The sequence below is a fragment of the Pristis pectinata genome, chromosome 14 (genome assembly GCF_009764475.1).
Source record: "Pristis pectinata isolate sPriPec2 chromosome 14, sPriPec2.1.pri, whole genome shotgun sequence".
Classification (NCBI taxonomy): Eukaryota; Metazoa; Chordata; class Chondrichthyes; order Rhinopristiformes; family Pristidae; genus Pristis; species Pristis pectinata.
Genome location: NC_067418.1, coordinates 7508946 through 7581034, shown reverse-complemented (window position 1 = coordinate 7581034; position 72089 = coordinate 7508946). Strand labels below are relative to the sequence as shown.

The window sequence follows — 72089 nt, the reverse complement described above, 5'->3', positions numbered from 1 at the left end:
AGAGATTTAAGAAGGTAACTTCTGAGCTTAGAGACTAGGCAGTTGAAGACACAGCCAAGAGTGACAGGACAAAGAAAATTGTGGATTGTGTACAAGAACTGAAATGGAAAAGATGTAAAGTATTCCCCACTGGGAGGAGGTTACAGAGGTGGGGAAGGGTGAGTTCATTTAGAGATTGGAATATGAAGATCAATATCTTAAAATCAACATGTTGCCTGACCAGTAGGGGTGCCATGTTTGTACTGAAAATGATACCGTCATTTCACACTGAAAGGCTTGAGTCATTTTAGTTTTAGTGGTGCTAATGACTTAAGATGGAAATTATAATTAGTTTTGTGATTGCTGCAAAAATAATTCAGGTAATTTATTCGTCTAATCATTTAACCCAAATCCTCGCATGATTATTTAGACTACAAAGGGGACTTTGTACTTACAATAGTTCTCAACTCTGAAAAGACAAAATGTTCTATGCATATATTACACAAGGGGTACTTGTGAATTGTTATGCCATGAGAATAAACTTCAAAACTCTCTTGTGTCTTCATTAATTATGGGTTGAATGGTTTTCTACAGTATTGCGATAAAATAATAAATAATGTTAAATAAAAAACCATCTAGTGCACAGATACAAAATGATACACTAGATATACTGCTAAACTTGGACTTACTTAAATTCAAATATTACAGTCCACAACAATTGCAACAATACAAGAAATGGATAAGAGTGTTAAATGTAAAATGACTGAAAGTTATTCATTTGTCTGGATTTATCACCATGAGGAACAGAAGTGGTATTTAATATCAATTTTCTTATCTCAAGAATGTATTAAGATAGACTAGTAATCAATTGGGAGTTATACAACAGTTTATCTTTTACTTAAACATGCAGTATTTGGGGTTTAATGACTATTCATACCCTGGTATCACTGGACTAACATTCCCCTGTAGTACATGCTGGTTTCTGGAAACAAAAGTATTAATATCGCTCTATCAATGTGAACTTACTCGTGAACAATAAAACATATTGTCAACTACTTTCCTGAAATAGAATTAAAAGAACCAGAAAGAAAGACAACTTATGAAAAATTATTCTCTATTCTGTGTTCTTTCCAAGGATGTGCCCAAAGTCTCCTCGAAGAAATATAACATCCCTACTGACTGCTGGGGATTCTTGCACCAGGAATGCTCAAGTGGAGGAGGAGGATTTGGGATGGTATCGAGAACCTCGGGTTCACACACCAGGACTTCACAGAAACCTTGCATATGTGGTAGAAAGGACAAATTACCTACTCACTCACTTTCAGCCATCTCCTGCCCCATCTGTGGAAGGCCTGTGGTTCTCACATTGGCCTCATCAGCCACCTCAGAAACTCAGACATCTGGAATGGAAGCAGTCTTAGTACAAAGTGTTGATGGACGAAGTCACTTGCCTCATCCTCAATCTCAAGAGACTACCTGAGAAGAAGAAAATTTATGATGAATGTCGGCAAGTATTAATAAAAACAAAATTAATTACTGGATTGCAGATATGTTTACAATCTTAGTTAAATACAATAATCCCAAGCAAGCTTGTCACCAAACTCTGAGACCTAGGATTCAACACCTCGTTCTGTAACTGGATCCCCGACTTTCTAACAAACAGACTGCAATCAGTGAGGATAGGCAGCAATACCTCTGGCACGATTATTCTCAACACTGGTGCCCCATAAGGCTGTGTCCTCAGCCCTCTACTCTACTCCCTATATACTCGTGACTGTGTGGCCAGATTCTGCTCTAACTCCATCTACAAGTTTGCAGATGATACCACCGTTGTAGGCCATATCTCAAACAGCGATGAGTCAGAGTGCTTAGTGGAATGGTGTCATGACAACAACCTTTCCCTCAATGTCAACAAAACAAAAGAGCTGGTCATTGACTTCAAGAAAGGGGGCAATGTATATGCACCTGTCTACATCAATGGTGCTGAGGTCAAGAGAGCAGAGAGCTTCATGTTCCTGGGAGTGAACATCACCAACAGCCTGTCCTGGTCAAATCATGTAGATGCCACAGCCAAGAAAGCTCACCAGCACCTCTACTTCCTCAGGAGGCTAAAGAAATTTGGTTTGTCCCCTTTGACTCTCACCAACTTTTACCGATGCACCATAGAAAGCATCCTATCTGGGTGTATCACAGCTTGGTACAGCAACTGCTCTGCCCAGGTCCGCAGGAAACTGCAGAGAGTTGTGGACACAGCCCAGCGCATCATGGACACCAGCCTCTCCTCTCGTTGTCTTGGCAAAGCAGCCAGCATGATCAAAGACCCCACCCACCCGGGACATTCTCTCTTCTCTCCTCTTCCATCGGGAAGAAGATACAGGTGCCTGAGGGTACATACCACCAGATTTAAGGACAGCTTCTACCCCACTGTGATAAGACTATTGAACGGTTCCTTTATACAACGAGATGGACTCTGACCTCACGATCTAACTTGTTGTGACCTTGCACCTTATTGCACTGCACTTTCTCTGTAGCTGTGACACTTTGTACTGTTACTGTTTTTACCTGTACTACATCAATGCACTTTGTACTAACTCTATGTAACTGCACTGTGTAATGAATTGACCTGTACGATCGGTTTGTAAGACATGCTTTTCACTATACCTCAGTACAAGTGACAATAATAAACCAATACCAATACCAATACCAAATGAGTCACTATCATGGACCAAACCATAACCTCCTCTCTTGTTTTCTCTGTCTCTGTCTCTGTTTCTGTCTCTGTCTCTCTCTCTCTCATATACACTCTCTCTCTCTTTCTCTCTCACTCTCAACAACAACTTGTACTTATACATACACTTCACAAGAGCATTGTTAAACAAACCAACTTTTGGCTACACAATTATATATTAGGGAGCTTGGTCATAACCTTAATCAAAGAAGTCATTACTAAAGAACATCTTAATGAAGGTAAGAAAGGCAAAGTAGTTTAGTGAGGGAATTCCAGAATGTTGACTGCTGAAGGCATTGCCACCATGATAGAATAATCAAATACAAGGACAAGCAAAAGGTCTGTATTAGAGGAGCATGCATATCCTGAAGAGTTACTGGGTTGAAGAAATTTACAGATTAAGGGATAGAGAGAGGGCAAGGAGTGATTTATAAACAAGGACACATGTTATTTTTCAATTTGAAAAACTGAAACTTTGGAGTTTACAAGAACAATTTGCCTTTATACAGGAACTTTGATGTTGTAAATTTTCCCAAGGCAGTATGCAGGAACATTATCAAACAAAATTGGACACCAAGCTACAGAGATGACCCAAAGTTTGGTCAGTGACCACATAAATAGTAACACAGTGCTGGGGCTCTGATGTCTCCATAAACTAATTCAGCACAACTCTTCTATTTCTGACATTTTTAAAGGCCCGCAGCTCACTTACAACTTCACACATTCTCAGCATTTTGTTGCTGCTGCATGATATTGAAAATCCAAATTGAAATGGGAGCAATGGGTGAAAGTGAACTGATGCAAAATTTCCTTTCCTTTTGCAGATGTAGTGGTAGTAAAAGCCTTTAATAATTATTCTACATTTTGCAACTATCACAGTTCTTCTGGTACTGGTTATTCCTATATCATGAGATGATACAGTGATACAATAGCAATCATGGTAAATCTTCTGTTACATTGCACCTTTGAATATGAAGTCATCATTTACAAAGGAATGCCATCTAGATATTATAGATATTACTATGCTGCAGTGCTTCTGAATACACCAATCACAATAGCGTCAACAATCATATGTAGACTTAAGAGAGCAGCTACTTTGAGTTATGGGTTTTGGAAACACTTGTGTAATCTGAGCTCTCAAACAGTCTCACCAGACCTAACATATTCCAAAACGGATAATGAGGGGCTGATTGGAACGCATGGTGAGGACAGATATCTCAGCATGCTGAGCCCTGTGAACTGTAGGAAGTGTGCATTAAACTGTATTAATCTAGGAAACAGTTGAAAAATTAAATCTGATAATACATTTTACTAGCTTTGCTTTCAAATACAAAATCAAACTAATATATTACTGATTGCACAGCAAATGTGATTTTATATGTCAATATTATCTTATTATTTACCTTTGCAAATTTTATTTTCCAATATTTGAAAAGATATACAACCATAAATTTGATACCTTTTCTTTACTATGAAGATTAAAAATACATGGGGCAAAGGAAAGAATTGTTTAAAGAGTTCCAGCTGATGTCGTATAATGTTTTATCCAACTGCATAAACTGGTGGTATTCTGTGACTGGACATCTATTAGCATAATACTATCATATTACCTAGAAAAATGTTGTATCCATTATAAACAAATAAGCCCAACAAGTCCTATCCTTTTCCATGAAACAGGCCCAACCCAAAACCTTTGTTGTTGCTTTTGTCTTTTATTCAACCCAAACCTCTGTGTCTTGGTTTCTTACATCCTGTCCAGTGTCCTTCTACCTAGACCCATCTGTTACAATTATTTGATGAATCAATCCAATTCCCATCTGAATGCATCAACCGACTCATTATAATTGCACTAGGTGGCAGTCTATTCCATAAGTCAGCAATTACCAGGAAAGTTTATTTAAAAGTTAGGTTTAGCTCTTGATTACTTTGGTTTATTATTCTCTCCTATGCCTCTTCTATGCTTTAGATCTGCCTCAGCAATTTTCTTCATTATATTAAAAACCTGGCTCCCATCCCACATATTTTTTCCACAGTTGGAGTTGGTTCACTTTCTTTAATCTTGCTGTTTCACAATGATCTAAACCTAAAATTATCTGAGTTTCCCAATAGCACAGTGGGTAATGTATCACATGATGTGTGGTTGACTACAAAGGCAAAGAGCCCTCAGAACTGATTCCTGCTTTGAGCTGAGCTGGCTCATCCAAACCAGGTCAGATGTTGTGTAATTAAAATTATCCTTGGTGACTCTGAGACAGAAAGGAGGAAATAGTTTAATATTCCAGCCACCAAACATTTAGATGCATGGACTTTATCTGAGTACAGAGTTGGAGTGAGCTCAGATGGGTCTTGTGAATAACCTTTTCAAAACTAAAAATCCAGTCGCATTGCAGAAAGATGCTTGGGTACAATATTTTGGATTGTGGGACTGCTGATGGAATTGTACCCATCGTAAATCACTGCCTTCAGAAGAGAAAGGAACAGAATTGAAGGGTAGTAAAAAACATAATAATACAGCTGTAGGTTAGACAAAAGCAATAAAAATCAACACATCTGCATTCTGTTTGTGGATGTAGCCTTTGATTATACACTTCACATTGCAACTCAATTAGGCAACAACATGATATGGTTATTACGTAATAAGAAAGTTTATTTTACACTATTTAATACTGCTATATATAAAATGTTGCATCTGATGCACACTCAATGTGCCACTCTTTCTGCACACTGCTTCAGGACTTGCCTTGAGGTCATTATGTCATGGGTATATGTACGTTTCTTGGAAATCAGTCCTTCAAGAATAAGAATATTGCGACTGTACAAGTCATTGGTGAGACCACCTTTGGAGTATTGTGCATAGTTCTGGTCGCCCAGCTACAGGAAGGATGTCATTGAGCTGGAAAGGGCGCAGAAAAGATTCACAGGGGGCTTGAGTTATAAGGAGAGGCTGGATAGGCTGGGACTTTTTATTCCCTGGAGCGTAGGAGGGGTGATCTTATAGAGGGCTGTAAATAAGACGCATGATCAAAGTCTTTATCCCGGGTTAAGGGAGTCTAAAACTAGAGGACGTAGATTTGACGTGAGAGGGCAAAAATTTAAAAGGGACCTGAGAGAAACTTTTTCACACAGAAGGTGGTTGGTATATGGAACCAAAGGAAGCTGGAGATGTTTGAAAAAAACATTTAGAAAGGTAGGTGGATAGGAAAGGTTTAGAGGGATATGGGCCAAATGCAAGTGAATGGGACCAGCTCAAGTAGACATCTTGGTCAGCATTGATGAGTTGGGCCAAAGGGCCTGTTTCTGTGCTGTATAACTCTATGACTCTACTGGCAAGCAGCCACAAATAAATATGGAGAAAATGTGATGGGAAGTGGATAGATAGATAGATAGATAGATAGATAGATAGATAGATAGATAGATAGATAGATAGATAGATAGATAGATAGATAGATAGATAGATAGATAGATAGATAGATATTATGTTTGGGAGTACTTTTATCTATGGCAAACCTTTGGTGATATTCCTTTGGATATCCAACACAATTCTTACCACTGAATGGCACGGTAGTGTAGCAGTTAGCGTAACACTATTACAGCGCCAGCGACCAGGATTCAATTCCCGCCGCTATCTGTAAGGAGTTTGTACGTTCTCCCCATGTGTCTGCGTAGATTTCCTCCGGGTGCTCCGGTTTCCTCCCACATTCCAAAGACCAACAGGTTAGGAGCTGTGGGCATGCTATGTTGGCGCCAGAAGAGCGGCGACACTTGCGGGCTGCCCCCAGCACATCCTCAGTAATGCAAAAGGACGCATTTCACTTTGTGTTTCAATGTAGATGTGACTAATAAATAAATATGCTATCTTACAAAAAGGAGAATTCTATTGAGCATAAGACAACATTCTTTTTTGTAGTGCCTTGAACAAAACCAAACATCCCAAAGAGCTTTGCAGGAGCTTAATCAGATCAGAGTCAATACCAAAGCAGCAAAGACTTTAGAGAAGAGACCAAAACCTTGGTCAAGTTTTTAAGTAGGACCCTGAGGAGAAAGAAGGTGTAGCAAGGCAAAGAGGCTGAGGTGGGAATTCCATTGTTTAGTGGCTTCACAGCTGAAGCAAAGCTGCCAATGGTGGAGTAGTGGGAAGGGTCATCGCACAAAGCTCAAAGGTAGATCAGCACAGATTTCTTGAGCGGTTGGGGAATGTATTGTACTTGGCTTGCAAACATGAGGAGGAACACAATATACTTGAACGCAAGGATAAGAATTTTCAGATCGAGTCCACTCTCTGTTTGATTGGTCAGCTGTGCCTAATGTGTTCCTGGAGTACCCGGGCCCGTTCCGTGGTAGTTCTCGACTGAACGTCAGGGCCAGGTGTACAGCGGGTCCTCAGTACCCACCCCTTTGCCACAGTGGCCCCGCGTTAGTTACACATGAGCTCCTAAAAAAGGTGTCTCAAAAATGCCCAACACAGGCTGGGGTTGGATGTAAGTCAGTCCTAACCAACCTTGGGTCTCTTCTCCGACTTGACATAGGTTGGTACCTAGAAATTAGACGCGCTTATCCACATCCTTATGCCTAAGTTGCACATATTTTTTGTTGGCTCAAATACGTTAGTGATCATTTCCAGGTCAAATGGTAATCATCTAGAAATTGGCCTGGACACATCTGGGAGTGACTCACCCTAACACAGCTGATGTTTGCTATCAGTCACACCCCTAATAATATCACAGATTGAGCAACACACATTTTCTCCACCACCAGCAGAAATTGGAGGTTCTGGAAACAACCTACGACCTTTGATATCCACTGACTAACAAATAAGAGAACTGTGCACAGTGAATGAGATGGCATACAAAGGGTCTTGGCACTACCACATCAATGTCTTGCACACAATATCTCTTGTTCTCTGTATTCTACAATCGGCATTATGGAGAACTCTTCAGTGGTTCCCTTCTTCAATCATAGCCTTCCTTAAAATATCAGCTTGCCGTGATCAGACCACAGTGGTTTGGGGACACTCAATGCATGGGAATCAATCTGGCCAGTTCCTCAAGGGTGTCAGTCACATGTAGGAGCACCATGTCCCTGCTGCTCTGAATTTTCCTTGCCACCATACTATTTGTTATTTTCAGGTAATGTTTTCAAATTTCGTGAATATTTTTGAAAGGTCTGATTGTGTATTAGTGCATGTGTTTAATGCACCAAAAAGAGGGTATTAGAGTACACCAGGCCTCTAGAGTCCCTCAAAACCATCCTCTCTGTCCCATTTTAAATTAGGACATTTAATTATATTGCTGGGAGTTAATTGCAGCAGGCACAAGGGAACAACACCACCTGGAGTTTCCCCTCCACCCTGAACTGGAAATATATCACCAGTCCTTCACCATCACTGGGTCCAAGTCCTGGAACTCCCTACCCACCAGCACTGCTGTGGGTGTACATTCACCAGAAGAACTGCAATGGTTCAAGGTAGCTTGGTAAAACATCTTCAGGGTATTTAGGGATGGGCAATAAATACTGGTCTTGCCTGCAATGTCCAGATCCTGATGATGAATTTAAGAAAGGCATGGAAAACATTTTTTTATTTGATTCTCATGAAAGAATTTAAAAAATTCTCTGAGGGAACTTCTTGCAAATTTCTTTCAGTGAAAAGTGTGTCATCCACCCATAGTCATGCCTTACAGTTCCACCAGGATAAGTACAAACTTACCATGAGCAATGCCATAAGTGATCTGTTAGTATAATAGCTAATACCTCAAACCCACAACCCAATTCTGTCATCTGCCACACTCTCCCTATTTATACACAGTAGTGCTCAGGCTTCAGTTAACTGCCACTCTTGTAATGATATGAAGCAATTTTGAGTGCTTCTTCATATGAAACTGTCAACATACCTTCTGTGTGAGACTGACAACCTACTTTGCAAGTACACCAAACATGTGGTTATGATGTCAGTTTTGCATCGTTATCAAGTGACTTCTTCTTCACTGCAACTAAGAGTGACAGTATAACTCAGGTCAGACCAGAGTCAGGTTCTAATCTGGCTTCAATATGCAATGATCTGTTATTCTATCAGAGAAGCTATCAAGCTCTGCTTAGGCTTGACACTGGCTGGAATATACATCTTCACATTGTTGAGCGAGCTTTAAAAAATGCTGAGAGTCTTTCATTTTTCCTTTATACATTTGAACTGAGCTTACTTGTGTATGTGCATGAAGATCAGAGTCCACCAAATGGGAGCAGAACCTTTCTTGACACCAGGAGAAGGTATCTGTGCTCACTGCATAAAATGGATGTTTGATTCCAGTTTGCAATCAGACCAGTACCATGTATCAGCAATGGTACCATTCTACCTCAGATTCTTTAGGATGTGGATTCAAGTACCATTCCAGATACTTGGTCATGACTCTCCTTTGTAGCATGAGAAAGTGCCATCCTTTGGAAATGGGAGCCCCATCAGTTTAATGTAAAGGACCCTGGGCACTAGTTTAAGGACAGTTCAGGTTCACTCTCCAATACAGAGCTCTCAATGATTACCAATGATTCAGATTATCTGGTCATTTTTTCATTGCTGTTTGTGACACTTGGCTTTGAAAGTACTTCACTTGCTGTAATGTGCTTTAGAATGCCCAGAGATCATAATAGAACTTTGGTGAAGCTGAATTTAGACTATTGTGTGCAGTTCAGGTCACCTACCTACAGGAAAGATATCAATAAGCTTGGAAGAGTGCAGAGAAAATTTACAAGGATGTTGCCGAGACTTGAGGACCTTAGTCATAAGGAAAGGTTGAATAAGTTAGGACTTTATTGCCTGGAGCACAGCAGAATGAGGGGAGATCTTATAGAGGTATGAAAAATTATGAGGGGTATAGATAGGGTGAATGCATGCAGGTTTTTTCCCTTAAAGTTGGGTTAGACTAGAACTAGAAGGATATAGGTTTAGGGTGAAAGGTGAAATATTTTAAGATATCTTCATTAGTCACATGTACATCAAAACACACAGTGAAATGCATCTTTTGCATAGAGTGTTCTGGGGGCAGCCCACTAGGGGCAGGCACGGTAGTGTAGCGGTTAGCGTAATACTTTACAGTGCCAGCGACCTGGGTTCAAATCCGGCCACTGTCTGTAAGGAGTTTGCACGTTCTCCCTGTGTCCACGTGGGTTTCCTCCGGGTGCTCCGGTTTCCTCCCACATTCCAAAGACATACTAGTTAGGAAGTTGTGGGCATGCTATATTGGCACTGGAAGTGTGGAGACACTTGCAGGCTGCCCCCAGAACACTCTACGCAAAGATGTGTGTTTTGATGTACATGTGAGTAATAAAGATATCTGATCTGATCTGATCTGATCTGATCTGATCTGATCTGATCTGATCTGATCTGATCTGATCTGAAGTGTCGCCACACTTCTGGCACCAACATAGCATGCCCACAACTTCTTAACATGTACGTCTTTTTGGAATGTGGGAGGAAACCGGAGCACCTGGAAGAAACCCACGCAGACATGGGGAGAACGTACGAACTCCTTACAGACAGCGACCGGAATTGAACCCGGGTCGCTGGCGCTGTAATAGTGTTATGCTAACTGCTACAGGGGAAACTTCTTCACTCAGATGGTGGTGCAAGTGTGGAACGAGCTGCCAGCTGAAGTGGTAGATGCAAGTTCAATTGTAACACTTAAGAGAAGTTTTGATAGGTATGTGGGTTTGGGGGGAGTATGGTCCGGGTGCAGATAGATAGGACTAGGTGGAAGATCAGGTGGCATGGACTAGATGGGCTGAAGGGCCTGTTTCTGTGCTGTAGTGCTCAATGACTCTATGACTCATGACTATGACTATGGTAAGGGATTAGGTGTTATTGATGCTCAAAGGGACATGGGTGTGCTTGTATACAAGTCACTGAAGGCCAACATGCAAGTGCAGTAGGTGAACAGGAGGGCAAATAGTCTGTTAGCTTTTATAACTGTAGGCATCTTCTAAATTTTTAACATAGTCCAACCATGCCATTTAGCGAGAGACACATGTTTAGAAATCAGATTTCACCCATCTTTAATGCTAAAATGGGTGCTACATTTAGCCCTAGGACCAGTTGGGGAACCTGCAAAAATCAATAGAATCAGTGAAATATACATTTAAGAACACCAACTGACTGTTATCAAACCTCTTCCCTTTGTTAAGATGCTGCCTGCACGTGTCCCAGCTTCAGATGTATGCTGAGCTTGCAACTCTATATCCTTCTAGTGCTGAGCTGACCACTGGGAAGAAAGTCAGAGCCTTAAGGAACACACTTCATGGCTGCCACAGTACAGTTACCTAAGGCTGGCAAGCGAAAATAATTTGGGAGCGGTTACTGAGGGAGGACACAGCACTTCGATGCCCTCTGTGTGATGTTCCAGTTTGAGTGGCCAATGCACTGGGAGAGGTCCCAAGCTACTAGGAGGCATGGGGAAAGTGACAGCAGTGCTCAGTATTATGCACTGAGGGGCTGCAATCTTTAACAGTGACACCTGTGAATGAGGATGCTGTAGATAAAATTGATCATGGCAGAGTCTGTATCTAAGACATCAATGTCCCAGTGTGGACCCTTAATTCACATGAGAATGCTACATTCTCTGTGGCATTTCTTCCAAATTTTCCCGTGAAATAGAAGCAAAAGCCATGAGTCACAACGTGGCGGCACAGTAGTGTAGCGGTTAGCATAATGCTATTACAGCTCCAGCGACCTGGGTTCAATTCCGGCCGCTGTCTGTAAGGAGTTTGTACGTTCTCCCCATGTCTGCGTGGGTTTCCTCCGGGTGCTCCGGTTTCCTCCCACATTCCAAAGACGTACGGGTTAGGAAGTTGTGAGCTTGCTATGTTGGCGCCGGAAGTGTGGCGACACTTGTGGGCTGCCCCCCAGCACATTCTCAGTAACGCAAAAAGACACATTTCACTGCGTGTTTTGATGTACACGTGACTAATAAATAAACACCTTAAATATCTTGTAGATTTGAGTTCTTCTGGGACGGCGAGAGTGGGGATTGGTTGCTTTGATGATGTCATATCATATGCAAATGATGCTAAGACATGTTAAGGTGATATGTGCAGAGAAAGTGGGTGCACCCATTTCTGAACTGCTTGCTCAGCAGGTAGAACTAATAGTCTTGGGTTATATAAGGTGCAGGATACACAAATGGCTACTTTAAAAGTTGTTTCTTGAAAGGGGGTAAATAACTTTGCCTGACTTTATTTTAAACTGGCAGCCGCTTCTCATAGAATCACACAGCACGGAAACAAACTCTTCAGCCCAACTCATTCATGCCGACCAAGTTGCCTACCTGAGCTGGTCCCATTTATCTGCGTTTATCCCATATCCCTCTAAACCTTTCCTATCTGTGGGTTAGCAAGATCTGTACAGAAATCCACACTCACGCTATTAATGCCTTGACTATAAGGGGTGTGCATCCACATAGCCAAGACCACGTTGATCGCTGAGTATTGGGAAATAATGCAGATACTTAAGATACATTCCCCATGGCAGCCACAGTACATTATACAATAGGGTCAGAATAAGTTAGAATAAAAGGACTGAGTAGAGTCAACATGGATTTATAAAATATAACTTGTTTTTGACTAACCTACTGGAGTTCCTTGAGGGTGAGAGTGTGAGGCAAAGTAGAGGGGAACCAGTAGAGGTGATGTATTTAGATGTATTTAGATTTTCAGATGATAAAGTCCCACACAGGAGATTGACAATCAAGAGTAGAGACATGGAATCAAGAGGAATATACTGACATAGTAGAGAATTGCCTGTCAGACAAAATCAAAGAGTGGGAATAACTGAATCCTACTCAGGTTGGCCAGCTGTGACTAGTGGGGTAGTGCAAAGGATCGGTTCTTGGCCCCTAGCCATTCAAAATCCATATTAACAATTCCACTGAGGAACTAAATATCACATTTCCAATTCTGGTGAGAAGAGAGGGATGTGAGTACGGAGGAGGATGTAAAGATTCTTCAAGGGAATATGGACAAGCTAAGTGGGCGAGAATGTGGCAGACAGAACACAATGTGAAAAAATGTGAGCCCTTGTACTCTGGTGAACATAACAGAAAAGCAGAGTATTTGTTAAGTGGTAAGGGATTAGGTGTTATTGATGTTCAAAGGGACATGGGTGTGCTTGTATACAAGTCACTGAAGGCCAACGTGCAAGTGCAGTAGGTGAACAGGAGGGCAAATAGTCTGTTAGCTTTTATAATGAAGAGGCTTGGTTGCAAGAGTAAGGCAGGCTCATTGCAATTGCATGGGGCCTCGGTGAGACCAGAACAGGAATATTATATTCAGTTTTGGTCTCTTCACCTTAGAAAGGATACATTTACCATGGAGGAAATGCAGCAAAGATACTCTGTATTGGTTCCAGGGATGGTGGTGCCATATGAGGAGACACTGGGATAGTATTCTCTGGAGTTTGGAAGAATAGGAGAAAATCTCATTAAAACACAAAATTGTTAAAGAGCTTGACAGGCCAGATACAGGGAGGATGTTTCCCCCGTGGCTGAGGACTCCAAGGGGCACAATCTGAGAATAAGAGGAGGGCCAGTTAACACTGAGATTGCTCATCAGTCTGTTCACTCAGAGGTGATGAACCTTGGAATTCTCTGTCCTTGAAGGCTGCAGAGGCTCAGTGATTGAATTCGTTCAAAACAGAGATCATTTGCTTTTTGGATATTACGGGAGTCAAGTGATATCATGATAGTGCCGGGAAATGGTACTGAGGTAGAATAGAAGACCTGCTCAGTCTTGACGAATAGCAGAGCAGGTTCAAAGGGCCTGTTCTAACGTCTGCAAAAGGGACATCACTGAACAAGAAGGCCAAACTTAAACAGGTTCCTCTCTTCTGATAAATCCCTAACTTCTTCTAGATCTGATGAAAAATCATTGACGTAAAGCCTTATCTCTTTTTTTATCTTCACAGATGGTGCCTGACAGTGAGTATTTCCAGAATTTCCTAATTTTATTTATTTCATTATACAGATGCCTGTCTGAAACTGGTATCTATAGCACAGCACCAGCCCAGTATATCAACAACCACAGCACATCTGCCAGTAGCAGAGAGGAAATGTCTATCACTCCACAAACAACTAAACAGAGTAAATAAGGTATTAATTAATGCTACAAAGAATAGCAGAGAGAAAAAAAACCTCTAAGTGTTTGCTTTTATTTGAAATGCAAAAGCTTGTAATCTTTATTCAATTACCTCACGACACCCGCTTCTAGGGGGTAGTCTGAATTATGTCAACAGGAGTGAATAACATACACCCACTAAATCTGCGGTTGAAAGAATCAATAGGTATGAGAGGAAGACTTGGATTTCTGATTTGTCATTCACAGTCTCAGCCAATGAAGTAATTTTGAAGAGTGCTCAACATTATGATATAAGGAATATGGAGGCCAACTCACACACATCCAAATCCCACAACAAGTGATAATAACCAGTTAGTCATTTTTCTTTTTGGCAATGATGACTGGGTGGTAAATATTGAGTCAAAGAGTCATATAGCAAGGAAACAGGCCCTTCAGCCCATTGAATCTTACATTTTTCCCATTTTTATTCTCCCCACATTCCCATCAACTCCCCCCAGATTCTATCATTCACCTACACACTTGGGACAAATTACACAGGCCAACTAACCTACCAGCCAGCATGCTTTGAGGGACATGGGGTGGGGGTGGGGGGGACAGAACCAGAACTGTTGTCAAAACTCATGCTGAACCAAGGGATGAGGCAAATGAAGGCACAGTGTGGAGCCTTCAATGTGATGGGGTTGGAGATCAGTGCCGACCAAAGTAATCCCAAGGATTGTTTTACATCCATCTCAGGGGACAGATGTAAATTGGTTTAATATTTCATTTGAAAAATGGCACCTCAGACAGTGCTGCACTCTTTCCATCCTGCATTGGAATGAGAGCCTAAATTTCCGTTTCCGAGTCTCTGGAATGGGACAAGAATCATTGTCCTCCTGTGACTGACTGAGCTGCAGATAACAATTATACAACTTCCAAGAGCTCAGAGCATCCAAAAGAAATATTTTCAACTGTTGCAATACAAGATACCCTTCAGCTTTTGTTTTAACAGCAAGGTCACTCGAACAATATGTTAAATATCTGGATCATCTGTTGGAGATTCTGGTTAAAGAATAAATATTGACCAGGATCCAGGAAAGACTTTCACTGCATTTCTTTGATATAGTGTGTGAAAGGGTAGGTGGGCCCTTCACTTGACCGTACCACTGACACTTGAGCATCCCTTTAAATGCAACATGTACATGGTTGGCCAAAGGCCCTATGTCTGTTTTACTCTATATATAATATTACTGTTTCAACCTGATCTTGCACTTTGAAATGAGACCCAAACCAACAACCTTTGGCTCGGAGGTGACTGTGCTTTCACTGAGTCACAGCTGACATACCACTGTCATGTCAAGAAGTGAGGAAGAAATTGGATTGAGTGTTACCTGGCCTTTTACTTTCTCCTCCCTCCTTTCTGTCTATTGTTCAACTGTAATAACACATCAACAATTTCATAGCCTAGAATTTATAAGCAGCTATGTAAAGACCTCTGGTGGGCATTTGTTACCTGTTAAACAGGCCCAAATATTTCCCTCTATTGTGAAATGACAAAAAGGAGGGAACAAGTGAGGCCTCAATTACATTGCCAGCTCAGGCTGACATTGTCTAACTGACTGGTAACAAATTAATTTTACACAGAATGTCGAAAATACGGTGGACCTGGATCACATTTTTTCTGCACCTCTTGTGAGTTTGTCCTTGGGCAGTAGTGAGACAAAGGGGACAATGGTCTGCTGGAAGAACTCAGCGGGTCGAGCAGAACCAGTGGGAGGAAAGGAATTGTGGACATTTTGGGTCCTTTCTGTCTTTCCTCCCACAGATGCTGCCCAACCCGCTGAGTTCTTCCAGCAGATTATTGGTTGCTTCAGATTCCAGAATCTGCAGTCTCTTGTGTCTCCAAGGGGACAATGGTGTTTTGTTCTATTATCCATTTCAAGATATTTCTCAAATGCAGGTGAATTAGCTGACAAGACAGAAAAATACACCATTGCTCCTCTGGGCTCCCATTTTCCACCCTGTGGCTCAGTAAGGGTCCATTCCCAGAGCCAAATCCATAAAGACAGGCCAATCACTAACCAATGGAATTCCTTTGGATGACGTTATATTTGATTCCCCTTTGTCCAATTTCTTTTTGTTACCGTGAGCACGTTAAACCTGGCACAGAATGTGGATCCATATATCTAGGCTGGTTTACTAGTGTATAACAATATCGATTCCGACTGTCCAATCCAGCGCTCACTAGATGCGATGCCTCACACCTTAAGGTCACCGGGAACGCGTGAAGTATTGCTAACATGATTAGAATTTTTTTTTGTTCTTATTGCAGAGTTAGCTTATTTTCTTGTTAGAAAGGTTAACGCGACTGGCAGAGTATTCTTGATAGGTTTAGGTGCTCCTCGAACTTTCGTCTCTCACTTGATACAGGTTAACGAAGTCAATGTCAGCCGGAACAAAGTCCACGTCCCAGGGCCTGATTAAAATCTGCATGGTAAGAACATATGGCGGCCACCGTTTGAAACTATACAAATATGCGGTTAGTCTCCACGAATTATCTCTTTGCTGCATTACCTCTTTGATTGATGTCTTTATGTCCCCCTGCTGTAGGTAATCTTACCACTTCATGGATTATTATTCAATGATTTGATAGGATAATTCATCAATAAAATAGCAGCAAATGCCGGAAGACTGAAGAGGTCAGACAGCAACAATGGAAAGAGAAACAGAATTAACGTTTCTCTGTCAACCCTTGGACCTGAGGCATTAACTCCGTTTCTCTCTCCACAGATGCTGCCTGACCTGCTGAGTGTTTCCAGAATTTTCTGGTTTACTTCAGATTTCCAGCATCTGCATTTTGTTGTTTAATTATCAATATCTAGGATAATTGATCGCTCACCCTGGATATTTTTATTTCAGGTAAAAAAAATATAGTCTTAGAACACCGTTTGGAGTATAAAATTCCATTAAATAATACATAGGAGACAGAAACCTAATTTTATGGATTTGATTCGGTAACTTTTTGATACAAACACTTCCTGCTCGTTCTATCTTTCCCGATTTAGTTAATTGATACAAGATTTCCTGTGAACAAATTGCATGGAATTACACAGAATTCACTCCACATTCTCATACGGTGTAGCTTGTCCATCATATTTTTCCCACTTTCTTGACCTTATCCTCTCTCTCCCAAAACTACTTTTACTTAAAACGCAATAATCCCTTTCCCTCATTCTCTCCATGTGAGAGTTCCATATTCTAGTCTCTCTCTAAATTAATAGGTCTCCCTAAATTCCCTGCTGCATGTACTAATGTATCGCCAGAAAGGGGATACATTAGTACATCTGGTATCCCCAGACAGTGCAATCCTCTTCTTCACGTTTACGCTCCAGAACGGTGCTTAATCACAGAGACCTATGTAAGATCAACGGCGAAACTTCTCCAGAATAAAGAAAACTCGCTTGTTTGGTCTTTCTGTTTGCTGTAACCTCTCAGTTCTGGTCTCATTCTCTGATTATATTTCTGTTACCTTTTCTGCCCTATTTTCACACTCCACATCTTCATTGGTGATATTAGTTTTGACCATGAAGCAGTTTTGAGGTACACTACCTAAGATCGAAAAGCAAACGCAAACACTGCAGATGCTGGAAACCTGAAATAAAAACCGAAAATGCTAGAGAGAAAAAGAGTTAACGTTCGGGTCGATGAAATTTTAACCTGAAGTATTAACTCTGTTTCTTTCTCCACGGATGCTGCCTGACCTGCTGAATGTTTTCAGCATTTTCTGTTTTTTATTATATTCCAACTGGAAAGTTCTGCCCAAGGGAGTTTGGGTTTTTTTGCTTTATTTAATTTAGTTAACGCTGCCAAAGTAATGTTTGTACTCCAGCCCCCTGTGTTCATATATGGGAGCAGGGGAGTGGAGTTAATGTGCCCACAGTTCCTGAGAATGCACTGCGGCACCCAAAAAAAGTTTAAAATATTAACATCATCAGAAAGAATGTTGGAACTTTTTTTTCTTAAATCCAACTTCCATGACAAGGTGCAACCGATGCAGGCTCCCTTCAATAGTCTAAAAAAAACTTTCAGGATTCCTTTGAGGATCGAATGCGATAGTCTCTTGCTCCTGAGGTTGTCGGATATGGATAAATATGGCAAACTAAAGGGTGTGAAGCGAACCCGGACTTTTTTGTGTGCAGTAAAGCTCAATATATTGTTGAAGTGACCCTATGATCAACAGTACATTAGGTTGTTTCGTCTCCGTTTTATCTGTAATGGGACGCTCTACTAATACCCGGGCAATGATGAGATGGTTTTGTTACCGGCTGGGGTCACCTCAAAGATTCGGTTCAAATTCCATTCTCTGCCAGGGTGAATCCAATAAGTTAGGTAATTTGTAGGTTAGCATTTGGTTGACCCTGGTGATCTGAAGGTAAGGCACCAAGAATGATCCAATTAGCTGGTTATTTTTATACTTAGTTATCAGAATAATTGGCGGAGTGTCACATTACGATTATTCGCCTCAAGTTTGTGCATCGCTGGGACCGATATTCGGCTGAGGTCGTTTGTAAAGTCTGCTCAGGGATGGGATAAGATACCAATGACCCTCCTCCCCTCCTTGGACTCTGTCTTTACCCCTCGTTGTCTTGGTGAAGCAGCCAGCATAATCAAAGACCCCACCCACCCGGGACATTCTCTCTTCTCTCCTCTTCCATCGGGTAGAAGATACAGGATCCTGAGGGCACATACCACCAGGCTCAAGGACAGCTTCTACCCTACTGTGATAAGACTATTGAACGGTTCCCTTATACAATGAGATGGACTGTGACCTTCACGATCTACCTTGTTGTGACCTTGCACCTTATTGCACTGTACTTTCTCTGTAGCTGTGACACTTTGTACTGTTATTGTTTTTACCTGTACTACATCAATGCACTCTGTACTAACACCATGTAACTGCACCGTGTAATGAATTGATCTGTACGATCGGTTTGCAAGACAAGTTTTTCACTGTACCTAGGTACAAGTGACAATAATAAACCAATACCAATACCAATACCTTTGCCTTATTTTGACGTTGGTGAATCTGTAGTTATGGAGGTAGTGTGGTGGAGTCCGTTTGGGGCAGATGTAGTGGGTATAGATGAAAATAATAGGTCTGTGATTTATAAACGTTTTAGATGCATGTCGGATGGAGGTGAGGATTAAGACGGATTCGTACAGCAGTAAAAGTAATAAAACTAAAGTTGTCCACATCTCTAATGTTAAGTATGCTATGCCATAGTAACCAGCGGAGGTTGGATAGAAGTAACGGGCCAATGCAGAGAGCACGGTGGGAGCAAATAGACCCACTGTAAAAAGTCCTGGGCTAAACTTTCCTAATTCATACATTTCCCATTCACGGAGCAGCGTCACTTTACCGGTTCCGGCGGGTACTGCATGGGGACAGGAGGGAAGGGGTGGGGGAAGAACGGGAGGTTTTATTAGCTACCTGATTAATTGGTAGTTTAGAATATGCCAAGATATTTCCCATTGATGTCTAATGAGCATGAATGGTTGGTTCTGAGTCGCCTTCTGAAAGTTCTGCTTCTAATGTTTTATTTTCGCATTTGCTTGATTCCTTATCAACTAACAGCTGACAAAGATGCTAACACTCAGTCTCTCTCTCTCTCCCTTTCTCCCGTCCTCTCCCACCACCTCCCTCCATCCTCTCCCTCGCTCCCTCTCTCTCTCCCTCTCTCATCTGGCAGAGAAATGACAAATGCGTTGCGTTATCCATGCAATTTACTTCATTATTGTTTCCTACACCAAGAATCATAATCAATCACAAGAAAGTTCAGTTGGCAGGTGTCAATCTTAGTATATATTTTTTGTGTCTCCGTCTATATTTAATCCAATTATAAGGGTCAAGGACTGAGTGCAAGTTCCCTTGTTACAGCTCACTTGTCATTCCGATTTATGGTAAAAGTTAAATCTGATCATACTCGAGTTAGGAAGCAAAAAATTTCTGTTCTAAGCGTGGAGATCCCCGCCATGGCTTTCATTAAACAGGTGCTCTCCGGTTGTTAATGGAATATTTATGAGTGTTTACGTGTAAATGAATCATCCTGTTATTTCCTAAAGGAGGGGGAGGTTTTAATGATGGAGGCTGTGTCTCGGCTCACTGCGCTTTCGACTACAATTGTAGATCGAACTCAGCCCTTGTCACGTCGGGAAACAGTGAATCTATAACATACAGGACGTGGCTGTCGACATACAGCAAATTGCATTCAGTCAGCCCGAGGGAATTCGGCTAATGCTTCGGCCGAAAACCCGGCATGGGAGGACGTGGGGGAGGGGTGATGGGGGAGAACAAATCAAAGACCGTGGTCAGACTTACTTAAAAATATGCAACTAGTACAGTAGACCCACGTGAAACGAAGTTTGGGGAGAAATTGATAGCGTGTCTCGCCACTTGGAGCAAGGAAAATGTGTAGAAATTAAGAATTGCAATAGTCATTGGGATATCTTAGGGTTTATTGTTGGATTTTATATGTGGGGTGTGTGTCTGTGTGTGGGTGGGTGGGGGTTACTGGAGTGTGTGTGTGTCTCAGTGTGACGAGCGTGTCTGTGCATTTGTGTGCGTGTGTGACAGAGAGAAAATGTGTGTGTGTGTGCGTGTGTGTGTGTGCGTGTGTGTGTGTGTGTGTGTGTGTGTGTGTGTGTGTGTGTCCATATCTGTGTGTCTGGGTTTGTGCATCTGTCTGCTTGCGTGCGGGAGCTTGTTTATGCGTTTGGCAATATGTGTCTGTGTCCCTGTCGTGTCTCTGCGTCGAGTCTGTGTCTGTATTTACCTACATGTGTGTGTATCTGCATGTGTTTGTGTACATTGTGTGTGTGTGTGTGTGTGTGTGTGTGTGTGTGTGTGTGTCTATGTGTGTTCGACTCTGTGCGTGTGTCTGTCTGTATGTGTGTGGATTAATGTGCGTTTGTATTTGAACCAGAATGGATGTTTAAGTTCAAAATGCAAGGCACCTCGATTTCAAGCGCTTGATCACAAGCGTTATAATTTCGCGAGTCGGTGTTTGTTTAGAATTCACTTGCCATTTAGATTGACATATGCCAGTTATGTACAATTACATTTCAGTGTCTGTTTAGTTGGGGAATCATATAATAACGCAACAGCTCGTGGGGAACACCGTTAAACTCACAGCCACACTCGCAGCAAGAGCATGGGAATATCGCAGCCCTGCACTTCAGATCTTAACTCAAGACCGACTTGAGTGTTTCACTGACGCCAACCAGGTTCCTCGTGGTCTTTTCGAAGTACAAATCAAGCAATTTGTACTCGGCTGACGTGCATGAACATTAAATGCAAAATTTACAAAACAAGTGCTAATGCATAGTGTTTATTTTTTATTAAAATAACAGGATTTATTAAATGTCAAAAAACAATAAACTTGCTTAGGAGCTGGGTAACGGTCTCCTATAGTACCCCTTGTTCGAACGAATTATTCAAATAGGACGGCATTTATCAAAGTTAACTCTAAAGGTATAAAATTTGAATTTTGTAACCGGACACCCTTTCCACACAGTCACTAATCCTTCTATGCGCTTTCAGGTTAATATAAATTTCCTGCAACCACAATCCGGCTGCTAGTATTAAAATACCCAGTGTTGTCTGGTTTCCGGACCGGCGCTGAAAACGTTGAGGAATTGACATGTAATAAACGTTTTGTGAGACTCTTGGGGTGGGGGGGTGTGGAGGGGGGTGCGCCTGATATTTAGACGTCAAAATCTTTGCAAGTGACCGGTTCAAGCCAATGCAAGTTTTAAATTGGAATCCAGTACAGCGACTGCAATGAGGTTAACTGTGAATGCTGGGGGACGTCTTGCCGCAAGATATGTCCCCCATCCAAATGAACCCTCACCCACCAATCGCAGCGACTCGGGCCAGTATCGCTTCCGAATGGTTTCCGATAGATTCCCCGTATTGCATTTTTCGTTACCGTTGTTGGGTTTTCTAATAGAAAGGACCCATGCAGAAAGTGCCCTGATTCTCATTGTCTCTCTCTCTCTTCACCCTCTCTCTTCGTCTATTTGAAATACCTACCGTGAATTACCGTGACATTCTAAAGCAAACGGATGGATTCCCAAACCGAAAACAAACAGTAATTGTTTGCAGTCCTTTTTGTTAAAGGTCAAGACTAAATGAGTCGGCATAAAAAGAAAACTTATTTAAGGAACGCTTCGCATTCTATTGCAGGGTCCAAAGACTCTGCAATCCACGGTGCATTAATAGCATCTGCTGGACCGCTTTTCACCGTTATTCAGAATACACTTCTATTTAACATGACTATTACAGTATTTTGTTTTTTTTTCAAAGATGGGGGTGGAATTACTTGTTTTATTTAACTGGAGGGATTTCAGAAATGCCCCACCCAGGAAGGAACAGTCCAGTCAGATTCAAGGACGGGGGTGTTGATCGAGGGCTTGGGGGCTGTTATGGGGAAGGGGGTCATGCGGATTACTCTGCTGATGGAGTTAATTGTTGCTTCAGTGCTTTAAATCGGCTCTTTCATTTAGTTTAGATGCTGCCTGCTGGGCGATATAAAGGTGCAATGACATGAAATCTTAAAATGGATTTACTTTATGTTATCTCACCTGGCAGTGATATGACTCCATTTTTCGTTGCAACCCAGCTTGCTTTCTATCACACCTTTTCGTTCAATTCCAGCTTTCATGGCCATTCCGGCAAATTGGATTTAAGTAACAAATCCTTCTGCGCTTGTGTCCAGCCCACTTGCATCTCTCACACTTTTGCAATCGATTTTAGCTCGCGCCCGGTTCATGATGTTGTTTAAACTGCGTGAATAGGTTGGTTAATTATTTAAATTTCTGTAGCGACTGCTGCACCTCATGTTAAGAATGTCATAATTAAAGAGACAGCAGCTTCCTTCTGTTGGCCTAACTGCAAAAGCACGTCCATGGTCACATTACATGGTCACGGACATCTTACGGAGCACCCCATAACTATAGCTTTTCTTGAAGTTGCCCAAGGAGTCAGTAATCTTGCAGAAATCCAGACGACATATTAATTTATTATTGGGCGTAATAATGAATAATATTTAGCATTCTAAATTGAAAACGAAAATAAATCATGTTCTACATGATGCTCTCTAAAACAGCAACGTGGACATGCCGCGCAAAATGCAAATCGAACAACTTGTGTTCTTGTCAGTGAAGTGACATCAAATAAAAACATGAAGAGAACATCTTAAGCACATTGCCTATTTATTGTAGTTCTGGTCTTATTATATCAACTAAATATCTTCTATGTATTAAGGGTAACCTTGGACTAACTCAGAAGTTTATGCATTAGGGATTTTTTTAACAGGCGGGTTATAGAGCACATTTGTGTAGAATTGACGACAGGTTATTGTGTTAAAATATTTTATATTGTTGATGTTGCCAGAAATTCTCACCAAGTAAAGACAATTAAACTCCACTCAACATAGCTGCACTGCATCCTCGGGGACCATGAAATGCACAAAACATTTGGCATCATGCACTCACACTGCAAAGCAAAGTTCCATTCCTTGTGGACAGAACATGCCAAGATATAACTATTATCTTATCGAAGGCCAAAAGCTCCTCTTAGGAATTGTGTTTAAGTCTCAATGTAGCAAGCCTATTAATCATATGAATACATGGCAAAAGTATCTATACATCCAAGTGACTTCACTCTGACGTCGAGAAGAGCGCTACAAAAATGCAAACCTTTTTCATTGCATTAAACAAGGACAAAATCGCCGCTGTAAATTACCCAGTTGCAACGTTCCTCCGAGGGACACGTGGACTAATCTTACATATGCCTCTGATGTTCTTGTGTTTTTATCACCTAGTGTCAACTTGCTTAAAATGTCCCCGGGTCACACCTAGTGCTACTCTACCTCGGTGCGTGTCACTTGACACCAAAAAAAGCCAAGATGAAGCACCCCATGTCTGGAACACCACATTAACTATAAGTCACCATCCGCTCCCTCTGACACGTTAACCACAGTTAAACAAAAAAAACTCATCAAATGCTCATGATGTAATCCTGCGCTTCGGCGACGGGTCATGCTGCACAGCTTGATTCACGGATGAGCTCGTTTTGAAGAGTTGTGTAGTTTGGAAAGGAAAAGGCAACACCTGGCTATTTTAGCTCCGTTTACCTTTGCCGGGAGACGGATAAGGGGACAGTACACCGTTTCCAGCCCCTCCTTCGAGAACCCTGGTCGGTTGCACGGTTTCAGGACTAGCTTAATAGCAACGAGTCGGATCATTAGCGAAACACCTTTCCCCAACAGTTCCTCATATATATATAAAAAAACTATTGAAACATTATCCACCGACTTCCTGCCATACTGGTCAACATATTGTTCTATCATATCTAGAGAAGGAGTAAACATCACTTGCTCTTATGTCCTTCCTGACATGGTAAACACACACATTTATTTTAAAAACCCATTACTTCACTTATCCCGACTTAAAACAAAACCAAAATATCCTACCTTCTGTAAAATAAGTGGACACACAAGGAGCAAAAGCTTTTCTACTGCCGAAATTAGAAAATGCATAGTCTGTTGTAACTAAAGCAAAGGCAAAACACTAACCGGTTGCACAAATCCTATTTGAATTATATGCATGCAATATATATACATGTATATTTTATCCATATATATTATTTATATTTGTGTGTATATTTTGTTTATATATATAAAATATACATGTAATGTACTTTTAAATTTTGTATAAAAATATACGCAAGTATATAGATATATATATATATATATATATATATTTAAAACGATCAGGAAAATGGCTTGTCTCACGGTAACATACCCAGATGGGTCATTTTTGTTCTCCAGTCCTTCAGTGCAACTTTCGGGTTGATGATCGAACTCACTCGGAATAGAGAGAGGGCAAAGCGATGCAGGCGTGCAGATTATTTTCTTGGAATGTTTAGTTACGAGCGGTAAACCGTGGCTTTGTGAGGACAGATCCTAATCAATTATTTACTCTGCAAAATATGTGTAAATAATGGCCTATCTGAAAATCAGTAAAACTATACTGGCGTTGAACGAGATGCCTGAGCGATTAAATGTTGGGTCAGACTGATAAAAATCGTTAAAGATGTGCAAATGCACCGATACACACCCATTAGACTAGTCATCGACGGGGCACACAAACACACACACGCACACAGATACTTAGTTATTTAATTGTACCTATACAAGAGCGCCTATGTCTATCTGGAAGAACATACACAGATATATGAAATATGTATGTATATGTGTACAGCGCGTGTGAACAGATGTACATGAAATCGCACATCAAAGGGCGAACAGGCCACGCGCTCAAGGTCTGTATGGACACGTGTGTTTATGTTGTTATATGTTCAATCTGAATGACTCAGATATTCCTTCAAGAATGACACCCAACTGCATAGCCCCAAATGTCAAGGTATGGAATGAGAAAAGACTAGCAATTCTCGGAACTCTTTTTCCAGAGTCCCTGTATTTCATGATGTTCTGCAGAACAGAACGTGAATCATCAGTCACTTAGCAGCGCATTATATTAGACAGGAAGTGTGAGCCTTGATTTCATTTCGGTTGACAAGTATTTAAGACATTTTCAGGGACTGTGTGGAAACGGTGTATTGGTGAAGATGAAGGGTCAGGTAAGCTGTTTGAGGGCTTACACTTTCGATCTATTTCCATCGGGTTGAGGCTAGTTACCGTTTTAATGAAGGTATCCAGGCAGACGTAGAAAGTTGATTTTTCTACCTGACTGAACCCTTTCAATAAACAGGACCGAGCGTCAATAGATCAATGTTTACTTTATTGGCGATTTCGAACTAAATCATGGAGACACTGGCCGTAGAGCTGAGGTGAATGATAAATTATATAAAGCAATTATTAGCCCCGGCGAATCTTTCCCCACTTAATGTCAAGCAGTGGGACTTAATTGCGTGAATAATTGTTATATGAAGACTGGTGTCTAACACTTCACACCAGATAAACATCACTTTCTTTCCCCTGTAGTACGTTTGTACCACAAAATAAATCGGATGATGTATAAAGAGAAAAGAATCGGCTACTGAACACTTGCAGTAGTGATAGATTCTCATATGATAATTGCAATATTTCAGTATTGAACTGTGCTAGCATTTGATGTATTTATTGTAGAATTAGCTGTTTATATTTAGATATCAGATATGGAATTTGGGTCATACGTTCACAAACATACATTTATAAAATTAGTCTATCATCTTGCCTCGTGTCCATCAACACCGATCTGATTCCGAAGTATGAAAAGTTTATAGAGTCATTACTTGCAATGTTGCTTTAGGATAAATAGCCATATAAGGAAAATAGCACGGGCCGCTCTTATCGTAAAGGGGGCATTATAAGTTTGGCACAAAAGAGTAATCAGCGTTCCCTGAGTGCTTCCGGTCTTTTCCATATCTCACCCACGGGAGGAGGGGTGAGTGAGGGTGCGACAATCCCTAAACCGGGGAGCATTTCCACTTAAAACGAGCCCGGCGTAAGTGCAGCCCCTGTGTTTGCACAGGGTGTCATTACGTCACGCAGGCGCCTGGTCCAATCAGCGCCAAGCTGACACTGATATTAAGGGGGAAAGTTTGTGTTGAACGAAAAGCCGACCCATGGTCCCGGTGACATTTAAACTCTGAGCGAGAGCCCGATGCGAAAAATAAGGCGATAAACCCCTTCCTGATTCTTTCCAACTCACCCCACCGGAAGACAATGAGAACCTTTTGATCACCGCCTATACATCAGTGCCATTGATTCAGGTATTGTGACCCTTGCTTCTGTCTCACCTCACCGCTACTCTCGGTCCTGTGCTTTTTATAAGTACCTCCCCTATCTGTCCTCCTCTGTATGTGCTTTAGAAGCAAGTGTGCGTCCCTATCCTTTTACCGCTCGTGATTTTAGAAATTCCTCTCCAACATATTTCTGTTGGGGTTTCTGTTGTCAGTTTTAACTTCTCTTCTGAGCCGGATCTTTGCAATTTTTTGTCTGCGTGTGGATGTTTCGATAGATTCGCGTTTTACAGGACCTATTGCGAGGGGCAGCGTGCCAATTTTAATCACACGAGGCGGATATAATTAAAATATGTAATGCTACAGGAAGCCACGACCGGTCTGTTCGGGGAGGGGTTGGGTGGGAGGAAGGGAAGAGACTGGTTGTGAGGTTGCAGCAAAGTTGCTTTCAACATCTGTTAACAGGTGGCGCGGGCACGGCATGAACCTTAAATCTTGTCAATTCTTCCATGGTTCCCCATTCCCACACTCTGGTACCCTCCCTGAAATGCTCAGGATTGAGTGAAGGGATGTGAGTGGGCGTCGGTATTCTTTTAGGAACAGCTAACTCATCTCAAAATTAAAGGAACGAAAGCTGAAGAATGCGCTTCACTCGCCTAACTAGAGATTTAATTCCTAGAGAGAAATAAAAGAATGGTTTGATCCCTTCGAACCGCGTGTAATTAACGACATTCAGGATCTCTGTCACACTCCAGTGTGTGATAATGGTTCCTTAAATCGGGTGATCTTAAGCAGACCAACTGTGTATATCAATCGTAGTTTCACATCAAAAACACATTCGGAAATGTAAAGAAAACTTCACAGAAGGTAAATCATTTTGTGCAGTTTAAGGGGAGGTTGCTAATTCTTCGCTGATTACCCCATGGTCGCTCTTTGTGGCAATCAAAATTAGACTTTAGCAACTCTTGAGTGAAATATAGTTGGGGTTAAAAAAAAGACAAACTCACCTTAAGTGGCTGCACTTTGCTTGCTGTGTTCATTTCACTTCTCCCCGTGTAAGGATCATAAATCATTCAGAGAGATTTCCGAGGTTGCTCTTCTGGACACGGCTGGAACTAGGTGTTAGATAAAAGTGCTACTGTACATGCGGCTCACCGGTAGTGGACCATACCTCGGTAATAAATCAAGCGTCCTGCATTACAGACCCTCCTCTCTAATTAGAGATGTTTATCTGAGATACTGTTTATCCAGCTGCCATTTCGAGATAGGCCTGTAACATAATTACCCTTAGTAGAAGCCCTTTGCCTGAATAACCAAAAGACTCTAATATACATTTAAACCTAATATGTTTCTTCGGGAATATGCTCTGAAAGAGACTCTCTCGTTGACCTTTGAGATAATTCCTGATCCAATATCCCTCCCTAGGTATTAATAAAATGCGTAGATCTTCCATGTGTGATAAGATTCGGAGACTGATTAAACATTGGGCGGTTTTCCTGCCACAGCTGTATTACATAGATTCTTTTTTCTTCCTCAATATTTGTGAAGCCTAGTATGAATGACACCAGAAAATTTACGAGCACAGAGAGGCGGCGAAGACTCTCCAGAGTACAGGCGGAGAGGAGCAGGCGTTATCTCAGTTTGTGTCGGTATTATAGCTGGAAAAATATTTTGTGTTCAATACACAGACAGGCATAAAGTATCCGCAAGGCACGGGTGTTGGGATAAGTTGTCAGAATCGTGCATCTCCACAATTTACCGAGTGGACCAGACAAGAGGACTTTAAGTATTCTGTGGATTGTGAAGGGAATTTGGTAGATTGGTTCGCTAATACAGCGAGTCGAGGTCAGTTTTTGCAGTAGTACGATTAAGTGATTTAGACTTCTTGAGGCTGCGGAGGAGCGCGGATCGGAGAGGGAGGGTTGTTACAGTTAAAACGTTACTTCTACAACTTATTAGTTCTTCTGAAACCATATATTGTCAACGCGGCCTTGGGGGGGGGGGGGGTGTCTTCTCAATCTTCCGACTTTATAATAGACTCCAAAATTACAGAACTCTAGAGAGACTCAAAGTGGGATTGTCAGAAGACCTGTTCAAACGAATTGCACAGATGGTTTAATATACTTTTCGACAAGGTAATTTTGGGGGTTTTGTATAGTCTATGAGCTGACATCACCTCTGCCATGGTGTCTACACAGATAAACGAAGCATGTCTTATTGTAATTACTTTAATTGGGTGATTTTGTATATTATTTTCCAGCCAAAAGGTATTTAATCGTACTGTACTGCACCAACCTGCGTTAATGGTGACGATTAGTTTCATTAAACCGCAGGAGGAGACTCCTGTTGTGGACCCCTGATCCTGTCATCTAATCCCTTGTTGATTTAAAAAAATCAAAAAATAATCTCAACTACCACAAGAATTAATTCTATACAAATGATGAGAACGACAAGCTTTGAAAGAGGGCACGTTCACTCTCCATATGTGTGTTCGCACTTGGGTTCTACTATGCATTTGGCAGGGTACACGAAATTAAGAACCTAATTTTATTCATCGGACGGAGATGTTCTACTCCAGCTATGCTAATAATGGAACTTTCAAATCAGAGCCTGGCCTGGCAGTGAAATATAATCCTTCCGCCGTTTAATAGTTTCCTCAATTGAACAAAATTTATTTATAAAGTTGGTGTCATTCTTTCAATCAAAAATCAGGCAAACTTTAGTTCAAGACTTTGGTTTGAAATTTTGGATGGTCTATTCCTGCTCCCTGATTTTACGAATTGTTCTCGTTGTCCTTTGCGTCACCTTTCCTGTTCTATTCTCTTTACTGGAGTTGGGAAACTGGGGAGAGCCTTTTAGGTTCATCGGTCTTAATAAGACAAGGAGTTTTTGACCTGCTTCTTGTTCAAATTCTCTCCTTCCACTTACTATCTTTAGACAGCGCGTTTGACATTAAAAATTTAAAAGTGAACCTTTTTAAATTCGCGCCTACGGCCTAATAATAACAACAGTAATCGTCGGCTGGGCGATCTTCCTTCTGCAAGTCGATGTCCCATCAAAAATAAAATAGAACTTCCGCCTGAGATTCCCATTTTAACTTTTATTTTAGAGCCACTGCGGTTCACGTATCATTAATTCCGCGCTCCGTCCTGATGATACCTTTTGGGTTGTTTTATTTAAGTGTCAATCTGGCGGTAAAGTAGTTCAGGAAAGTGCAAGTTAATAGACTTTTTGCAACTGCATGGTCTCTTTGAAAATGCTGGGGAGGGTCAGGTTCAGTAAAAATGGCGTCACTCCGTCTCTTCTACTAGACTCCAGAGAGGAGTGTGGGAGGGATTTTTTTTTCAGGATCAACCCCCACACCCCCCCCCACACACACAACCCACCCCCAACACCCCCACAGATAGGAAAGCTTTCGATCGGGCAATCTTCTGATAACTTTTTCTGTGAATTATTTTAGAGGGAGGAACTTATTCTGGGACAACAGCTATACAAGGCCCGGTTGTTTTTGTGTGTTTGTGTGTGTATATATTGTTACAGCGATGAAGTTTTAAACGCTATACCAAAGGCAAGGAGAAAATCTACAGGCAGAACAATTGGAGATTTATTGTAATGATAAACCTTGGCTGATGTGCTTCCTCATTGGCTGCTTGCGTCTATTCCTAACTCCTTGATAAATCTATGGCAGCCAATGTATCCCGGGCTCTGTTGGCGATGCGCTTTAATAAACCCCTTTCTCTCAGAGTATGACGTCAGTTGTATTCAGCAGCCTTCTCCCTCCGCATATTTTTTTTGTGTGGGTGTTGAGTGTGTTTAAAACTTTTTTTTCGGGGCCCACAAAGAACACTTTGCCCCCGGGGGAAATAGCGACAAGATTAAGGTCTTCTGGCCCGTATTAGTGCGTGTTAATCCCAACTGCGCTAATTGAGCTTGCAACGAAAGAGAGAGAGAAAAAAAATCACCATCGTCTCCTGCGGATTTTAGAAAGGCACCGACTTTGCTTCTTCTAATTTTGTTTGTTGAGAAGAGACGCTTTTATTTCCCAACAAAACCCCTCATCCCAACAAGTTTCAGAGAGAGCCGAGCCGAAGAACCGAGCATTTTATTAAACGTCCGCAATAAAAAAAGTGGAGATTCATTTTAAATTGTCTTAAAAAGAACGGCGGGGCGGATTCTCCCCTACAAATAATCAGAGTCTGACTAATGCACCATTGTCCCCAGCTAATTTGCAAAGATTTCGAAGCTATACTTTGCAGCAGCCAAACGACAAGAGACGGGTTTGTATTTCTCTTTCATTTTAACAAAAAGTCATGTGCATTTATTTTGTTGCGACTGTGGAGTTTATGTTTGAAGTCTTGTGCGAAAGTTGGAAGAGTTTGAGAGTGTGCACTTCTCCCTGCTTCAGGAATAAATTACCAGCCCGACAAGTTCCTTTGCGCTGTGGTCTGGCCCTCTCATTTCATCGCTGGTTATCCGTGGTTGGCGAATAAATTGTTGCAGATTTGAATTGCAAAAGTTTATTTTTATGCAACTGTTTGTTCAACTCCTGCAATTAACCGCATTTGGTTCCAAAACTTTAATACATTCGACTCTTATCTCTCTCTCCCTTCCTTCGGGGTTAGTTAAGGCGAAATTCGAGCGATTCCTTGCAAGTCCGGCACCGGGCCGAGAGATATTAGTGCAACCGAAAGTGGAGCATTTCTCCCGAGTGTAAGGCGGGTGCCGTACTCTTTTTTGTGCATAATAGAGCAGAGAAGACTATCGACTTTAAGCAGTTACAAACAGCCCCCCCCCTCCTTCAACTCTCTCCTTCGGCATTCGCTGTAACCGCACCACGTTCCCATGCAAACTCTGCACAGCGTGACCTATAACTCTCTTTTATATATAAAAAAATATTTTTTGAAATTTCCGCCCGCCCTCCCAGCTCACTTCCACTCTACAGATGACCAACACCTCAACAAAGGAAGGAGTTCAAAATAATCACACTGCAATCCTGCAATATTGGTCTTAAACTGGAGGAAAGATAGAAGTGTTGGATCCATATTAAGAGAGTGGCAGCTCTCGCCAGGACTCGAGATGACAGTGCATGACGGTCTGGCTAGCTCATTATCCAGATCCCATTGAGACGTCCTTTTCAGGCAGATGCAAAGTATTGGCAGAGTCGTTTGTCTCCGCATTGTACTTTAGTTAGGAATGCAATGGTTGTCAGTGCACTTATTCACTTTCAAGATACTTTATTGATGAGGTCTGACTTTTAGCACTTTTCACATGTCAAGAGAAGTCAAGTGTACGCGCCCACGACTTCATTTTATGCTTTGCGCGTTTCCAAGACCCCCGCCCTTTTCCCTCTCCTGCTTGCTTGTTTTTACACCCCTTTCTCTCGTTCTCTCTTACTCGCGTTTCTCTCTCCCTCACACCAACACACACACACACACACACACACACACACACACGCTCTATTGCAATTGGATAAATAATGAAGACACCCTAAGCCGAAACTGGTGTTACCTCTGTAACCTCAAACCAGGCGCTGAGGGGTTGCTTGGAGTTTACTGAGGTGTGCAGTAATGGTCGAGGCATTCAACAAATGTAGTTCTGGTGTGTGGTCAGCGTCGAGTTCATTTACTTACTTTCCCTGAGATTTTTGGCAGCCAGTGAGGTGCCAACTGCCTATTGGAAATAATCAATTAAAATTAATAGATCTTGCGATGAACAGCTCTAAAACAGGCGGCACACTTCTCTGTGTAGAATGTTAAATATGCTTGCCTCCCTCTCTCACTCAAACGTCGAGCATCTCCTTCAGAAAAGTTGAGGTTTAACTTATCACGAACACAGAAAAGCTAATAGCAGGCACAGAGCTAACAAAAGGACGCGTGGGAGAGGTTTGTGAGTGTTTTCTCAAGGCCTATTAACCAGGGTCTCGAATCCACAAAGTAAATGTGTATTTAATCAGTGCTGTCAAGGGGCCGGATTCTCTAGTCCTTGCTTAGAACATTACCAGAGATAGGTATTTGTGATAATTTATCATCGACCCAGATATACATATTTACTTTTTTAAAGAAATATTAATCAACAGTGTACATGTTACATATACCCATAGTCAATTAACATGATTACTTTACAAAGGTCACCCTTTGTAAAGATGGAATCCTTTTAAATGAATTCTACCCATTTAACAACCATGGTTGTCAAAGTGATTGGTTCCTGATATTTAGTATCATTTCAGTCAACATTTAGCTCCCTCAAAACTTTCCCCTTAATGAAGACTTAAAATGTTCAATTCATCTAAAATAACTCTGTGGGATTTGTCATTTGTGGGATTTGTGTATTGATGGGCATTTCGTGTGCATATACACGGCCATGATTTCACTGGATATTGTCACAAAACTTTTATACGCACGAGCTATATCCATAGAATGTTCCCATGTAGGCGAGTGTGTGTCCGCCGTGCACACCATCCCCTTTGCTCTACATAAGGAAATATTTATTCGTGTGCATTTGCATGTGGTGCAAGAAAAAAACGCGTGGAATGATTAGTGGGTTTGAAAGAGTGCATTTCCCGCTCTGGAGAGGCGCAGGGAGGAAGTGTTTTGCTTGCCGATGATGACAAAGGTCACTCTTTGCTAATGGGCTATTGGAAGGCGAGGCGAGCGCACCTCCCGAATTCAGACATACATTAATACAACCAGCACAATCAGCAATCAGCTAGGTGTGTTCTCTCTCTCTCTCTCTCTCTCCCCATCCCTCACGGCTACTCCTTTCTTACCGTTCTCCTCTCTCTGTTTCTCTCTCTCTCTCTCTCTCTCATTTCTCCCCTTCCTCGTGCTTAAATAACTCCCCATCTCCTCCGTGACAGCAAATTTCATTGTCCATCTCTGTCTCATTCGCAGGAATTTCCCCCTGTGTGTGTGAGTGTGTGTGTGAGTGTGTGTGTGTGTGTGTGTGTGTGTTTGTGTGTGTGTGTGAGTGTGTGTGTGTGTGTGTGTGTGTGTGTGTGTGTGTGTGTGTGTGTGTGTGTGTGTGTGTGTGTGTGTGTGTGTGTAGAGAAACTATAATTCACTGGCAAGGCTTAAAAAAGTCGCCCATCATCTTAACAGTTTGCAGGACATGTTGACAACGACGCGGAATGCCCTATAAAGGTGAGTTTACTTGCTGTCCTTATATTTTGTTCATTTCATTCTGAGCATCTTGTTTCACATTTTTTCCATTGGGAGCAAAGAAAAACCTCTTTGATTTCCCATCTATGATTTACTGCACAACTCCGATTTAGTGAACATTATTTTACACTTTAACGAGATTGGAAGGTTGTTTGGAAATACGGCTTTGTGCACATGAGTAATCTTCGAGGAAAAATATATAATACCGGAGAATCTTCAGGGATTGAATGGGAATTTAGCTCAGTTCACGGCCGTGTTGTTAAACCGTTCGCTCGTCTTAACTTGTAGAGTGTTTTTATTGCAATCTTCCATTCAATAAATCATTTATTCTTTGCTCGGTTTGCGCTAATAGCTACCGATTTATTTTAATCGGATTCGGCGGTAACACGTCCGTTTATTTTAACAACAAATTAAATAGATTTCTGTAAGAGGAAACAGAGAATTTAGTAAAATTCCCTTCAGCGAATGTAATCCGAGTTTGGGAGCGGACCGGCGATGTATCTGAGATGTTGTAATGTGGGCTTGTCTAACGTCACTTTTTCAGTATGTTTGTAAGTAGTTGATGTTTATTAATGATAAGAAAGAGCAAAATAAGTCACTTTAGGCCAAAGCTTGTTGTTTGATGAAGATGCAATGACCCGACGATGCATTGTGTCAGTTTGAATTAAGCAATCAGCCGATTCATTAGGGCCGTTTGCACAGTGTTTTCCAACTCATCATAACTCTGTACAAACGTTAAGATTTGTTTAAAATCTCGAAATTAACGTGTTTCCCCATCTCGGGGATTAATGTTTAGCGAGCTAGCACCAAATTGCACGTGTCCATGTTCAAACACAAATTAATTGAAAGAACTGCTTCTCTTTTTCAATGCGGTTCCCTGAAATTATTCCATAAATATTACCCTCTTCGCTGCCTGGTTATTATAAACTTTGTTTAATTTAGAGAAAGTAATTCACTGACAATTAAAAAATCGCATTGGCCGGCGAAAGAAAAAAATCTGAGTGTGTGATATATTTTTCGGGAAGTCAATAATTCATGCTTGTAATTTAGATCCAAAATATCTTTTGAAATTCAGCTCCAGTGAGAAGCACCGGTACGACATTTAGCATTTAAAGGACAGAAGTTTACAAATCTTTTTCTAAACTAACTACTCGATATCCAGATTCATTAATATAGACTGCGCCGCACCGCTCAGTCTAATAAACACGTTGGAAAGCGATCAGTGCAGATTTCTCTGTAGAATGAGTACAAATATTTATGTTGCGAACTGCAAGCACCTTTACAGTCAAAAACTGGGAAAATAGCAAAGCTAGAGGAAATGGTATACAAACCCAGTTAAAATGAAACTATGTGTAAGGCCGCTTGTTTTTGTAGAATTTCCGAGTGTAAATATTTGTTTTAAAAGTCAGGAATGGAAATAGGTATCGCCGTGGTTTTACGTCTGTTACGGTGCTCCTATGTTGTGTAGTTGAGTAGTTCATAATATATACCCTCGGCCAGCCGTGAGCGGTTGAGCTGCTAAAACAGAGTGACAGTTTGGATCGAAATCGGCAGCAAGAGGGAGATCACAATCGGTAGATTTGACGCCCTGCCGTTCGGCGTAAAAAATGAAAGGGGGGGGGGGTAGGGACAGAACTCTCCGGCCGGGCCTTTGAGAAACAACTGCTTGATCAGCACTTGTTTTTATCTGTGCACCGACTAGACAATAGTAAACAGTGGGCTTAAAATACTGCACAGAAATAGATCAGCGCTTCATCCGCTACTGATTTCATTTTCTATTATTTAAAACTACAATTTGATAAGGCTGTAAAACAGCGTGTGAAATTTTCAGAAAGTGATAAATTGCTTTTTGCAATCCGGCTAATTAGGAAGGCACTTCCAACGCTGGGGGAAAAAATCCATCATAGTTGAAAGAAAGCATTTTTTATTGTATATGTGTTGATCAAATGTTGCAAACATACCAGCCACTTCTTAAACGGAGGAGAGACAAATGATCGTTCTTGAAGTCTCCTGGGCAGCGACGGCTTATTCTAGCCTCAGTTGGAGAAGTTAAGCGCCCGGGCACCGCTTTCTCGCTGACTTCTCTGGGTAATCAGGTAGCCAGCCTTCGCTGTTGTAAATATTTACGCAGAGGAGTCTGCATGCTGGGAGAAAGTGTTTGTTTGAAGTTTATTTTTTTTGTGAGTGTGTGCGTGCAGGAATAGATAACAAAGCTAGTCTATAAATTATTTTCCGCTGGTTTGTAATGAATGGAAAGAAGAAGGGTGAGAGAGAAAGCGAGCATCCAGGAATTTGGGTTGGGATAGACTAGTGAGGGAAACAATATGCATCATGCGTACGGTAGCAAAGGAAACAGAATAAAGTATTTCGAAAAAGAGAAGGTAAAAAAAAGAAAATGAAAGCTGGTCCATTTCGTTATTGTACCCCGCTTTTAGCAAACCCCTTCAATAGAACCTTTATTGTGAATGTCTCTTCGCAATTGAGCGCCCCACCGAGCTGTTGTATCTTTATACAACCCGTACCAGCAACACAATTACCTCCAGATACTCATAACAGAAATTACTTGCTTTATTTCTGGAGGGGGCTGGTGAAGGGGGGGGGGGGCGAGAGGAAAACAAAAGAAAATAATAATTCTACTCAGTGACTGTTCGGTGTTGGAAGTTGAAAGTCTTGAAGAGCGCGCTGCGTTTAGCTGGACGCTGTGTTGCTGGTTGGGGAGTCCGGGAGGGAGGGGCAGCCGGAGGGTCGGGGAGGAGGGGGGGGGGGTGTCGGGTGCATGCTCGATGGGTATGGGCTGTAAGCAGAATAGAGCATTGTTCACTTTCTGTAGTCTTTGTCGATCAGTTCTGACCCCCTCCCGTTACTACTTTTTAAGCAACAAGACGCGGTAGACAGCGTGTGTCAGAGTACCTCAGTATAAAGAAGATCTAAAGACCGGGAAGAAAGTTAATCATGAGTAACTAAGTTCAAAAGTGCGTTATGGTGTACAGTACCTTAAGACCTTTTTGTTGTGAATGCAAAGAATGCGCAGGACAAAAACTGTCCGAATTAAACTGTACAAAATAACATACAGTAATATCCGCAGCAAAATCTCTCAAGTTTTTTTCTCTCTTCCAAACTGGGCGCCAACAATTGAGTTTAAATATATTTTAAAGGAATTAAAATGAGACGACTTTCCGCCCACACTCGTGTCGTTATTACACAGTATTATTGCACCAGGCAGGTTCACCAGCAACAAATTGAAGTCATTAGCACGAGCTTACGGCCCGACCACTCTCAAAAACAAGAAACAAGAACCCCGTGTGTGGAGGCAAAGCACTTTCGGATGGGCATCTGTCGAAGTTCTTGAATTGAATAAAATGGGTCTTTCACTGTTCCCCATGCAAGGGGGGAATTCGAGCGGAAATCCTTAGCGCCTCTTCAAAGCAAGTAATATGCAAAAGAAAAAAAACTTTCAATAAGGATGGTACATTGTCTTAAAAGAAACAAACCCCGTTGCAAACTTTACGCTTCCCGTAGCCAAGGCCAAACACCTACAAACCATCGAAATATTACCGAGTGATCTGACACCTCAAATGGTCTAAATAGGGAAAATCGCGAAATTGCACCGATTATATATAGTATATTAAAACAACTTCCTGGTTACCGTAATAAACTTTTTTTTCCGCTTTTTCCATAGAGGGAAGACTTTAACTAGTGGTAAACAGATGTCTGTGGTCACAGATTGCCAACACAGCTTTCAGGTACGTTCTACATATCAGTGTTTTCATTATCCGAGTAGAATTTAATTACTGAAATTGCCTTTAGTATCAGAAAACGATTGTTTTGTGCTAAAGTTTGTACTTTACAATTGTCCTTTTTTTTCTATTTCTACATTACATGTTCTTGCTTCCTCAATTCTTTTCAATGTGTTCTCTTAGTGGAGAATTGTAAAGTTAGGTTTGGGAAATGGTTGTGGATTTACCACGGTTGTGACACTGCCTGATTAACGCCTACTTTTATTACTGATAGAGCACTATAAACAAGCCACGTGGGACACTGGTGTAATAATTCAACATGCAGAACAGTAAGTGAAGCTACGCCAACCTATATCAATCACCAAATAAATATCAGATATTAATGTACATGCCAGGAACAGGCCGTTCTTCTTGTAATTCAAGGGTTAAAGACAAATATGCAGCTTCCACTATTAATAATAATTGTGTAAAAAGCTGCGCAGCCAGACCTTCTCTGGCAGTTTTTAGCTTCAGTGGTTAAAGTAAACATCGCTGGGATACTATCATTGTAACTATCGTTAAGTGACTGTGCGTGAAGGGTGACTAGCTATCTGCTGTCCATGTGTGTCTGGTTAAACCAACAAAAACTACTATCTGAATTTACTAACCAGATGAATAGAAAACGATAGTTGATCACGTCAATTGTCTACCGTTTCTTATTTTGTAAGGACACTTGATATAAGCAGATCTTGTTTTCTCGAACTCCACGGTGGGATTGAATTGGAAGCTTCAAATGCTTGTGCGCTCTTTGTTCAAGTCTAATCACGGTCGTTTTCCGTCAGAATACCTATAATCTTTAATCTCGAGCATTTGCTCTAAATTTCACCCCTCCCGCCAAGAAAATCTCCTATTATTTCCGTTTATAGGAAATTACATGAGCTGCTAAGTAAGAGAACGCCTCCAAAAAGTGCCATCAAAATAACCACTGATCAAGAAGGTGTAAATATAAACTCGGACACTTTTTGTTAATCTTAATGGGATTAATTGAAATGGGATGTGTGTGTATTATCGAGTAAACTGTTGTGCGAATCGCTGAGTAGATATCATTCGGGTGAAGCTTGTAGTTTGTCTAAAGGTCGCGTCGGGCTCTGCGGGCTTTGTGCTAATAACTCCTGGGTGTATATGCTGCATAGCATCCAAATTGCCACCATATGTTTTCGTATTAGATGCCTTGCAATAGAATACAGGGCGCATAATCATTGCCACTGGGCGATTGCTTCCCGTCTAAGCACGGAGATTAATACCGTGATTAAGATGCACTTTATTTAAAAAAATGTACACTTTGCACCAGCGGTACGATCCTATCTACCTCTCTTTTAAAAATTAAAACCCGGAAATTAGCAGGTGGGGTGTGGGGGAGGGGACTGGATGGGGTATTGCAAAGGCCTTAGTATTTGATAGTCAGTGTAAGGTATACCACTTAATATACAGAGAGCCTTTTGATAGGGAATTGGATACTCCCTCATCTTGCTGGGCGTCAGTAGCCCAGGTAGACAAGGCTGCCGGTTTTGTTTGAAAGATTCACACCTATTGCTGTTCTTTGAGAATGCCAAGCTTCTTTCAGACGTGGTGTTCTGTTTGGTTGTGTGGTTTGAGAATTTTTTTTGTTAATTACCGATAATATAGTTAAAACACTGATACGTCAGATGTATGTGAAAACAGTGCCGAGGGTCTGTTGGCCTTTAATAGATTTCCCGTAGATAACTGTATTATTAATCCTAAATTTGATTTTTTTGAAAGTTTGCCCAGATGTAGGAGGATTAGAAGTGGAATTTTGTTCATTTGGTTCTAATCAACGAAGCAATGTTAAAGCACACAAGGCGCAGAGGGCTAGAAATAAGTATTGTACATACTTTTTTGAAGAAAGTAAATCTCCTTACATTTGTATTTTAAAAACAAAATCAAATGGCTTGTGCATCTCAGAACTGGATTGAATTAAGTAGGGCGCGCGTCCCCGGCGTCGTGACCGCGCCTTGCCCCAAAGCAACCTTAAAATGAAGCCTTCCTTGAAGGGTAATGAGCACGGAGCAATACACTATGAATGATATACAAATGCGGACAGAAAGGGACGTTTTATCATGATACTATTTGTCGTGACGATGCGATTTTCAAAGTGGAACCGTGTCATAAAGTGACATGCCTGCCACAAGTGTTTGCGACGGATCTTTTCAATTACCCTTCCGTGCACTATCCAGGGAGACTTCCGCTTATTTCTAGAAATTAAGCTCAAAGTTGACGTGCAGCTTGCTTGATTTTCGAGACAAATGTCACCAAAGCTCATCATTTTCCCTCCTATATTCGGAGCTTATTTATGGCTAAGTGACTGGGCTTTTTGGAGCCAATTTAGCAGGCGTTCCTAGGGAGAGGAGAACAGGTTCTCCCAGAGCTTCCTCCGGGGACACAGTGGCAGCTGAGGTCCAGGTTCGGAGTCTTCACAGGCTTACGGTTACTGCCCCCATTTCTGTTTGTAATAAGCAGATGGAATGGCTTGTGTTCGGAGTGTGGAGGTCCGTTGTAATTTCGGGAAAACAGTGTGTTATTTGCAATGTTAGGTTGAGATGAGTTTGCAAAAGAGAGTTTGTGGTAAATTGTTAGTTGAATCGCTCGATTAAGTGCCCTCTCATCCGCTTTACCGAAACAAAATGTTGCTTGTGTTGGCTCTCTGCTTTTAATGTGGTGATTGGGTCGATTAGTCCATTACGGTTTTTTTTCGGTTTAGGGAACTAAACCGGCGCCTTCTTTGCTGATCAGGTATTCCGTTCTGATTGGCAGTTTTTGTGTTTAGAGCGAAAGAGCGCGTTTATAGGTCAGTTTTGTTTTGCAATTGGGATCTCCGGCGGGATTAACCAAGGCCGATGTGAACAGCGAACTTTGCTGAATGTTTCCCTTCGACTCGGCCGTTGAATATGTTCGCTGTTGCTTTACCCCTAGGTCACAGTGGAGTGAACCAGCTCGGCGGTGTGTTTGTTAATGGTCGACCACTGCCGGATTCGACCCGACAAAAAATTGTGGAACTTGCCCACAGTGGAGCCAGGCCTTGCGATATCTCGCGGATCCTCCAGGTAAACATTCTCTCCGTCATATTCGTATTTATGTCATTTCATATCGATCTAAAATGCATGCAAGATGTCATAGTGTTACTTGTGCATATGCAATCAGATTATTGAAACAATTTTTAGAAAGGGGTTTTCTACAATCCAAAAATGCTTCCTACAAATTACATTCGTACCTTCAAAGTAATTTCTTTCCGAATTGGCAAACAAGCAAGAAATTATCTTGAATTGATTGTAAAATGGTAACATTCCCCCTGCCATTTAAGGGTTTATTTTTGTATTGTAGACCCAATGTTGATGCAAAAACAAAAATTAAGTTTGAAACTTTTTTTTCATAACTTTGGCACACGCCAAATTGATGCAATATTGGTACGTTTCCCTTTGCCATTTAAGGTATATTTTTGTATTGTAGACCCATACTGATGCAAAAGTCCAAGTAGTGGATAATCGAAAAGTAAGCTCAACATTGTTTAACTATATTTAAATATCTACATAAATATACATTATCAAACAAAAAGTGCCATTTCACATGTTAAACGTTCTTTTATATATTTGGCTTCCATTTATTCTTATGTGTATATATAGGTGTCCAACGGTTGTGTCAGTAAAATCCTGGGCAGGTATTATGAAACGGGATCTATCAGACCTAGGGCAATCGGAGGGAGTAAACCAAGGGTAGCAACTCCTGAAGTTGTGTCTAAGATCGCTCAGTATAAACGCGAGTGCCCGTCGATCTTCGCCTGGGAAATTCGAGACAGATTGCTTTCTGAGGGCGTCTGCACTAACGACAATATACCAAGTGTGAGTAAAACATTTAATTAACTTTTAACGGAGGGGATAGTGTATTTATTACCGCCAACGAGTGCACACATAAAAAAAACACCCTGTTTGACATGGACTTTTTTTTAGTATATGTGTGGTTTCATTAACAAGAGGATCGGAGCTAAAGGGTAAACTCGAGATCCCACAAACGTCGTTTTTTTTAAATAAATCGTTGACCAAGCTTAATTAATGCATGTGAATTGGCACAGAATTGTAACTGAAGTTACAACAAGGAGTTCTGATGAATTTCACCTCACGGAACACTTTAAATGAACGTTTAAAAAGCCATCTTCGAAAGCTAAACACGCAACTATGTGAAATGAAATTATTTAATCCAGCGAAATTATGATAGTTTTGTAATGCTGATCCCAGTAATTATTTTCAAGGTTTATTTTAGATTTGGTAGTTAGTTGGAGAAGGTGCGTACAAAGCTCACTGTGCACTTTTTAATCCAACAGACAGAATCAATTGTTGTAACTTCAGTTACAATTCTGTGCCAATTCACATGTATTAATTAAACTTGGTCAACGATGTTTGCGGTTTATTTCCTTTTGTACTGCTAATTGATATAAATGATTGTCTAGTTACGCAAGTCTTTAAGGATATACTTCACTTAACCACAAAGTCTGAAGAATCCCTGCTCTTAATATGAAATCATTTTCATAGATCGATTGATACTGATTAGATGGCCATAATTCTTGCATATTAATTTTCTTCTATTTTTGGTTATAAACTCCAAATTAATCACCTTCATCTTTGATTTTCGACATCCAAATTGCTGCTGTTAAGGGGGGAAAGATATTTAAGCACATTGTCTGATTGGCTTTCAGGTGTCATCGATTAACCGAGTCCTTCGCAACCTGGCTAGCGAAAAGCAACAAATGGGGGCAGACGGAATGTATGATAAACTGAGGATGCTGAATGGTCAAACAGGCGCATGGGGTACCCGACCTGGTTGGTACCCGGGCAGCTCCGTACCAGGGCACCCAAATCAAGGTAAGGAATACTGCGTGGCCACTCTTGTAAAGACCAACCTTTTACGGGCAGGTGAATAGTCCAGCATTCCTAAATGTACCAGATTAGAAAATTTCACCGTCAGGTATTCAGCTATTTCGTTAAGGTGAGCTGCTAAGTAGGTGACCCAAACCAGTCCACACCAGACAGTTCAGGTAGACCTTATTCAACAGGCCTTTAATGATAAATCATTCGTTATCTGTGGAATGTGTTTCTCATCTGCTCCCACTGCCAAGGTTCTGCGGAATGCAAAGACCTTCTGCTCTTTCGTTGAAGTAAATATGCTGCATTCGGGTAATCACGCTAACACACGTGAGAGGAGAAATTCGGACAACCAAGTAATAGAAGTAAAACCAAAGGGCACCTTTTTCTATTCTGTGCATAGTCGTTCCTGAACCCATAAATTAATTTGTACCCAGGAACATTTTTGAGCATTGAAACTATCCAACGCATAACATGGGCAAATCACGTAATAACCATTGTACTCGCTCCAAGCGGCGGGGATGGTCTTACGATAAATGCAACGTTTGCATTGCGCCTTTACTGGGGTAACCCCACGCCCATGCGCTGAGCGGAACAACACTTCATTCCCCACAGGTGAATCACTCAAATCATCTCGGCCATGCCGTCCTGTCGTACCAGTTCCTTACTCAATTTCGGACAAGGACTATGAGAACTAATGCGCGGCATAGCTTCATAGCCCGGGACCTCCAGAGACCGAGTGGTGTGGCACCTCTGTTGGATTTGCCCTCCCATTTATTTGGCCAAAGATCTACCTCCTTCGTCCCAATCTTAAAATATCACTCACCATGCCCCCAATACATTTCGATGACGCTCAATAACTAGGTCGAATTTTAATACGAGAAGCCTGATTCATTCCTTGGACACCTTAAGTTTCATCTTTTTTATATTTCAATTTAAAACGATTAGAAGCAAGTTAGAGTGCGTGTCAGTGCTGATAATACGTCTCAAGTGTCGTAACTAGAACGGGAATCGGAACTACAATGAAGGGGAACGGGTTTAAGCGGCGCCGATAGGTTAGAAGAAGGTATTAATTTAAAATCTGTTCATTGGTGAATGGGCTTATCCTTGAATACTTTGCCGGAAGGTTAAGAGAGACAGGAATCATAGTTAGCAAGGACCGGAGGGAAAAAATGCCTAGTGCAAATTTATCTAAGTAATCTTTTCTGTTCACACAATGACCCTGTTGACAGTGCAAGAGCGAAGCAGCTCAAGCAACTCCCGGGACAGACATTCTGAAAAAAGAATAATGTATCTTCACATCTGGTTGTATTTTTAAATACAGTGCATGGTGCAATTGTGTTCCTTTAACTAAACTAAATTCCAATATTTGAGAAGCATTGCAAGTAAACGGGTTACAGTGGTCAGTAGACTTTACATTATTGTGCGGAACTTTCTTCGCTCGATGCCAACTGCGTGGCTGACGTCGTTCATGTTTAAGGTTAGCCGATGTTTATTATCGCGATAGCAGCGAGATAATGTGAAGTATAATTGGAAGTGATGTTGCTCGGTGGGTTGGAGGGGAGGGAGAGGGGTGGGGGGGGGGGCAATGGGGAAGAGAAGCCGGCGAGTGAAGCATTTTCTCAATCCTGTGTGTCATTAGTGAGCTTGTGAGTGACAGTCATCAGCCTGGGAGGAGGTGTCCCGTCCACAACCTGCTTTTTGTTCACAGATTCAGCAACAGTGTGCGGAATATATTGTACAAAGGATGTTTCTGCCACACGCAAGAATTTGTTATGGGAACAATTCTGTCGCTATGTAATTGCTCATTAGAGAGCGTTTTGTTTCTCATTAAGCAACATGAATAAGCGTCTAGTTCTAGGAGACAGCTGTAGAAATGTTACACATGAGACCCCCGGACACCATATCGCACCACTTGCCAATTAGACATGTCAGCTTTCTGAGAAGCAAACAATATAAGAAGGGCACTAAAAGATACACAGCAGCGGATTGCTTTCTGTAAAATACCCCCAGCTTGTTATAGCACCCTTAATGAAGCTATCGACGCAACTAACAACGAATGTATTGCAACACAGGGGCGCTTCAAAAGTCCAGAGACCAAACTTCTAAACAACTTGAACTCGCCACTCATCCCAGTGAAGGACAAACAAACCTGGGGACGTAACCATTGCTGAAAGAATGGATAACAGGGGGCTCAGAGTAGGAGTACAGTTAGTTCTGGAGCCTTGAGCACTTCTAGATGTTAAGCAGCGGTATAGTGGATCGGGGGAAGCCAATAGAAACCAAATAACTGTTACTTGCATTCAACGCATTTTTAATTCCACAACCTTGGGCCTTTTATATAATCCTTCGTTTCTGTGCTACTTACTGTATAACCCGCTGTGAATTATATGTAGGATATACATGGGTCACTGGTTGGTGTAATTTCAATAAATTATTGGGTAAGGCGATTATTTTTTTTGAATAAAATGACACTTTAAGGTACTATTTTCGTTTAATGCAAAATAGGAGCCAAATTGCGTTTATTCTGTAGGTCAAGATTTAAATCACGAACAGAAGTCATTTCAATGTTTTATTTCGTCCCATGATGTGTTTACGAGCAGGGTTGGGGCCCGTATTGGTGGGCCATCAACGCGAAGTGACTGTTAAGGCTGTCTAGATATTTTAGGTGAATTATGTTGATTGGAATCCCTGGGGATAGCTAGGGAAATCCAAACTTGTTTACTGCAATTATACGGTAATGATGTCGGTGGAGGTGGGATTTGCTTGACAGTTGCTTTAAGTAGTTGGGACCGTACGGGCCGCGGGGAGAGTAAGCCCGAGCTTTCACTGCTCTATATTCCAACCCTGGCTGACTGTTTAATATATATACTCTCCGACACAACCTAATAGGCAACTTCGGGCCTTAAAAAAATCTGCATAACACAGAAATATTCTTCACACAATGTATATTGACACAGTCGAATTAGAGAGTCAGACGGCGCAGAAAGATCTCATTCATTGTCTCTCTTTGAGGCTTTGGAAAGAAGAGGTTTCTCTCTCAAGTCCGTGTCTTTTTATTTTAAGCATTGTAATGTAGGCAATGTTATACTACAATCAAGTTAATAAAACAGGTGATCTGGTCCCTATTCGCACTGTTGTTTGTGGGAGCTTGCTGTGCGTAAATTGGCTGCCACGTGCAACAGCGATTCCAGTTCATAGAACATAGAACATTACAGGCCCTTCGGCCCACGATAAAGTGCCGACATCTTATCCTGCTCTAAGATCTATCTCACCCTTCCCTCCCACATCGCCCTCCATTTCTCTATCATTCATGTGGCTGTCTAAGAGTCTATCATACTCTTATAAGGAGAACTTTATTGACGGCAAAGTGGCTTGGGATATCGGAGGCATAGAAAGGACGCTGTATTACTGCGAGTCCTTCATTTATTGGATTCCGCTTGTCTGCACCGATCCTGAAGTGTAATCATTATGTTCTCTTCGACATTAAACAGAAGCCGGGTTACATTACCGGTGATAGTTGGTTTTGTCTCCGAGCTGTTTTAAGCTGAAAAGTTTCCCCTATCATCTGTTAGAAGATATCATTCCTTGGGATTATCACAAACCTAAGTTTTACTAATTTAAAAATAAATCGATCTTAATCGCATTATCAATTTCGACCATTAACTTTTCTTTAGCGAAGGTAACTTGTAACGCCAATAGGTAATCACACTTCTCTCCAGGAGCTAGTCTCCGCTAAATAGTCCGAGGAAATTTTGAATTTGACCTATTACCCGCATCAAAATGACAGTGCAGTAAACGAAATAACCAGAAAATTGAAACAATTTAGCCGATAAAACCATGAAGAAATTTTGATTCGTTTCCTGCTTATTAAATATTTTAAGGATTATCCCTCTGGCCAATTTGGTTCCACTATAATCCGAAATTATCTGAATTTTTATTACAATCTGGTGGAGAGAGACTTTGTTGTATTACATCGCCAGGCGCTTTGTCAATGACCAAGACATTGGACGTTAAGAAGAGAAACATTCACCGATTTAATATTATTTCCTACCCATGAAATAGGGTAACCAACTGCAAACGAACTTTTACAAGAAATTAAACTTGAGTTGGAGGCTTCTCCATTATTCCAATTAGCCAAACCATGAGTGTAATATTAAGATCTCTTTATTAGTCACATGTACATCGAAACACACAGGGAAATGCATCTTTTGCGTGGAGTGCTCTGGGGGCAGCCCGTAAGTGTCGCCATGCTTCCAGCGCCAACATAGCATGCCCACAACTTCCTAACCCGTACGTCTTTGGAATGTGGGAGGAAACCGGAGCACCCGGAGGAAACCCACGCAGAGACGGGGAAAACGTACAAACTCCTTACAGGCAGTGGCCGGAATTGAACCCGGGTCGCTAACCGGCAGAAGTTCTTAATTTCATTCGATACCTCCTTTTAAATATACAGAACATGAGGTGGGAATAATTGCTTTTAATGTCCAAGTTCTAACGAATTATTCCTCTATCTAGCTGAACGGGACCTTTGTATCTTTGACCAGTGAAGCGACATGCAACAGATGTATCCCCCAAATAATAAGCAGGACTTCTTTAAGAATGTCCAAGTGTTTCAGATCCTACTCGTGCCGGGATGTTTGAGCAGGTTTTTTAAAGTCCATTATGCGAAGCACAAGTCAGGGTTAGATCTCATAGAGGGAATATGGTTTCAAGACGATTTATGTCAGTCGGCAGAAGAAAAAAATAGCAATATCGAGTCTGACAATAGTTTAAGAGAGACATCTCTATAAACTTCATCCTTCAGCTGAGGGACTGCGGCATTCTCCAGCGAATTAGGGGTTTAAGCATCGCTGTGACAGTTTTTTTTAATCTTTTTTTCTTATATGGCTAAAGACTTCTACAGGATTTAGACACTTCCCTTTCACAAGGTTTATAGTGAAAGCCAGTGTGTTTCTGATCCGAGCTGGTGCGCTGAAAGGTGCCGCAATCCGTTTGCTATCTTCTTGCGTGTTTTCCGCGTGAATGATTAAGACACTGAGAAACTAAGGAATGATTTTATTTCCCAGAGCCTTATTGTAAAAAACAAATCCTAACCCCAGCGTCAGTTGGTCTGGCTGTGGGATAATGGGACACACATTTATCCTCCTTTTTACGGATTAGCTCTCAGGAGTAACAGCACTGAGGTATTGAATTGGCTCTTTCGGAGATTTCAAACCACCCTCCCCAAAAAGAGGCATAAAAGAAAGATAACTTAATTGTCTGCCGTTTGGTGCGTGTGTATTTTAATTCCTGTACCCCCTTTATATCAAAGACAACCGAGAATAATCGGTTTATTTCTGAAGGAATTGACAATATTATTGCGCCTTACATCACCTGTATTCAAATACAGTGTAAACTGGGTATGAAAAACCACAGCGATGTCCGCTTACTTTATAGCACACAGATTTTTGTTAAATATGATGGCAATGTGCAAGACGTAAGTTGAAATGTTTTCAATTCGGACTGGGAGCGCTGGTCATTACTTTTTTAATTTGAGGTTTAACAACGGAGTGGATCATTCGCCCTGATACACCAGTCTTCCTTTACAGTACTTAGGTTCACATGTGCTCAGAAATGGCAGGAAGGAAATGTGATGGAGAACAACGGTTGTTCCCCGAACCAGTTATAGGGACTGGACATTTGAGGAAGGGGGGTGGGGGAGGGGTGGGTGCTTGGGAATTCTTGAAGGACAGAATCGCGTTCAATCTCCTGAACGAGAGTGAAACTTAAGATGAAATGTAAAGCAGGCAGTTGATGGTGTGCAGTGGAAGAGAAATGGCGCAGGTCACAAATTCACCCAGGAGAGTTGTGCAGGTCCAACACGTTATAACTGTAGACATTGAACGGGGGATAATGGCCTTGATAAAAGTGTTACTTCGCCTCCTCCAAAAGCATAAAATGACATTGATTAGAATCCGGTGAAGTGGTCCAGAGGAATAGTCTGCAAACGACCAAAACATCTGGCAAAAAAACCCAAAGTTTTGGAGGATGTAACAACTAATATATATAAAGGTTTATGTTCTAATCTCGCGCCCTTCCCCCCCCCCCCCCCCCCCCCAACTTTTTCTCGTTGACAAATAGGCCGGCGCATAAGCTTTCATCCACACCGCTGTTCCCAAATGCTTTGGCCCATTCTCCTCCTATAGAATGTATACTCGTAAATGGCGTTGAACAGTCCGACTCACAGGACAGTGATTAATGACAGTGTCGCACAAAGGTTAACATACTTCACCGAGAAGTCTGTTGACTGTGATGCTTGTGTGACAATGTGGGGAACTGCCCGCCTGAAGAGAATCGTTTTGTTGCCTTCCCGCGATGACCAGCGATTGTATTCTCAAAATTCTGCCCACGAAAATTTGCCAACCTTCTGGCCTGGGACTTTAATGGTTTCCGCCCTGTGCGGGCATTGTGCGCCTGAAAGGCTATTCAAGTGTTGGCGGTCACTGCAATAGACATTAAAACCCGTCCATATGGTGGTCAGAAAAATAGATACAATCTCTATTTTAAGGCAAATTCCTTAACCCTCAGAATATATGTAGTTTCGGCAGTGCAACACAGATTTCTGTGGATTCCTAATCGGCTACGTTTAAAATACAAGTGGAACAGAACCATTTTTTAAAATATTATTAATTAGTAACTGTGTAGAAATCGGGAAGTATCGCAAACGATTGACTTCGATGGACACATGACACAATCATTCTCGCCGAGTTTCAGTCTCAACCGCGCTTTAAAAGGATTCGATCAACCATGAATCATATGAAAATTGTTATCTCATAAACATGGCAAAGATGTCATTGAGTAGTAATATTGACATATGTTTACAGGATTGTGCTTGCATTGTTGCAAGAGTTTAATAATATGAAGTATGTGCTGACAGATACACTTCTGTACACTTGCTTGGTTCTTTACCCACTGAATACAGTCCTGCCCGATTAAAGTCAAATATGAATTTGAGCGTTCAGGCCGGCTTCAGTTAACCAAAGTGTTAAGATTTGGATTTATTATAGCGCTCGTCACAATTCAGTGCCTTTTTTAAAAGTACTTACGTATCACATGTTGCGAGCAGCCCTTTATTCTAAATATAAGAAAATTATAGGCTGTTATTACTGATAATATAATTGCAGTCATGCTCGGCAGCTCGAGGCCAAGATTATGAGCTTTCAGGCAAGCTTCTCCTTAAATCAACTAACAGAGAAATTCCGGAGTTTGAACTTCTGGAATGTACATTCTATGAAGTTAGCGGGTAACTTGCCGAAGAGAGGTTTGATAAGAATAACTGCAACAGAAAATGTAACTATGGGGACATAGTGGTTTGAGAAGGAAACTCCGGCGTACTGTTGTTTCAGACGTATTGGTACAGGTTTATTGTTGTCACGTGTACCGAGATACAGTGAAAAGCTTTTGTTTGCGTGCCATCCAGACAGATCATTCCATACATAAGTACATCGAGGTAGTAAAAGGAAAAACAGAATGCAGAATATAGTGTTACAGCTACAGAGAAACTAGAGGGCAGGTAAACAAATAAAGTGCAAGGGCCACGATGAGGTAGATTCGGAGATCAAGGGTTCACAGTAGATTGCATGTTACTGTATCGGAATAGTGTCTGTCCAAATGGCGGTTGTCCCGTTCCTCTGAAGGGAGGACTTCGCTAACACTTTTGCAGAGACGCGTAGAGAGACATAGATTAGCTACTTCCCAACACCGTAGAAGATTCTATGCTAAATTTATTAAGTTTGGTATTGGTATTGGTTTATTATTGTAACATACCGAGGTAAAGTTTTGCATACCGTTCGTACAGATCACTTCATTACACAGTGTACACAGGGAAGTGCATTGCAGGTGGACAATAAGGTGCAAGGTCAAACAAGGTAGATTGTGAGGTCAAGAGTCCGTCTCATCGTATAAGGGAACCGTTCAATAGTCTTATCACAGTGGGATAGAAGCTGTCCTTGAGCCTGGTGGTATGTGCCCCCGGGCTGCTGTATCTTCTGCCTGATGGGAGAGGGGAGAAGAGAGAATAACCTGTGTGAATGGGGTCTTTGATTATGTTGGGTACTTCACCAAGGCGGCAAGAAGCGTAGACAGAGTCCACGGAGGGGAAGCTGGTGTCCGTGATGCGCTGGGCTGTGTCCACAACTCTCTGCAGTTTCTTGCGGTCCTGGGCAGAGCAGTTGCCATAGTTTGGTTGTTTAAAACAAACGTGGTTTTGCCCTGAGCTGTCCCTGTACTACACCCAGTGCCAAGCATTGCAAGTGGTTTCACACCTGGTCCTAGTAATCAGGTGTCCTCTTGACCCACGAGAATGCTGCCGGCTCCCATCCAGGTCCATTTAATAGTCCAAAGATGTTGGTATCTCAAAAGGCATGGCCCATGCCAGCTTGAAGTTTCAATTTCGCCTCAATTTTAGGTTATCTTCATGAAAGCAAATCCAACTAATGATTTGTTTGTTGGTTAGCTAAAATAAGCCATTGGGTTTATCTAGTCTGTGCTGGTAGTGGGGATATCCAATTTTGGAAAAATGGAGTGAATATAATGAAGTACATTTTTAAAACAAGAAAGAAGATTAAATAATATAGATGGAATTGTTTAACGAGTGGTAACCTTTAACATTTTGGGTGTAAATCACTGAAACTATTGTCAAAGAGGTTACATTCCAATTCATGGCTGTATGTTAAACAGCGCGCACAGACATAGTCCGGGGAACAGATATTGTGGGAAATGTTTTCACTTGGTGAAAGAAAACCTTACTAAGCTGCGGTTCTTTATTGACACCGATATCTCCACTCATCGCGTAAGTAGCGAACGGTATTAATTCTTGTTTCCGTTATTAATACAGATGGTTGTCAGCAACAGGAAGGAGGCGGCGAAAATACCAATTCCATCAATTCCAACAGCGATGATTCAGACGAGGCGCAGATGAGACTTCAGCTGAAAAGGAAACTGCAGAGAAACAGAACATCTTTCACCCAGGAACAGATCGAGGCCCTGGAGAAAGGTAAAGTCAAGGAGAGGGAGAGAGAAAGGAGATTGGATCAACTCCGCGCGCGCGAGTGTGTGTGTGTGTGTGAGTGTGAGTGTGAGTGTGAGTGTGTAAGTGTGTGTGTGTGTGAGTGTGAGTGTGAGTGTGTAAGTGTGTGTGTGTGTGTGTGTGAGTGTGAGTGTGTAAGTGTGTGTGTGTGTGAGTGTGAGTGTGTGTGTGTAAGTGTGTGTGTGTGAGTGTGAGTGTGTGTGTAAGTGTGAGTGTGTGTCTGTGTGTGTGTGTTTGTGTGCATATGTGTGTGTGTTTGTGTGTGTGAGTGTTTGTGTGTGTGCATATGTGTGTGTGTTTGTGTGTATGTGTGAGTGAGTGAGTGTGTGCATGTCAGTGAGTGTGCATGTCAGTGTGTATGTGTGTGAATGGTGAGTGTCTGTGTCAGTGAGTGTCTGTGTCAGTGAGTGTCTGTGTCAGTGAGAGTGTGTGTGTGAGTGTGTGTCACTGAGTGTGTGTTAGTGAGTGTGTGAGTGTGAATGTATGTGAGTGTGTGTGTTTGTGTGTGTTTGTGTGTCTGTGTGTGTGAGTGTGTGTGAGTGTGCATGTATGTGAGTGAGTTTGTGTGTGTGTCTGTGTGTGTTTGTGTGTGTGTGAGTGTGCATGTGTGTGAGTGAGGGTGGGTGAGTGTGCATGTGTGTCAGTGTGTGTGTGTGAGTGTGCATGCACATGTGTGTGAGAGAGGCGGAATGAGAGTCAAAAGCAGAGGTAATATATGAGAGACTGAGACTGAGAGTAACCGTGTGAGTGACAGAAGGACTTAGAGAGTGAGATGGTGTATATGAGGGTGAATTTATTCCTGCACAGGCTATCAAGCAAAATGTTAATGTCCATCCTCAATTGCCCTTGAGAAGGCAGTGATGAAGGCAACTTTGCAGTCGGTGTGGTGACCAATGGGTTTCCAGACATTAAGGGGATCAAGGGATGTAGAGTTGTGCAGGAAAGGTGAAAGGTCAACCATGATCTTATTGAATGGTAGGGCAAGTACACGGGCCGAATGGCCCACTCCTGCTTCTATTTCTTACGTTGTGTTGAAGGCCATCTGACTATACCGTCGCTGGAAACTACAAGGACTTGAACCCACAATGAATAAGGATCAACAGTATATTTCCAAGTCAGGGTGGTGTGTGACTCAGAGGTGGTGATGTTCCCATGGGCCTGCTGCCTCTGTCCTGCTATGTTCTGGAGGTGACGGGTTTAGAAGGTGCTGTCAAATAAGCCTTGATGAGTTGCTGCGGTGCACCTTAGTGTATATATTGCAGCCACAGGCACTGGTGATGGAGGAAGTCATGTTTGAAATGGTAAAGGGACATTCATTACAGAATTCCAGCCTTTGACTGGCCCTTATAGCCACAATATTTACACACCTGATCCAATTAAGTTTCTTGTCAATGGTGACCTCCCCGTGATGTTGATGGGGATTCACCTACTGAGTGGCATGGTCTCATTGGAGATGATCATTGTCTGACACTTATACAATGCAAATGTTATTTCTCACTATCAACCCGAATTTGAAGGTTGTCCAGGTCTTGCTGCACATGGATAGAAACTGCTTCATCTCAGGAGAGAAGTGAGTGAGATAAGAACACGAGGGAGAGAGTGAATGAGTGCGTGAGTGAGCAAGTGGGTGGTGTGAGACCGACAGTGAGTGTGTTTGTGGGTGAGAAAGCATTGGAGTACGACAGTATGTAAGTGAGTGTGTGAGAAAGATGTTTCAGAGCGTGCATGTGAGTGAAAGGGTGAGATAGTGAGCATGAAAGTGTGAGAATGTAAACGAGAATGAGGGAGAGTGTTACAAGAGGGTGATAGTGAGACAGTGAGTGTATGCATGAGAGTGAGAGCATGCACATAGAACAAACATAGAACGGAGAACAGTACAGCACAGGAACAGGCCCTTTGGCCCACAATGTCTGCGCCAAACACGATGCCGAATTAAACAAAATCTCTTCTGCCTGCACACGATCCATGTCCCTCCCTCCCCTGCATATTCATGTGCCTGAGTGTACGTGAGAATGAACGAAAGGTGATGGAGGATGGCACATGAGAAGCAAACAGTCATATTTTACTCTCCCTACCGCCCCAGCTTTATTTGACTTTTGGAAGGACTGGGTTGTCTTATGAAGGAAATTTGGTCAGGTTAGGCTTGTGTCTGCTGGATTGTAGAAGAGAGATGACTTGACTGAAATATGTAAGACGCAACGGGGTCTCGACGAGTAGATGTAGAGAAGATGTTGTGGAGGAATCATGAACTGGGGTCATTGTTTCAGAATAAGGAGACACCCAGTTATGACCCAGATGAACTGAAATATTTTCTGTTGGAAGGCTGTGAGTCTTTGGAACTCTTTTCCTTAAAGGATGATAGAAGAAGAAACTTTGAATATTATTTAAGGGAGAATTATACATATTCTTGATTAGCAAGGAGGGAAAGGTTACTGGGGGTAGATGGAAATGTAGAGTTGAGGATTGAGACAGATCAGTCGTGACTTTATTAAATGGCAGTGCAGTGTCAAGAGCCAAGCAACCGATTGCTGCCACACAACTGCATGCTCACGGTTGTACATATTTTGACAAGATCTGTAAATGAATTAAAACATTTCTTTTCCTAGAATTTGAAAGAACTCATTATCCTGATGTGTTTGCCAGAGAACGATTAGCAGCCAAAATTGATCTACCTGAAGCTAGGATACAGGTAAACCAAGACCTCATTTCTGACTGTGATCCAGACTGTTAGTGTGACTGTGTTACCAGAGTGATCTTTGGCATTGCTGAAACTTGGTAAATGCAAAAAGTTCAGTAACTTCTGAATTCTTGTGACAATATTTGCCAGTGATTGTGTTAAAAAATTGCAATTTTTCAGCTTGGTCTGAATGTAGAGTGAAGATCTCACTCCCATTCTGGCTTAGCGTGGAATGCCCAACAGAAATCCAACCACGGATATGTAAAAATCCGCATTTTAGACTTTGTTTGAAGAACATTTACAATGATTTTTCTTTGTTGAATTTGCAATGATTTTTCTTTGTTGAATTGTTGCACTTAAGCTACGCATGGCTTAATTGGCAGCAAAGGCAAATCAAAGTTAGAAGGCTCAAGCCTTCAAAAGAAACCAACACAAACCCAGCAAGCATTCTGGTGCAGTACTGTAGGTGTGCTGCACTGCTAGTGGTGCCACCTTTAGTTGGGCCATGGTGTATAAGCAAACTATGGCAGATGCTGTACATCTGAAATAAAAGATACCATTATGGGTGTGTGCAGGCTAGGAAGGGTCTGTTGAAAGAGGTGCAGAGTTAATGTTTCAGATGGATGATGAACCAGTTCTGATGAAAGGTCATCATCTTGAAGCATTACCTCTGTCTCTCTCACTACAAATGCTGCCTGATCTGCTGGTACTTCCTTCACTTTCTGTTTTATTTTATTGGGTGGATGTGAAAGATTCAACACCAACAGTTTGAAGCTGATCCTAGTGCCTTATCTATAACTATTCCTCATGGAAAATCACCAAAACTTCCCAATGTAATCATTATCACATTCCTGTTTATGGGAGCTTGCTGAATGTAAATTGGTATTTTCAACATTACATCAGTAACTGCATTCCTTTGTTCGTAGAGCAGAATGAAAAGCATGGAATGAGTATTTTTTTTCTTTCTGTTCATTAAGATTTCTGTTCCATTCTGTTTTTTTTTAGGTTTGGTTCTCTAACAGACGAGCAAAATGGAGACGAGAGGAAAAGTTGAGGAATCAAAGGCGTCAAGCCAGCAACACCCCGAGCCACATCCCCATCAGCAGCAGTTTCAGCACCAGTGTTTACCAGCCCATCCCACAGCCCACGACCCCTGGTGAGGACAATAGCCACCTTAAATTCATGGGTTAACTCAGGCTGCACGGTAACAGTCAATGCAGCCTGGAGCAGCTTTGTCTGAAACCACCATCATCAATCACTAATAAGTGCAAAAATCGTCATCAGGGAGGGAATGATTCAAGAACCAGAAAGTTTAGCACTACCAGTGTTTCCCACCACTGCAAGGAGCACCAATATTTTATTAACTAGCAAATCAATGCATGTTTAATTTGAAAATTCTGGGTGCAGGAGGGCATGCGCGCGCGCGCGCGCACAAACACACGCGCGCGCGCACACACACACACACACACACACACATACACACACACACACACACACACACACACACACACACACACACACACACACACACACACACTCGTAATCAATTGAGTACTCAGAATCTGCAATTATGATTCCCCGGGATCTGAAAAGTGCAGTGATTATAATGAGAGAACATGGTAAAATGTTATCTGCTTTTGTGGCCCATTTATTCACAGACCCCCCGAGGGCATCGTAAGAAAAGAAATATGTTCTACATGGAATTGTAGCCTTAATTGGGTCAGGGCTAATGGGAAACATTCCACTGCAGCTACAAATTTCCCAGTATGTTGTACCAGGGAGTGATGAATTCTCTTTAACAGGGAGGCTATCTGATAAAGGAGACAATCTGTTTCTATCAAAGTAATTGGCATTAGTTCCGCCTGTTATTGGCATTGGTTTATTATTGTCACATGTACTGAGATACAGTGAAAAACTTTTGTTTGTGTGCCATCCAGACAGATCATTCCATACATCAGTACATCGAGATAGTAAAAAGAGAACAGAATGCAGGATATAATGCTGCAGTTACAGAGGAGGTGCAGTGCAGGTAGACAAATAAAGTGCAAGGGCCATGACGAGGTAGATTTGGAGATCAAGAGTTCAAGAGTTCATCTTTTACCCTGTGAGAGGTCCCTCCAACAGTGATCACAGTGGGATAGAAGCTGTCCTTGAGTCTGGTAGTTCCTGCTCTCAGGCTTTTGTATCTTCTGCCTGATGGAAGGGGGGAGAAGAGAGAATGTCCAGGGTGGGAAGGACCCTTGATTATGTTGGCTGCTTTACCAGGACAGCAAGAAAGTGTAGACGGAATCAATGAAAGGGAGGTTGACATTACTGTATCTGTGAGGTAATATTAAACAGAAGAACATCTCTGGAAATTCCAAGCGACATGTAGACTGTAAAATCTATATCACTTCCAATGTGTCAGAGAAGCTGCTCACCCTCCCTGCCATGGCTCCATCGCTGAACCCAATGGGCTCTTCATCACTCGGGTTAGGAGGCACCGATTTGACTCACTGATGTCTGTAGAAGCAAGACTGCCATTGGGTTAGGAGAGTGGCCTGGGCTTCTGGGAGACTGTCGCTAGGTTGGCCAAAGACCCTCAGAGCCCCAGTTCCGCAGCATGGCTTCTCACTGGCTAGAACTCGACCCCTTAGAGAGGAAGCAGAGGAACCAATGGTCTAAGACCCGGTCACTGGGACCGATGGGGCAGTGGTGGGAGGGGAGGGCGGAGGTTAAAATTCGGACGAGTGACATCGCAGGAGAAAACCTCAGAATTGAAACCCTCCCCCTGAATATCGTTCAACTCCCGAGACAGCCGATCAGTTGAGAATGGCCCAAACTGAGGTGGTCAGATCTCTGTAAGGTAAATTCGGTTAAGTTTTTGTTTGGAACCGAGGCAGGTAAAATATAATTCTTCCCGCGAATGGCTCGCTCAACAGGGGGAGATGGAAAGTGAGTCTGTGGGACACAGCAAATGGGGAGTGGGACAAAGACTCCCCATTCGGTCATGTCAGCCCCTCTGTTCGCCACGAATCAGCGAAGGTTTAATGCGTGCATCGGATGCTTACTTAAAAGCTTCTGCTTCTAAAGTGGTTTTTCTTCTTCTATATGTAGTTTCCTCCTTTGCCACGGGCGCAATGCTGGGTCGGGCAGACACTTCCCTGACAAACACTTACAGCGCCCTGCCGCCAATGCCCAGTTTCAGCATGGCAAACAACCTGTCTATGCAAGTAAGTATGGAGCACAGCAAACAGAGTCAAGAGCCATTAAATGCTTTCTCTACGGCATGCACAAACGGATCTTGTGTTTTCCATTTATTTTTCGAAAAGTCGCCAGTATCCAGCCAAACGCCATCATACTCCTGTATGCTGCCGACCAGCCCGTCAGTCAATGGACGCAGTTATGAGACGTACACGCCGCCTCACATGCAGTCACATATGAACCCTCAGACTATGGGCACCTCGGGCGCCACATCCACAGGTAAGACTGTAGTTACAACCACCAAAAACTTCCAGCAACCCCGGCTCAGATATATTTGAGTTGATGGTCTATGAAATTGCTGCTTTGCCTCCCCAGTTCTCAATGAGCCAATCTCTACATGGATTATTCTTGCTAACTTGTCTCGATCCATTAAAATCTCAATCTTTCCCGTTCATTAATATGTTCGAAAAAGTACAATTATCAATGATCACAAACGAGATGTGTGTCTGGCGTGGTTACAAATGAATTAAATTGTTATTTAAAATATGAGCTACCGCAACATTTTTATTTGAGCAAAATATGATAATCAGTCCTTTAGTGGCATTATAAGTTAAAGCGAGAGAACAGAAGGGCTCCCGGGTTCTGCAGGCCTGGTGAAAAGAATAGGTCAAAATAAAGTGCTTCAAAAGGCTGGGTTAATTGTGAGTCTGTTACTTAAAATAGCGCCAAAATCCTAACACCCAAGCAGCAAACATTATTGTCTTTAATCCTCCGAGGACCAGTGCACTCAAGTCAGATAATAAACAAGTTATGTTTTTTTGTGGAATTATTTGGGGAATTACTACGCATCGATAATAATAAATACTTCTGTTTTTCTTATGATTTTGTTTTGTGGGGTTTCAAAACTATCCCTTTGCGCAACATGGTTGTTATTGCAAATACTTAAAAAAAACACACACAATCATCGCGTGCAAAGTAAAAAAGCAGTAAATTAAGAGTTGAGGGGATTTTTTGTTGTTGTTGTTGGGTGCTGTTTTTTAACTATGGTTTTGATTTGATTTCTGCAGGACTTATTTCCCCTGGTGTCTCTGTACCCGTTCAAGTGCCGGGAAGTGAACCGGACATGTCTCAGTACTGGCCCCGATTGCAGTAAAGGGGAGCGTGGACAGAGACTGTGGAGAACTCGGACTCCCAGCAGTATTTGTTTCCGAGAGGAGACGCTGAAGGTATCTTTGTTCTGGGACTGCGACCAATACTCACTTTGAGAAGACTTTAACGTGGACGTCTCCTGCCAGACGTGTAAAGTCAAAGGAACAAACGTCTTATTGTCCCCCTGCCCCCGAAATTCTTCACTCGGTGTATTATTTGTATATGGGCATTTCTGTATGTTTAAAACAAGAACAAGTTGAACTCGATGGATATTTGGTACACGTAGGTCATGGGATGATTACAAGACGTCATGGTCAACATAGCAGTCACCAATTAGACGCCATCGAATGCTTCTACCGCTACGTTTCTAGATTTATGGACTTCGATGTTACCAACTCGTACCATTGCATTACACTAAATATTGGTCAATTTTATTTTGGGGATGGGAGGGGGGGAGGGATGGGTGGGGGAAGGGAAGCCACCTTAGTTGTGTATAAGCGAGCTCTATCTGTTTGGGTTTGCCCAAGGTCGTTGACAGATAAGTTGATGTGCAAAGGTAACAGAACTTCAAGGAAGTGGACAATTTGGTAGATAAAGGTAGATTGTGTCTTCGATATAATCCAATTTGTTATGTCGAAATGTAAGTATTTGTCTTCCCTAGAAATCTCCCAGAATGATTTCTATAATAAAGTTAATTTCATTTATATGTTCACCCGAATACGCTAGAGATGATTTATATCCACCCATGCATCATTATAGTCAACAACTTTCTATTTTTCTTCGTTAACTCCGTGCAAGCTAGTGTTCTGATATTTGTATATAGGTAGCTGTCACGTTCAAAGTTTATTTCGTGCAAGTGAAACGATGTTTCATACAAAATTAAACTGGTTATCAAGAGTTTTACAACATTAAGTGTTTCAGTTACGTTTGATTGCATATCAAAGCTTCAGTCAAGAACGATCTCCAAGGCATACCAAAGCATACATTTCAGTTAACGCCTGCCTCCTTTTTAAACACAGTATTGTGTTGATTTCTTTTGTTAATAAATTCAGAGGGAGTTAGTCTTTGGATTTATGGTGAACCAATCGTTTACGTTGGAAAAGCTACCTTTACTTGTTTAGCCGACAATTTTTTTTATGGAGAGTAAAATAAGTGCTATGTTAATGGATTTATCATGGAATTCCTAAAATGATCATACATGTCAACATTAGACTTTTAACCATTCTTGGATGGGTGAGTTGATAAATGTAACTGATGATATTCACATTCTAGATGCAGTAAGCATTTTTTTTTAAGTTCTGGCTTAAACACTGTAATTTTTGTTGTTTATACAGAATACAGCTACTAGCAGAAACAAAAAAACTTGTAAAAATGTACATATTTTGTACAAGTATTAAAATGTCGATTGAAGGGTGACACCCCTAAATTATCAATTATGAATAATGTCGTTCTTTATGCAGTAGCTGACGTCATCCGTTATAGCCTGATCTCAGTCCTCTTGCTGTTACATAGAAACACGGACAAGTTACTTAAATGGATGAAAATAGGAGAAATGAGGAAGTTTCTTCCCTGTAATCTTCCATTAACCTGTAAATTATTAATCTGAGGCTAAATGGAAAGGCAGGATGATAGTCGTGCTCTAGTTTGAAGTATTACGGTAAAGCAAATCAGGTTATTGTCTCCAAGGACGTAAAGGAGTCTGAAACTTCCTCATTGAATTGTTGAGGTTAAATAAATTGGAATATTTAAAATGAGATTGACAGAGTTATGTTAGCAAGGCATCCAAGGCGGTTGGATGGGGTTTGCAAGGCAAGTCTGTAATGGATCAGTTGAAAGGTATAGGTTCGATGGGCTGAACGGCCTTCTCCTGTACCTGGATTCATAAACGGAGATTGGCGAGGAGAATACTTAGACTGTTTTCCCCAGTAAGGTGCACTCGTAGTAATTGAAGAGCTACTCATCCAAATCACATCATCGGGGTGACAGAAGTATTGGTGCAATTTTGCCCTCATATTTGAATGTAAAGGAACTAACATGGAAGTTTGCAGAAATTTGCAGAATAATCCGGGATTCCGGCGCTCGGTTCCTACAGACCCACTGAAGGCAAGCGACGTGACACCCCATCCACGGGATGGGTGAAGTTGCAGCAATCCAGCACAAGTTCCGCGGTACTCCATTTCGCACCTGCTCGACTTAGCAACAAATTCGACGACTCACATCCTTGCACGTTTAATGAAGATCAGAGCTCCAGGCGCGAAGCTAATTTGCCATGAACCCAGCGTTAGTTGGCAGTGTTGTTCAGATCTATTGATATAGTGGGCGGCAACTGAACTCACAGTCTAAGTATGGTAACCGCAGTATAACTATCGCCCAAGTGACCAACAGCAGTTTGGATAGTATCCCTGACCTTCCTTATGTTAAATTATATATATATTTTCACTGCCAGTTTAATTTGGCAGGCAACTAAAATCTACGAGGTACCAGTTAATAAGTGACGCTTTTATTTAAACACGCACAAAATTTAAAACGTTGAATATGAACAGTGGGTGTAAGGGACTAGGGGAATATTGCGTGAAATATACCACGTTAAAACTGCAAAAATTGATGGGAAGTTAGTTTAACTTTTATAGGAGTCCAGAGAATGGGGCTTGAAAGATGGTTTCATTTAGGTAAACTTTCTTCTCCAAAGTACAGCAACTTTGATGAACTTTTTCTGCATGGTTTGTGTTCCTTGCTTCTCTTGTCATGAAATGTGCTTTTTTCATTCAAGTCGTACAAAAGAGAAATGATCACTAACCGGAAACAAATCTAAAATTTCCTGTGTTACAGGAGGCGCTGGGTAGAAAATGCCTCGACTATTAAAATAACAAAATTCTGCGGAAAGTGGAAATCTAAAATGAACAGAGACAATGTTGAAAACACACAGCGGGTCAGGCAATATTAGCGAAGACTCGGGATCAACGTTTCAGAAAGATCTTCGATTAACCCGTTATCTCCCGTTTTTTTTTACCCCGCTGCAGATTCCGGCCTGATTACTTACAGCCAGTCCAGTTTTTATTCAAACTTTTAGCTTGATTCTCCCTTGGCAGGGAACCTCTCCTGGAACTGAATATTACCTTTCTATGTACCGCTTTCTGACAGACTATATCTTCAGAAATTTAATACATGTAATATAATGCATTTATTATTTAAAAAGACCACTTTTAAATGCACTATTCCGGTTAAATATTGACAGAAACATCACTCTTTTCAACCAGGGTTTCACTCTGCTTTCGATCTGAATACTTATTTCGTGTTACGTAACCTCCAATTATTGATCTGGTTCCTGATGTGCACTGTACATGGACTGCAGGTGTGAAATGGTTTAAAATTCCGGCCTAAATCCATGGGTCTAAGGGGCGTGGGTTCCTCATTGGTGGGAGTCTTTGCCTGACAAATTGGAGTTTGAGTCCTGGGGGTTGATACTGCATTCTTAGTTCTGAATCCCGCCAGCTTCAGACCTCGTGAGCATGTTCTTCATTTAGCATAGGACCTGGTCTCAATGAATGTTCAGGTGTTATGTTTTGGAGGTGGGGGAGACGCTAGTGTACCACAAATAATCACCAGGCTCCCACCTTCTCGATCTCCCATCTCTATCTTAATTTCGCCCTAGTTAAGAAGGTCTATTCCAAAGATTGCCAATGGTGACTCTGGCTTCCTGATAATTTTTAATGGGATTAAAATTCGGAGAAGGGTAGGCATTCCTCTAGTCTACAATTAAAATATATTGGCTGCCCGGATACCAGACATTTGCATTGTCTCTGCAGTTCAATTCGGGTCAACGTGGACCTTAGTTACGGTCTGTCGAATAATTCCTACAACCAGAAGATCGATGCTGGCTGTGGCGTGAAAAGACTTACATTTATATAAATATCCCAATGCGATTTACAGCCAATTAGATGCTCTTGAACCGTAGTTCTAAACAAGGTCTCCACAAACAGTACTGTGATAATGACCGGAATAATAATATTGATTGAGAGGTAAATATTGGCTAATTTTTTTAGAAACAGATTGAGTGCAAGGGACTTTGCATTTTATATTAAAACAACAAACTAAAGAATGTGACTGACACCCACCGGGCTAAAACAATAATCTCACTCGAGATTGCAACCAAAATGCGAGGCGATTTTAGAAATTAAAGCAATATAATACACGCACAGCTGGAGTGTCGAGAGGAACAGACAGATAAACAAGGAACAAATAGACAGACAGGAAGTAAGTCAATTCCAAATACGACCGACAATTTAGTAGTCTCAGCATGAAATTCTTAAACTAGGCAGTAGTTGAACCTGTTAGATGCTGTTTGAATAACAGAACAAGAAGTAGGCATTTTCATACTAAAATTATAATGAAATAAATAAAAGTGGAACAAAAGTGTGGACCACAAGGATTCATAAACAGTATAATTCAGACGGGGAGTGATTAAATTAGCAGCCTGCCATATCCTGCCTTAACACCTCATTTTACGTCAGCATGACATTTTAAAAAACAGCTTAATAAGTAAAGCTTGTTGTTGCTTTAAATTCTCATGTTGGTACAGCCTAGAAATATAATTCATATGGAAATTAGAATTCTGAGTGGATTCCACGAAAATGATATAAATAACATTTGCTACAAAGGATTTCAAATTGAGAAATTTACATTGACAGCACTTGGCTGAAATGCTTAACAATTAGAATAAAGGCATATTCTCTTATAACTTTGATTCTTGGCTTGAGAATATATTTCTTTGATGGAATGTCATCAAGCTGGAATATTAGCGTTTTTCTCTCCGCAGGTGCTGCCTAACCTGCTGAGTATTTCTAGTGATTCCTGTTTTAATTTCCACTTTTTATCATGCAGACTATCTTTCTGTTGCTCATGATGTTTCTGAATGGTAGCCAATGATCTGAAAATTTGCATTACTCCAAGGTATAGTGTGTGGAGTGCAGAGATGAACTGGGCCAGGATAAACTGTAGAAAGGCACACCTTTTAGACACCACTGGCATTAAGTTTTATGTATATCCTGCAATATTCTCATAGGATCATAGAACAGTACAGCACAATACAGGCCCTTCTGCCCACAATGTTGTGCCAACCTTTAAACTTCACCTAAGACTATCTAACCCCTTCCTCCCACATATCCCTCTATTTTAAATTCCTCCATATGCTTATCTAGTAATCTCTTGAATTTGACCAATGTACCTGCCTCCACCACCGCCCCAGGCAGCGCATTCCATGCCCCAACCACTCTCTGGGTAAAAAACCTTCCTCTGATATCTCCCTTGAACTTCCCACCCATTACTTTAAAGCCATGCCCTCTTGTATTGAGCATTGGTGCCCTGGGAAAGAGGCGCTGGCTGTCTACTCTATCTATTCCTCTTAATATTTTGTACACCTCTATCATGTCTCCTCTCATCCTCCTTCTCTCCAAAGAGTAAAGCCCTAGCTCCCTTAGTCTCTCCTCATAATGCATACTCTCCAAACCAGGCAGCATCCTGGTAAATCTCCTCTGCACCCTTTCCAACGCTTCTAATAAAATACTGTTATGTTAATAATATAGGTTAGTGGTAGAAATGTGTAGCAAGTGTATTAATAGGATGAAGCTGAGACTCTCAATATCTTACATTTATGGTGGTGAGCTTCACACAGCTGGTCCTAGTGTTTCCATTGTAACAACTGACATTTCAGAATGTCAATAAATGTGCGTAGTGAGAGAGTGCAAGGAAGGTTTAAGTCAGATATGTAATCACCATGGCATGGTTCTGGGAGAGTTAGGTCAAAGTGTAGCCTACAGTTGCATCAGAACTGGGTGCGGAAGTAGCTAAAGTGGATAAGAGTGTTTGGACATAATTCAGTTGTCATAGATCACAGAGTCATACAGCATGGAAACAGACCTCTCAGCTCACTGAGTCAGTACCTATTTTTTACACTACCCCTACATTAACCTCATTTTATTCTCCCCCCATTCCCATATTCTCCTTCCCCCTCCCCAGATTCTGCCACTCATCTACACATTTGCAACAATTTACAGTAGGCAATTGACCTACCAGCCACCACATCTTTGGGACGTGGGGGGAAACTGGACTACTTGGGGCAAGCCTATGAGATCACAGGTAAACTCACCACAGATGGTATTGAACCCGGGTTGCTGGAGCTGTGAAACAGCAGCTCTACCAGCTGCACCATTGTGCTGCCCCACACTTTAAAGGAAGGTTAACAGGTAACTTCCATCCTACATGTGGAGATAGGATGCAAGATTTTAAAGCATCAATTATATGCCCAAACCTTATGAGGATAGGTTGAGTGAGCTCGGGCTTTCCTCTTTGGGGAGAAGGAGGATGATAGGGGACTTGATAGAGGTGTACAAGATGATAAGAGGCATAGATCAAGTGGACAGTCAGAGACTTTTTCCCAGGGCGACAATGGCTAACATGAGGGGACATAATTTTAAGGTGATTGGAGGAAGGTATAAAGGGGGATGTCAGGGATAAGTTTTTTTACACAGAGAGTGGCGGGTGCGTGGAACGCACTGCCTGCAGATGTTGTGGGGGCAGACACATTAGGGACATTTAAGACACTCTTAGATAGCCACATGAATGATAGAAAAATAGGGGGCTATGTGGGAGGGAAGGGTTAGATAGATCTTAGAGCAGGATAAAATGTCGGCCCAACATTGTGGGCCGAAGGGCCTGTACAGTGCTGTAGTGTTCTATGTTCTAGATGTGCAGCTTAAACATACTGCCTTCTGTTTTCTACCAGAACCATTTTACTTCTATTTTTATCAAAATCTCTATTATGTGTCTATGGCCTCGTATTGACAGACATGCTTTCAGAATTTAGCCCCTATGCTTTGGTATATATCACCTCTAAATTTCTCCAAATCTCCTTGTTCCTTCTAAACATTCCTTTTTACCTCCTTCTTTGACCCAAGGCCTTGGTGTCCTGTCTTAATGTCTCTAAGCAGCTTGGGTATCACATTTTGCCCAGTAATGCTTCTGTGCAAAGTATTCGGCATTTTTACTATGTTAAAGGCTATATATTAATTGAATGTAATCCTTTTTTAAATATTATATTTTCTTGTTGTAAAAATACAGTTCATTCCTTTTGGTTGTCTGTATTTCTTAACACTGAGGTCAACATACAACTAATTAATCTTTACCTTTTCTGCCATTGATTTCCCTCGTCTTCTGAAGGGAAAAAATTAATTTGGTTTTGTAATATTAATAGATAGAGTCAGGCTGTAAATTATATCTGAAATGATTTGCAGTTGTTTAAGAATAAATGAGTTAGATGATCATGTAAATGACTCAAAATAAGTATAGAAAATGCTAGTGACCATTTTTAGGAATTGTTCTCAGAATCTTAGCTTAAAGCATCATTTGAAAATTTAGGTGTTTAAATCAATATCCAGAAAACATCTTACAATGGGTTGTTTAAATATCCATTGCATTCTGTTCTCATATCACAAAAAACTGCTTGAAATTAATCCAGATATTTAATTAGGAATCCAGGGATATAAAGATTGCAACAATTGGAATTAAAAGACCGCAAGAAAACATATGTTGAATGACCTCAATTGTTTACCTCTGTACTCCTGTTAAAAAGATCAGTTTTCACACCATTAACTGGGTTCACCTCAAACTAATATTAAAATTGAATTTTGTAAGGTAACATCATGTACTTGGCAGAGTTCAATGTTGTGGTAATATACCTTGAGATGAGGTATGTAACCTTGATTTTTAATAGCATCTTTCATGTAGTAGTAAGCTGGATGGAGAATCAAAAGCTCAGTCAGCTTTAGATGATCCAGAGTGTTGCATTTCATCAAGTCATTTTTGAAAGTCAGTTTTCTGTTTGACAATCTTTTTAATCTTCTTCTCAAAACTCTACAAGTCTGGTGAACAATATTCAGCATTAGGTAGCGATCTACTTTTTGCACATTATTTCAAACAATTTGATCAATCATACAATCATATTGGTGTCAATCAAATTATAAATATAACTTATCTCAAAAAAGTCTGCAAAACCTATGTCAAATTAAATAACGTTAGTGATTATTTTTGTTTCAAGGGGAGAGTATGATTGGACTAGCAAAGAGCCAGGACAGATACAATGGTGCAAATGGCCCCAATCTTTGCAGGACATTTTATGTCATATTATGCAGCATGTGTGTTATGAGATTCAATCTTGAATTTTACCTGAACAATACAACCTGTCATTTCAGTCTTTAGAGAAACTTTAAAGTATTTGGTCACATGAATAATAAATCCACATTTTTCATTGACATTTCCCCACACATATCCAACAAAATATTGCCATCCCATTGACTTTAGTGACATACTCAATGCAAAAATTTTTAATCAATTATCTTTTATTTATTTACCTTGTTCCTTCTCCTTGACTTAAATGCTTGATTAGGTTTGAATAAAATGCTTGACTAGGTTTCTTACTTAGAAAATTATATTTTGAATCATGAATGCATCACATTTTGGAGGAGAGGAAATTTTGCAGAGTCATTACCATGTGATCAAGTGAACCTGTCATACCAGACAGGTATTACTTAATATTGTAACTTCCACATTACCTTTAGTGACTGGGTGAAAGGATTTGTTAGTGGCCTTTTTGAGAAATTAAGAACAAGGAATAAAAAGTAAGAGCATTATAATGAATGCAGACAAATGTTAACAGTTTAATGTTGAAAATAGGAGTTACTTTGTTCCAGGACAGGCTGTTAACATTGCTTCTTAGTTCTACTTACATAAGGAAAATATAAAATGGTTAAATGCACAACAGATTAAGGCTACATCAACTGAAAATTCAAAATTCAGATTGATAGGTGTCGATAAAATACGTAATATCCATGATCTGACAATGGCAACACAGGCTCAAAGTGGACTCAAAGATGTAGGTTAATGTTTCATGCCTAGGTTTCAAGGCTTTTAGAAAATCCCATTGTCACAGTTACATTATTTAACAGATAAACATTCTTCAATTAATTGATTGGGATTAATTTTAAAATATTGGTTTTGTTCTTGGTTGCTTAATTTGGGAGACAACTGAGTTCATTTTACTCTCAGGTAATACTCATATGCCATCATACCCATTGACTTTTAACATACTTTAATATTATCAACAATATTAGGACAAGGCTGCATCTTCAGCCCCCTACTTTCCTCCTTATACACTCACGACTGCATGGCCAGATTCTGCTCTAACTCCATCTACGAGTTAGTAGGCTGAATCTCAAATAGTGATGAGTTGGTGTACCGTAAGGAGTTACAGAGCCTTGTTACATGGTGTCATGACAACAACCTTCCCCTCAATATCAGTGAAACAAAAGAGCTGGTCATAGACTTCAGGAAGGGGGGTTGAGCACATATTCCTGTTTATATCAAGGGTTCTGAGGTCAAGAGGATTGAAAGCTTTAAGTTCCTAGGAGTGAACATCACCAATAACCAGTCCTGGTCCAACCACGTAGACGCCATGGCCAAGAAAGCTCATCAGCGCCTCTACTTCCTCTGGAGGCTGAAGAAATTTGTCCCCTTTGACTCTCACCGATTTTTATCAATGCACCATAGAAAGCATCTTATCCAGATGCATCATGGCTTGGTATGGCAACTGCTCTGCCCCGGACCACAAGAAACTTCAGAGAGTTGTGGACACAGCCCAGCACGTCACAGAAACCAGCCTCCTCTCTGTCTACACTTCTTGCTGCCTCGGTAGAGCAGCCAGCATAATCAAAGACCCCACCCACCTGGGACATTCTCTCTTCTCCCCCCTCCCATCGAGCAGAAGATACAAAAGCCTCACAGCACATACCACCAGGGTCAAAGACAGCTTCTATCCCACTGTTTTAAGACAATTGAACAGTCCCCAAGTACGATAAGATGGACTCTTGACCTCACAATTTACCTCATTATGACCTTACACCTTATTGTCTGCCTGCACTGCACTTTCTCTGTAACACTTCATTCTGCATTCTGTTATTGTTTTCCCTTGTACTACTGTTGCAGACTAGGTTACTGTTGGTGAACGTCCCTTTAAGATAGAGCATGGTGTGTGTGTGTGTGTGCGTGCGTGCGTGCGTGCGTGCGTGTGTGTGTCGTGGTTATGACAACAGAAGATAAAGATGTAATGACGTTTTTGAAGCAGTCAGTCGGAATCAGTCAGAGGAGAGAGAGAGACACCAGCCTGCTAGTCTCTATCGATGGATGAAAAACAATAATTGTGTCTGTCACTACAATCCACGTATGGATTTTTGGTATAATCCGGTGGAGTCCACTTTGTCGTTAACCTGTAGAGGAAAACAGGTATTTGTGTGGATGTCCACATCTTGGATGCCTTTTGGGGTGGCAGATACTTCAGAATGACGCAGAGTTCACTTTGTTGCTGACCTGTAGAAGGAAACAGGTATTTGTGTTGACGGCCACGATTTGAGTGCCTTTCGGAGTGAGGCAGATGCGGTGGAGTAGTCACTGCTGAGTAGACACTGAGGTGTCGTATGGGTCCCATCGTGGAACATTTGGATTTCATAATTACTCTCTATTTTCTCTCTACATCTACGTTTTGTCTTCAGTCAACGGTGGTTTTGAAAAAGCCTTTGCTCACGTTTCACCTTACGGCTTGCTGAACTGAACTTTGAGAACTATTCCTGGACTTGGAGTTTGGGAATTTGCCACACACACACTACAAGTTTAGTTTTTGGGGTTAATGTTTAAGATTTAACATTTTTACTTCTAACATTCTAACATTTTTACTTTTATTTTTCTTATTGTCATAGTGTGGCGACTCACCGTCTAGTCGGGCGAACCGGCTCGGCAGTCGGGTCGCGCGGCGTCGGAGCGACGAGGCCCAAGATGGCGGCGGGCCTCGTCTTTCCGAGCGACGGGGAGAACTCGCGCGCGGGAAAGTCCTGATGACGTAGGACTTACGTCATTGCCGGTTTTTTTGGGCGGGAGTTTTTCTCCCTTAAAGGGGCCCGCACAAGGCGGGAAAATAAACCAGTTCTGTTTGGCAATCCTCCGAGTAGAGTCTTGTTTTATTCTGCGGTAGCAACCGCTACAATAGGTAGTTATTAATGAGGTAGTTTTTAACACTTATACATGACTTGGTGTGTTTCTTTTGTTGCTGGTTCGTAACACTACCTCAATGCACCGATGTAATGAAATTATCTGTAAAGATGGCACAGAAAAATAATGTTTCACTGTACTTCAGTACATGTGACAATAATAAACCAATTTACTGATTTACCTTCAGTAACTGGGTGAAAGGATTTGTTGGTGGCCTTCTTAGGAAATTAAGAACAAGGAGTAAAATGTAAGAGCATTATAATGAATGTTGACAAATGTTAACAGTTTGATGTTGAAAATTGGAGTTACTTTGTTCCAGGACAGGCTGTTACCGTTCCTTCTTAATTCTACTTACAAAAGAAAAATATAAAATGGTTAAATGCACAACAGATTAAGGCTACATCAACTGAAAATTCAAAATTCAGATTGATCGATTTAAGTTTGACCTGGGTGATGACGGAATAGGGAATAGCAATGCAGGCACAAGGTGGACTCAGTGGTAGGTTAACGTTTCATGACCAGGTTTCAAGGTTTTTTAAAATCCCACTATCACAGTTATATTATTTAACAGATAAACATTCTTCAATAAATTAATTGGGAATAATTTTAAAGTATCAGTTTTTTTCTTGGTTACTTAATTTGGGAGAAGACTGAACTCAGTTTACTCTCAGGTAGCACCTCATACCCAGAGACTTTTAACATACTTTAATATTATTAATATTAGTAAGATTTTGTTTATAAAATAAAGCTAGTACCTGATAATGTTACGTTTTGCATTGCTACTGGCATGGTTCTGCTGCCCACAATTACTGCTGGAGGTCACCCCAAACTTAAATGGTTTGCGTGAGGGGAGCCTACCTTGTTGGCTCAAAGTATCCCAGATCCTGTGGTGTGGCCTGAGTGGCAAAGGCCCCACCAATACTGTACGGTGAATTGGCTGTTTGGATTCAGAACTGGCTTGCCCGTAGAAGACAGAGGGTAGTGGTCGATGGGACTTATTCTAGCTGGAGGTCCGTGACCAGTGGTGTCCCTCAGGGATCCGTACTGGGACCTCTGCGGTGTGTGATGTATATAAATGACCTGGATAAAAACGTGGATGGGTGGGTCAGTAAATTTGCAGATGATATGAAGATTGGTGGTGTTGTGGATAGCGTAGAAGACTGACAAAGGATACAACGGGATATAGATCAGTTGCAGATATGGGCGGAGAAATGGCAGATGGTGTTCAACCCGGCCAAATGTGGTGTTGCACCTTGGGAGATCAACTGTAAAGAGACAGTACACTGTTAATGGCAAGACCCTTAACAGTGTTGATGAGCAGAGGAATCTTAGGGTCCAAGTTCATAGCTCTCTGAAAGTGGCTACACAGGTTGATCGGGTGGTAAAGAAGGCATATGGTACGCTTGCCTTCATTAGTCGAGGCATTGAGTTCAAGAGTCAGGAAGTTATGCTGCAGCTTTATAAAACTCTGGTTAGGCAGAGTATTGCGCCACATCTGGAGTATTGCATTCAGTTCTGGTCACGCCATTGTAGGAAGGATGTGGAGGCTTTGGAGAGGGTGCAGAAGAGGTTTACCAGGATGCTGCCTGGATTAGAGGGCAGGTGTTATTCTCCACCCCTAAATCAACTTGGGTTGTTCTCTCTGGAGCGAAGGAGGCTGAGGGGAGATCTGATAGAGGTTTATAAGATTATGAGAGGCATAGATAGAGTAGACAGCCACTATCTTTTCCCCAAGGTTGAAATGTCTAATACCAGAGGGCATGCATTTAAGGTGAGAGGGGGTAAGTTCAAAGGAGATGTGCAGAACAAGTTTTTTTTACACAGAGAGTGGAGGGTGCCTGGAATGTGCTGCCTGGGGTGGTGGTGGAGGCAGATATGATAGGAGCATTCAAGAAACTCTTGGATAGGCACATGGATGTGAGGAAGATGGTAGGATATGGACATTGTGTAGGCAGAAGGGACAAGTTTAGTTGGACATTTTATTACTAATTTAATTGGTTCAGCACAACATTGTGGGCCGAAGGGCCTGTTCCTGTGCTGAACTGTTCTATGTTCTATCAGTAGTTTCATATCCACCAAAGCTCCCCTGATAAGCTTTTCAGTCAGCAAGATCCTACCCTCAGCTGGTTAATATTAAATCTCCTTTAAATATTCAGAAACAAATAAAACTAATAAATGAAATAAATAACTAAAAATTAAAACATAAACATAAAACCCACTGAAATAGAATTAACAACATATAACTCAACTGAAATATATTTAAAAAATCAGGAATTTATCTTCCTTTTTACTTTCTTCTCCATCCCTAAATAAATGGGATCACAGATCCTGCATCAGATTGAACCTGGGTCATGAAGTGATTGAGCTCTCCATTTAAGTCAGTGTAATCTCAGTAACATTAAGCTCCACTGCTGGATTCATAATGAAGTCCATCAGCAAAGCACCTTGACAGATATGGTGCCTATTACAGCCCAGTAAGTTCTAGAGTTACTGTCATTCAGCACAGAAA

At 41.5% G+C, this 72089-nt stretch overlaps 1 protein-coding gene and 1 long non-coding RNA gene across 8 annotated transcripts in view; one reads left to right on the top strand and one right to left on the bottom strand.

Moving 5' to 3' along the window:
• Nucleotides 1–1420, bottom strand: part of LOC127577879 (uncharacterized) — a 10374-nt gene extending 8954 nt beyond the window's left edge. The window contains exon 1 of the long non-coding RNA XR_007957456.1: nucleotides 1299–1420. This is a non-coding gene — a long non-coding RNA (uncharacterized LOC127577879). The remainder of the gene's footprint in view (nucleotides 1–1298) is intronic.
• Nucleotides 1421–26481: 25061 nt separating this feature from the next.
• Nucleotides 26482–59922, top strand: LOC127577743 (paired box protein Pax-6). Of its 7 annotated transcripts, XM_052029257.1 has the most exons (14): nucleotides 33173–33315; nucleotides 33497–33745; nucleotides 37443–37506; nucleotides 37775–37829; nucleotides 40471–40601; nucleotides 41005–41046; nucleotides 41178–41393; nucleotides 42245–42410; nucleotides 51289–51447; nucleotides 54087–54169; nucleotides 55163–55313; nucleotides 57254–57369; nucleotides 57469–57619; nucleotides 58408–59922. In XM_052029257.1, the coding sequence occupies exons 4-14, from the start codon at nucleotides 37820–37822 to the stop codon at nucleotides 58491–58493; spliced, it is 1311 nt and encodes a 436-aa protein (XP_051885217.1). In that variant the 5' UTR covers nucleotides 33173–33315; nucleotides 33497–33745; nucleotides 37443–37506; nucleotides 37775–37819; the 3' UTR covers nucleotides 58494–59922. The 7 variants fall into 7 exon arrangements, with proteins under 7 accessions (XP_051885219.1, XP_051885220.1, XP_051885217.1 ...); XM_052029259.1 differs by lacking the exons at nucleotides 33173–33315; nucleotides 33497–33745 and adding an exon at nucleotides 26482–26636; XM_052029260.1 differs by lacking the exons at nucleotides 33173–33315; nucleotides 33497–33745 and adding an exon at nucleotides 30380–30883.
• Nucleotides 59923–72089: the final 12167 nt, after the last annotated feature.

Bases quoted from the DNA above. Each gene is read 5' to 3' on its own strand.
- LOC127577743 (XM_052029259.1), top strand. The intron at 41,394-42,244 runs GTGAGTAAAACA...ATTGGCTTTCAG, and splicing joins CTAACGACAATATACCAAGT to GTGTCATCGATTAACCGAGT. The intron at 54,170-55,162 runs GTAAACCAAGAC...GTTTTTTTTTAG, and splicing joins TACCTGAAGCTAGGATACAG to GTTTGGTTCTCTAACAGACG.